Source organism: Anolis sagrei, chromosome 6 (genome assembly GCF_037176765.1).
Source record: "Anolis sagrei isolate rAnoSag1 chromosome 6, rAnoSag1.mat, whole genome shotgun sequence".
NCBI classification, from domain to species: domain Eukaryota; kingdom Metazoa; phylum Chordata; class Lepidosauria; order Squamata; family Dactyloidae; genus Anolis; species Anolis sagrei.
Window position 1 is genome coordinate 16,721,234 of NC_090026.1, and position 71,790 is coordinate 16,793,023.

Consider the following 71,790-nt stretch of genomic DNA (forward strand, 5'->3'; position numbering starts at 1 on the left):
CTGCCCATTGTCATCTTTATCGTTATTGTGTCTATTGGAATTTTTATTTTATTATTATTTTAATATCATTTTGAAGACGACATGACATTAAAATAATAATAAAATAAAATAAAAATTCCAATAGACACAATTTTGATAATGTTATTGTTGTTGTCTGTTGTATATGCTTTGATTTTATTGCTCTATTATGTTGTCCGGGCTTGGCCCCATGTAAGCCGCTCCGAGTCCCCATCGGGGAGATGGTGGCAGGGTAGAAATAAAGACTATTATTATTATTATTATTATTATGTAGGTCTCATAGATATCAATGAGAGAATGCATATATAGATGCTTAGAATATACAGTAGAGTCTTGCTTATCCGACATAAACAGGCCAGGAGAACGTCCGATAAACTAAAATGTTGGATAATACAGATAATACTGTACCCGTCTGATGAGGCGCTAGACACCTAGAATACTAACAACGGGGACTCAAAGAGTTAAGGCAAGGCAAAGCCTCAGGGCTAGAGAGGCTCAGCAGGAAGTGCCCAGATGTGGAAGAGGAGCATGGAAATCCCAGAAGGAAAGAGGGAGGACACTTCAGCATCCGGTCCTGCCTCTTTTCCCCCTTTCTTTCCTCCTCCTCCTCTTTGTTTTACTTTTTCACTGATTGGGAATGGAGAAAGATTTGGAGAGCGCTCCTTTAATTGAATGGGCAATGCTGGAGGAGAAGGAAAGCTTTGGATAAGAGCACTGGATAAGACAGAATGTCGGATAAGCAAAGTTTGGATAAGCGAGGCTCTACTGTACTGTAATTTTACAACCTACACAATTCATTTGTATACCATGTAGCCAACTGCGAGTGCCAATTTGGTATTCATTCTGTGACACCATTCAGGATCAAAGAGATTTCCTCTCGAAGGAATATGAATGAAGTCTAACAGGATGAGCCAGCATTACCTGCACCTGATATGCATGGTATCTATTTGAGGAAAAAGGAAGGACTTCAACAACCAAGCCAAGACAAACTTCTATTTTGTATCTGTGTTGTTCTTGGATTGCTGTGAGTTTTCCAGGCTGTATGGCCATGTTCCAGAAGCATTCCCTCCTGATGTTTTGCACACATCTATGACATGAACCTCTGAAGATGCCTGCCATAGATGTGGGTGAAATGTCAGGAGAGAATGCTTCTGGAACATGGCCCCACAGCGCAGAAAACTCACAGCAACCCAGTGATTCTGGCCATGAAAGCCTTCAACAAAACATTGTGTTGTTCTTATTTACCAGTATGTATATTCAGTTTCTCCTACATACAAAATAGGTTTCTGAAATGGCTTTTTTGTTTTGTCCTTATATTGTTTAAAAACTCTCTTAGAAAAAAACACCTCTATCTATTTGAAAACATGACTTTAAGAAATAATACTAAATAGTAAGTGCTGAAGTTATATTGAACCAAAAACACTGAACCTATTAACAATTGTATATTCTAATTGTGGCTTTCCAGAAATGACTGTTGACCTGGAAACAAATAAAAAGAGAATGACAGTGTCAAGATTTAAGTTGCAGTGGGTGGCGATGACTTCTTATAACAGCGCTTTTCAACCTGAGAGTCGGGACCTCTGGTGTCAGAGGGGTCACCAAAGACCATCAAAAACACAGTATTTTCTATTGGTCATGAGGGTTCTGTGTGGGAAGTTTGGCCCAGTTCTATTGTTTGTGGTGTTCAGAATGCTCTTTGATTGTAGGCGAACTATAAATCCCAGCAATTACAACTCCCAAATGCCAAGGTCTATTTTCCCCAAACTCCACCAGTGTTGGGCATATTGAGAATTTGTTCCAAGTTTGGTCCAGCTCCATCATTGTTTGAGTCCACAGTGCTCTCTGGATGTAGGTAAACTACAACTCCAAAACTCAAAGGCAATGCCCACCAAACCCTTCCAGTATTTTCTGTTGGTCATGGGAGTTCTATGTGCCAAGTTTGTTTCAATTCCAACATTGGTGGAATTCAGAATACTCTTTGACTAACTATAAATCCCAGCAACTATAACTCCTAAATGACAAAATCAACCCCGTCCCCTGTCCCGCAATCCTCACCAGTATTCAAATTTGGGTATATTGGGTATTTATGTCAAATTTGGTCCAGTGAATGAAAATACATCCTGTATATCAAATATGTACATTACAATTCACAACAGTAGCAAAATTACAGTTATGAAGTAGCAACGACAATAATTTTATGGTTGAGGGTCACCACAACATGAGGAACTGTGTTAAAGCGTCGCAGTATTAGGAAGGTTGAGAACTGGAGAACAAGCCCTATGAGGAGCGGCTTAAGGAGCTGGGCATGTTTAGCCTGAAGAAGAGAAGGCTGAGAGGAGATATGATAGCCATGTGAGAGGAAGTCACAGGGAGGAGGGAGCAAGATTGTTTTCTGAGTCCCTGGAGACTAGGATGCGAAACAATGGCTTCAAATTACAAGAAAGTAGATTCCATCTGAACAATGCCACCTGACTGTGAGAGCCGTTCAGCAGTGGAACTCTCTGCCCCGGAGTGTGGTGGAGGCTCCTTTTTTGGAAGCGTTTAAACAGAGGCTGGATGACCATCTGTCAGGGGTGATTTGAATGCTATATTCCTACTTCTTGGCAAGGGGTTGGACTGGATGGCCCATGAGGTCTCTTCCAACTCTTTGATTCTATGATTCTATCCTGTCTTAGAACATTAAATAAATTGGCTATTTGAAATGTATATACTTTTTGGAAATGATGACTCAAATTTCCTGTTACAAAACAGAACAATTTGCCTATGGTGATTCTTTCACCACAACTTCATTTTCTCTTGACACACTTGGTTTCCCTCTTTGCACGCATATACGTACATATCGATCTGAAAGAAGCTTTCCACCTGACCCTTACACAAAACACCACCTAATATTTTAGACTTAGCATAGCGTTGGGTGAATCTGTCCTATAAGTTGCTGGGAAACCCAAACTCCAGATTTACCTCAGAGTTTGTCTCCACCCTGCAGATACCATGCAAACCGGAAAAAGGATGTGGTCAGGCATTTCTGAATGCAGTAATGGCAAAGCAAGAGTTTTTCTTTTTTGCTCCTCCACGCCTCCACCACCCACACAGACAATGGACCAAGACATGGAGAGGAAGATAAGCACAAGATGGACTGTAGTCTAATGGAACTGGGAGGGGAACATATTGGTAGCAATTGTTGAAGAAGGAGGCATGAACTATATGAGTTGCTTAGGAGGATCCTTGCTCTGGTTTGCTCAGAGTGGAGGAATTCTCAGATACCTCCTTGGTGGGCTCGGATAATTTGCCATTGGCTTCCCCAAGTCCTTCTGGACCAGGGTCACTTTGGAGCAGCTGCTGGCATTCCTCCTTCTCTTTTTTCCCACTGATGTCTTCCATGGCCACCGAGGGCAGCCTCGATTGACGTTTGCCAAAGAATGTGACCAAGGTGCTGCGCCGTGTTTCCCTATCCCCGGGGGCAGCCACTGCCTCTGCTTCAATGTCCCTATCCAAGGCCGAATCATCTGGCAATGCCACCTGACCTGCCCACCCGGCCTGGTTAAAGTTGGTAGACCCAGAGCGCCGCCGGTGCCTACGGTACATGAAAGCCAGGAATGCCACAAGGCACAAGATGCAGGCAGCTACTGCCAAGATGATGATGAGGTAGCGGTTGTCTTTAGAGCTTGCCCCAGTGGAATCAGGCTTTGGGTCTTCCGCTGCCACAACCACGGGGTTATGAACGGTAGTCCCAATTGTGATGTTGTCTGGTACATCTTTTACCGGTTCCATTGTCATCTCTGTTTCTTCTTCTATCTCGTTCAAGGTGGGACGGAGAGTAGCACTTTTTTCAGGAGACGTCTCCTTGCTTGTTGTTACTGGGTATTTCTGTCTCACAATGGCTTTGGCAGTTGTATTGGAGCTTGTATGGACAATGGAAGTGGATGTGTCAGAAATACGCACAATGGGAGTCACAATTTCTTCAGAGTCTGAAGCAGCAGTTTGCTTGGGAGGCAATTTGGGTGCTATCGTTGTTTGCTTGGGAGGCAATTTTAATGCTACCGTGGTCACAGCATCGGTTTGCTTGGGAGGCAATTTGGGTGCTACTGTTGTTTGCTTAGGAGGCAATTTTAATACTACCGTTGTATCCTTGCTGCTGGATGTGCTGGGAGGTGATTCAGTTGATAGCTTTGGCTCTTGGAGAGCTGCCACAGAGACATCAGGATGCTTCCCTGGACTAGTTTTCTCCTTGTGTTCAGTTGTAGCAAGTGTTGGCATGGTGGAAACAAGAAGCTCAGTGACACTAGATTTCTCTGTTGCCGTGGTGGAAACAAGAAGCTCAGTGACATTAGATTGCTCTGTTGCCACATCTGTGTCTGCAAGGGAGCCCACAGTAAAAAGGATCAAGAAGCCAAAGAGGAGGGATCTTGATGTTGTCATGGCTGTAGAACATCAACGTCCAGTATTTTCTTTGTGGAACACAAACCAATGGTAAACTGAAAACAAAAAGAGAAGAAACTGTAAGACAAGGGATTCCCCCAGGCAGTAAGAAGCCAGACCTTGAAAATGCTAGGCCATTCAATGTTAATCAGGGTGGCCAATTGCAACATTCGCACCTACCTCAAACAGACAAGAGTTTTTTCTCCCACTCTAGACATTCCACAGATACATAAACCCCACTTGCCTAGTTTGCAACAGACCCCTCAACTTCTGAGGATGCCTGCTATATATGTGGGTGAAATGTCAGGAGAGAATGCTTCTGGAACATGGCCACACAACCCGGAAAACTCACAAAAACCCAGTGATTCCAGCCATGAAAGCTTTCGAGAATACATTGATGGGAAAAAACCAGTTCAGCAAGGGAGAAGAATTCTGCACAGATTTTGCTGGATTGAGAACTTCATGCACACAGAGATCATATGTATATACCATCTCTACATCATAATGTCTACTCAGATGCAACTGGTGAAGAGTCTGTATGTTGTTGGAAATATTCACTGTGAGCCTACCTTGTGAAATAGTTTGGTTGGATGCAAGCACACCCATCTATATGTTGGCATAGATGGGAATGCATATCTCCTTCTGTCTCAGCAATGAGGAGTGATTTATCATCCATGGTTATAGTTGGACAGGGCCAATATATCTAAGGGTTTTGTTTGTGTAACCTGTTCTTATTATGTGCCTTTAATCTGACTTAGAATCACAGGGTTGGAAGAGAGCTTGTGGGCCATCCTGTCCAACCCCCTGCAAAGAAGCAAGAAAATCGCATTCAAAGCATCCCCGACAGATGGCCATCCAGCCTCTGTTTAAAAGCCTCCAAAGAAGGAGCCTCCACCACACTCTGGGACAGAGAGTTCCACTGCTGAATGGCTCTCAGGAAGTTCTTCCTCATCTTCACGTGGAATCTCCTTTCCTGTAGTTTGAAGCCATTGTTCCATGTCCTAGTCTCCAGGGCAGCAGAAAACAAGCTTGCTCCCTCCTCCCTAAGACTTCCTGTCTCATGCCATACATGGCCCTCCTCCCTATAACTCCCTCTCTCATATTTATATGTGGCCCTCATCGTGTCTCTTCTCAGCCTTTTCTTCTGCAGGCTAAACATGCCCAGCTCTTTAAGCCACTCCTCATAGGGCTTGTTCTCCAAACCCTTGATCATTTTAGTTGCCCTCTTCTGGACACATTCCAGCTTATTAACCTCTCCCTTCAATTGTGGTGCCCAGAATTGTGATTCCACAGTGTGATTCCAGGTGTGGTCTGACCAAGGTAGAATAGAGGGGTAACATGAATTTCCTGGATCTAGAGACTATATTCCTATTTTTGCAGGCCAAAATCCCATTGGCTTTTGTAGCTGTTGCAACACATTGTTGGCTCATGTTCACCTTCCTGTTCATGAGGACTCCAAGATCTTTTCCACGCGTAGTGCTGTTGAGTCAGGTGTTCTCCATTCTGTATCTTTGCATTTCATTTTTTCTGCCTAAGTGGAGTATCTTGCATTTGTCCCTGTTGCACTTCATTTTGTTAGTTTTGGCCCATCTCTCTAATCTGTTAAGATCGTTTTGAATTCTGCTCCTGTCTTCTGGGGTGCAACTGAAGACAACTCACGGCTTTCTTTTAAGGCTGAGAGAGTGTAACTTCTACAATGTCACTCACTGGGTTTCTACACCTGAGTATGGATTTCAACTCTCAGCCTCTAGATCCCTAAGCCATGCTGGCTGTTCACACAACTGACAAGTGGATACATCTTCCTTTCTCTCAGAGTAAGGATTTTAATCTATTACATCTCAGCTCATACCATTGATGATGAATTTTGCAAACAGTAATATATTTATATTAAAAACTAGTCAACAGTTCAAATTATTGTGAGTCTGCTCTGGCCAAATTCAGAGGTTTAGATCATATAAATGGCCAAATTTACACAGGAATTCAAACACAGAGTGGTATTGGAGGGGTATGAGGATTTGTGTCTTGCTTCTCTTATGGTATATGTATGCTGTCTAAATGCTGAGCCCATTTCCAGAATTATTACCATGAAACCACATTTTACTACATCAAAATTTCAATGGCTTTTGTGGGTGAAGTAGCTGCACCATTTTTGTTCCCTAAAGCAGGGGAACAAAACTTTATATGATTCATTGTGTCAGTCCGCATTTTACCAACTTGAGATTGTTGAGTGAATCATCCCTGGGATTGGGTGTTTTCCGTTACACTGCATAAGTGCTGGAAATTGTAGATAACACAGCAATGCTGCAAAATTCAGCTTTTTCAGCGTGGGAAGGGGAAACGCTGGATTTTCATTATATCATAGTAACCTGAGCTCCTCCAATGGTACTTTTACTAGTACCTGATGAACTAACCTGGACACAGCATATTATTTGAGAACACAGAAATGCTGGACCACTCGAACAACTATCATGTCAGACTACACAGAGAAGCCATTGAAATCCACAAGCACGTGGACAATTTCAACAGAAAGGAAGAAACCACGAAAATGAACAAAATCTGGCTACCAGTATTTTTTTTAAAAAAAACTCTAAAATTATAACAGCAAATAAAGAACAACACTCAAACACAGGGGAACTCCAGACAAGAAACAATCAGGAACAACTAATCACCCCTCAACAAAGGATTCCCTCAGACAATAGCAAGTTACACCTAACTGTCAGGCCATCAAATGCTAATCAAGGTGGCCAATTGAATCATTCACACCTAGCTCCAGCAGACAAGAGTTCTTTCTCCCACCCTGGACATTCCACAGATATATAAACCCAATTTTCCTAGTTCCCAACAGACCTCACAACCTTTGAGGATTCTTGCCATAGATGCAGGTGAAACATCAGGAAAAAATGCTTCTGGAACATGGCCATATAGCCCGAAAACCTACAACAACCTAATATTAATAATAGTTGTTGTTCTCACTTCCCCGATTTCCCAAAATTTCTAATCCTGCTGGTAGCAGCACCAAACAAGGTTAGGCAATTTCACAAGCCTATGACAGATAGAAGAATGTGCTGCATTTAGAGTTGCCAGAGTAAAAACTGCTAAGGGCTCTTGCCATTTTAATAGTTGTGTAAATAGTTGTGAGGGAATTTTAGCAGGTGTTGCTTCTTACCTGAGTGTATAAGAGGGAACACCTCTTGAGATTCCCCCTTCTACACAACCAATAAGGAGCCCTCGGTGGCATAGCGGGTTAAACTGCAGAGCTGCAGAACTTGCTGACCAAAACGTCAGTGGTTCGAATCCAGGGAGTGGGTGAGCTCCTACTTTTAGCCCCAGCTTCTGCCAACCTAGCAGTTTGAAAACATGCAAATGTGAGTAGATCAATAGGTACCGCTCCAGCAGGAAGGAAATGGCGCTCCATGCAGTCATGCTGGCCACGTGACCTTGGAGGAGTCTACGGACAATGCCAGCTCTTTGGCTTAAAAATGGAGATGAGCACCACCCCCCAGAGTCAGACACGACTAGACTTAATGTCAGGGGAAACCTTTAGTTTTACCTTTACACAACTAGTAAACCCTGATACATTTTCTGAGCATGCTTCAAGAAAAGGGAGCCAAGGGACAAGGACTCAATGCTTTGAGATTTTAAAACTTCCACCAAAGGTAAAACCCTTTTTTCCTCCTTGGGGTGACGTTTGGTAGACTTTACATATACAGCATCAAAGGATTTTTCCCAATGCAACAGTACAACAGCCTTCTGAGTTGTGTAAGAATGGGCAGGTAGCCTCACCCAGGACGGAAACAGCCTGGATGTCACAGAAAGCTGCTCTTTCTATTGCTAATAAAAATTTAAATTTCATTTCCTGGACTTGGCAACTTTTTGTCTTCTAGAGCAGTGTTTCTTAAACGTTTTCCACTTGTGGGACACATGGCGAAGGAAAGGAGTGGTCAATGCCTAGACGGACATCCCTCCAGATCAGGCATGGGGAAACTTCAGCCTTCCAGGTGTTTTGGACTTCAACTCCCACCATTCCTAAAACCTCAGGCCCTTTCCTTTTCCCCCTCAGCCGCTTAAGCTGTTAGGAATTGTGAGAGGAATTGTGAGAGTTGAAGTCCAAAACAACTGGAGGGCCCCAGTTGGCACATGCCTGCTCCAGATCATCTTAACTGACTACAACAAAACAACATCTTAACATATTGGCCTGTGACTCTAACATTTATGACTCTAACTCCTTTTTAACAACTTTGCCTGATGAAGAAGCCAGTGGAGCTTCAAAGCTCGCATCATGCCATTTTATGCATTTTTGCTGGTCCAATACAGATATTGCTGTTTAGTGGATTTCAGGTGCTACCGTAGGCATTATATTGTAAGCCCAACACAGGGACACCTGATCCAACCACCTTTAGAGGAACTCTTGTCCATTTGGAAACTAGCAACCCAAGTTGGATTGATCTCAGCAGATGTTGAATAGAGTATCCTGTATTTGAAATGCTACAGTTTTTACAATAAGAGGTACTAAACATGAATTATATTCCTATGGTTATAATTTATATCATTTTCTAAATTGTAGTATAATGGCATAGCTCCCCCCCCCCCCTCTCCATATATCAATAACCAGATATTTTAGAAATTGTGTTGTTGCGAATCACTGCATTGCCGTGAGTTTTCCGGGCTGTATGGCCATGTTCCAGAATCATTCCCTCCTGATGTTTCACCTACATCTACGGCAGGCATCCTCAGAGGTTGTGAGGTCTGTTGGAAACCAGGGCCAGCTAATCACCTCTCAACAAAGGAGGATGCCTGCCATAGATGTGGATGAAATGTCAGGAGGGAATGCTTTTGGAACATGGTCATACAGCCTGGAAAATGCCCAGAAAACTCACAGCAACCCATTTTAGAAATTGATTTAAATCATAACTCTAAATCATTATTTTTAAAGTAACTTTCTAAGCTTTTATAGAATTAACATCCATTCGGGTGACATTTTTAAGTACTTGGGGGGGGGGATAATTTGAAATTGGGTCTATTTGTTATTTGAGGTATTGGTTATGGAGAACCTTTTAGCTACAAAAACCAACCTAGGAAGAGCTGCCAAAAGAAGTGGTGTTTTTTTATCATCATCCAACAACATACAGATAGGTGAAGAAGACAAAGCGGGGCCGGAGGGAACACCACGTGTGTGCTTCCAGGGTCCAGATTTCCCTCTTTGAATTTAATTTGAAAATACCACAGATGAGAATATATTGTCTGTATTGCCAAACTAGGGTTGCCAGATTAAAAACCAAAGGGGCCTCCTGTTCTGTCAGTGCTCCCGGTGGTGCAATGGGTTAAACCCTTGTGCCAGCAGGACTGTTGACTGACAGGGGAGAGCAGGTTGAGTTCCCTCTGTCAGCTCCAGCTCCCCATGTGGGGACATGAAAGAAGCCTCCCACAAGGATGGCAAAACATCAAAAACATCTGGGCGTCCCCTGGGCAACATCCTTGCAGATGGCCAATTTTCTCACACCAGAAGAGACTTGCAGTTTCTCAAGCCCCTCCTGACACACAAAAAAGTGGTTGTACAGAAGAGGGAATTCCAGCTGATGTTACCTGCTATTGCTTAGTTTGTGTGATGACAGGTGCTGAAATTCCTTCTACACAACCTTTAAAATGGCATAGCTGTCCTTTCCAGTTTCACTCTGGCAAACAGTGGATTCTAAATGAACCTTTCTCTCTCACACACATATATGTATTAGTCACCACTTTATAATGCCTCCACCATTCCAGAGACATGGTTACAATTACAACAGCACAACAACAGAGAGGAAACAAACAAGGACATCTAATCACCTCTCAACAAAAGTTTTCTCGAGGCACTGTCAGGCCATTATATGCTAATCAAAGTGGTCAGTTGAAACATTCACACCTAGCTCCAGCAGATAAGAGTCCTTTGTTCCACTCTGGTCATTCCACAGATATATAAACCCTTTTTCCTAGTTCCAACAGACCTCACTACCTCTGAGGATGCTTGCCATAGATGCAGGCGAAAAGTCAGGAGAGAATGCCTCTAGACTATGGCCATATAGCCTGAAAAAACTACAACAACCCATTCCAGAGACAATTTATGAGTTCATCTCAAAGTGGATTATTTCATCCTACGATGTTACGACCTTGCTCCATCGTAAGGTTGGCTCTAACTTCAGCTTTCTGAAATAATCTCTTGGATAGGATCAATGGCTCTAAAAAGCATGGGCAAAAGTAGGCCCCCAAATAGTGGTGTAACATCTCAGCATCATTACTGTGAGAGCTCTGAGGGACATGTGTTCGTTCTCTTAGAGGTGTTATAAAGCAATTGCAGAAAATACAAAACAAGAGGCACCGCTGTTGCTTCCACAACAGCTCATCAAAGGCTAGGTGAGTAAAAAAATTCAGGGTTGGGTGTGGAGGCCCTTTCACTCGATTTTGCGGCATGGAAAAAGTGACTCAAGAAAAATGACGCTGGGCTTCCTTGTGGCAGTGCCACATGCTTTTCTTTAGCAGAGAAGACGTTAAGGGAATTGACCAACAACCAATGTGAGTGGTGTCTTCTATGCCATTGGGTTGTAAACCAACTCTTAAATTTTATTCTCAGCTGGAAAGGAGGTATCCAAGGTGCTAAATTCCACCCAGGCAAGTTGGATAGTTCCACTAACATTTGGACTAAAACCAACAGAGACTCACCACCTTATTACCAGTGTCAATATGTATTGTCATCAATCATCAATCATTCTGGATTATGTGGATTGGGGAAACATAGGATGAGAACCCAATAGAAGATTATTTTATGACCCTATATGAAGGTAAGGGCAGAAGCAGAACAAAAGGGGCAGAGAATTACTGGTGCCATTAAAGCCAGGTAGTGTAGCCACAAGCTTCCCTTCCCCATAACAACAATATGGTTGCAGAAACTTGGGTGAAGTTCACCTGCTTCCAACACAGATGCATACAGAGCTAGGGGAATTTCTACTTAGCCATTTGCTAAATGTTAAAGATGATGGAGAGGCCAAAATCAAACAAACACCACTCTTTTTGAATTGTAATTCCCACCATTTTCCACCCAGCGTGGACAGTCCAATACCGTCCCCATTTCCCAATCTCTGGAGGCAGATATGGATCTAACAGTAGACTTGTGTGGGTTAAACCCTTGTGCCGGCAGGACTGAAAACCGACAGGTTGCAGGTTTGAATCAGGGGAAAACTCAGATGAGCTCCCTCTTTCTGCTCCGGCTCCCCATGAGGTGACAGGAGAGAAGCCTCCCACAATGATGGTAAAACATCGAAATGTCCAGGTGTCCCCTGGGCAACGTCCTTGCAGATGGCCAATTCTCTCAGACCAGAAGTGACTTGCAGTGTCTCAAGTCACTCCTGACACGAAAAAAAAATCAACTCATGAGAATTTTTTATTGCCTTTTGTTGTTAAGAGCTTCCAGACAGGTGCTCTTTTCTAGTTAAGGAAATGGTTGAGCAGTCTTTTTCTGTAGAAGGACTCTAAGCTCCATCATTTCTGATACTGTCAGAGCAAATTCCTAAACTCAGAGTGATGGCTTAATTCTAAGGATGTTATCTCTGGATCCAAGCTCTGGATCTTGGGATTCTAGGAAATAGAAACTAGATCCTTTAGGTCCAAAGTCTGCTCTACATGCTGGATAGTTGATAATGCAAGATGAGCCCAAGACATTTTGCTATCTGAAGAACAGCCCAAATCCAGTCCCCAACTAGACTAAATACTTAAAAACATCTGGATCCTACCATGATCCATTTCCTTCACCCTGTTGAATGGCAAAGCTGGTGGAGCATAAATAAATATGGATGCGTGCCACCACCACACTTTCTCTTTCTGTTGTCCCAAACAAGTTATGTATGATATAGCGCAGGCTTTCCTCTGGTGGTTTGGGACTACAAAACCCATAAAGCACAGAAACAATAGATACTGGCTTAGAGCAGATGGGGAAAATGTATGATTTAAACCTCAGTTCATAGAATCATAGAGTTGGAAGAGACCTTGTGGGCCATCCAGTCCAACCTGTTGCCAAGAATAAAAAAAATCGCATTCAAAGCACCCCTGACAGATGGCTATCCAGCCTCTGCTTAAAAACCTCCAAAGAAAGAGCCTCCACCATACTCCAGGACAGAAAGTTCCACTGCTGAACAGCTCTCACAGTTAGGAAGTTCTTCCTAATGTTCAGGTGGAATCTCCTTTCCTGTAGTTTGAAGCCTGGTTCCACGTCCTAGTCTCCAGGGCAGCAGAAGACAAGCTTGCTCCTTCCTCCCTATGACTTCCCCTCACATATTTATACATGGCTATCATCTCTCCTCTCAGCCTTCTCTTCTGCAGGCTAAACATGCCCAGCTCTTTAAGCCGCTCCTCATAGGACCTGTTCTCCAGACCCTTGATCATTTTAGTTGTCCTCCTCTGGACACATCCCAGCTTATCAACATTTCCCTTCAATTGTGGTGCCCAGAATTAGACACAGTATTCCAGGTGTGGAATCATTATCACATTGTTTCTTCTGCAGGCTAAACATGCCCAGCTCTTTAAGCTCTTTCATATACTAAATCAACCTAGAGTAGTCAATAGGCATGCGTTCAATTCTCTCCCATGCTAACCTACCTCACAAGATGGTTGTGAGGTTAAAATGAACCCCCCCCCCCTACTTTTTGTTCCTGGGAGAAGAGATAGGATAGGCATGCGGTGAAATACAGTTCCAAAAAACATATCAATTTCTCTCCACTCTGCAATCACCCCATTCTGTTTCCAAACAATTGCCCTGCTATATAACTATATTCCGTTGGGGTATTCCCACCCACTGATGCCCCATTCCATTGTACCTTTGGCCTGGATGTCTTCAAGCAAGCGTGCTGTGTCCAAGTTCTAGGTGCGATGGCTTGGTTTATTCCTGACCAGTTTTTTGTCTGGCTAGGCAGGAAGGAGTGAACGAAACTGAGAAGGTGGTGGCGGTGGAGAAATACTGAAAAAAAGAAGAAGATGCAACCGTTAAGCTCAGAGAGGAAGTGGCTTTGTGGGGTGGCTACATTGTTGTATTCCACCCATTTTTCAAAATCAGGTTGGGGGAAGCAGACCTGGGGTGGTGGTGGGGGGGGGGGAAGCTGAGATGCCTACTTGGAACTGAAATGGTGCTATACACACAGAGGCACACATGTACACGTGTCTGCACCAGGATTTCTCTCCAGCACAGATGAAGAAATAGGGAGTGTGTCTGACCTGATGCAGAGTGCAGTTTCCCCCCACTAGTACGAGGGGCATTCATTAAAGATTTCCCCTGGCCCACTTCCTGTGGACTGCGAGCAATGAAACTTGGCACAGTTTTTAGTCCTTCTCTACGTCGGTGCCACCAAGGGACACACACGTCTCCCATCTTTTTAAGCAACTGTAAACACCTCACTTGTAGAAGTCATCAGGTTGCTCCAAGGACCAGGCTGTGGCACAGCTGGTTAGTAGCCAGCTGCATTAAATCACTACTGACCAAGAGGTCATGAGTTCAAAACCAGCCCGGGTCAGAGTAAGCTCCCGACCATTAATAGTCTAGTGTAGGAAATTTAGGTACTGCTTTATGTGGGGAGGCTAATTCAACAAATTTACAACATCATACAAACCTTCCAGCAGTGTGCGTAAGAATGAGGAAGGACTCCATCAAGGACTCAGTGTCACAAGTGGACGGTGAAGCGACAGCTCCCCCCCTGTAGCTGCAATTGAGCATGCCCTCATGATGCCGGAAAGCTGGAATGTTAAATTGCCTCTGTGTCTGTCTATATATGTTGTACATCTATGGCATTGAATGTTTGCCATGTATATGTGCATTGCAATCTGCCCTGACTCTGCGGAGTAAGAAGGGCGGAATATAAATACTGTAAATAAATAAATAATAAATAAGCCACGTTGTGACTTCTGAAATCAGAATCTCATCATCTGAAAAATGCTTGCCCTTCAAAAATAACTTCATTGTTTACTTATTTAAAACTTTTATATCCTGATCTTCTCAACCTCCTTAGAGGGACTCAGAGATGGATGTCCAATGGTGCGAGATCAGGTGAATAAGGGGGATGCCACAGGAGCATGCTTTTTCCATTTGGGCAACGGATGAGTTGTGAACTGTTGCATTGTCTTGCAGATGGTGGACGCCTTTGGTGAGCATGCCACGTCTCTTGGTTTTGATGGCCTCCCACAATTTCCGCGTCAGTGAAACATCATATGCCCCAGTGATCATGGTACCCTTTGCTAGGAAATGCATCAATAGTACTCAGTGCTGATCTCAAAATACTGTGAGCATGAGAGCATGACCTTGCCTGCCAAGAGTTGGGCACGTGCCTTCTTTGAAGGCGGCGAGTCATGATGCTTTCATTGTGTCGACTGGACTTTAATCTCAAGATCATAGTGATGGACCCAGCTTTCATCCTGCGTGATCAGTCTGTTGAAAAAATCCTCCTGATTTCCAGGGCACATCGTCATTAGAGCCTGAGAGCATTCAACTTGTTCCTATTTCTGGAAAGGTGTGAGCAGCCGGGGGACCCAGCAAGCAGATATCTTATGCATGTGAAGATGGTCTTGGATGATTTTTTCCCAAAATGTCACTAATCTTGACATTTTGAGCTAGGTGGTGAATGGTTACATGGTGATTTTCCAAAATCGCGACTTCCACATGCTGGATGGTTTGTTCATCAATGGCAGAGTGGGATCACCCTGGAATTGGAGCTGTTTCCACCAAAGTACAATCACATTTGAATTTATGATGCCAGGTCTTGACTACATCATATGCTGGGGAATTATCACCATAAACCTCTTTCATCCCATTGAACGTCTCCTTTGGTGTGCAGCCTTTCAAGGAAAGGAACTTGATGACTGCTCTGATTCCTCTGAGCCCATTATCAAACCTCACACCACTTCGGCACCCAGGGGCGGCTCAACCCATTACGCAAAGTAAGCATTTGCAATATAGTTGATTTTGCCCCGGGGCACTCTTGAGGCGCTCTTGGGGGGAAATACATCTTGACATATGTGAGTTGTAGTTACTGGGATGTATAGTTCACCTAAAATCAAAGAGCATTCTGAACTTCACCAATGATGGAATTGAACCAAATATGGCACACAGAATTCCCACGACGAACAGAAAATATATGTCAGTGATTGCTTCGTGGGGGGGGGGGGGGGGGGGGCAATATACTGTCAGCACCTGTAAAGTCAAGACCATTATCAGTTCTGGGTTGTATATTGGCAAGTAACCTATAGAGATTTATATCATTACACACGTGCAGTTTTAGCATCCTGTGACAAATAGAAGTGGGTCAGGGGAAATCTTTAATGAACAACCCCAACCCCACGTACAACCACCTTTTCCCAAATCTCTTGCATCCATAAAAGAGGACATGCAACTTCATAGCTGCAGAGGGGTAATACTTTTGCTGTTTATTCCTTTCTTAAAGGACTCCCACACCATTAAATAGCGAAAATTCAACAGGTGAGCCTTTCAGCCTCCCCTTCATGCCAAAATATATAGAAGGTAAAAGAACAGGAGGGAAGAACCTCAGGATGGAAGTAAATATTATGACAAAGCATGCAAATGCCAGCAAAAGTTTTTTTAAATCAAAAAGCAACTATTGAGTGGGGAGGGGAAACAAGCATACATGGAATTAAATAAGCAAGAAAAATCAGGAGTTCCACCTTACCGAGCAAAGACTTCTTGCTGTAGATACGGCGAGAACTTGCCTTCACGTCTGTGACTAGGATGCACCCATTAAATTAAATAAAACCTTCTCAAAATGTCCAAGCTCTTATCTCTCCCCAGCAGCTGTTCTCTTATTGCTTCTCCAAAGGTTCCTATTGCCCATTTACCATTCAGCTCAAACCCAAGTTCTTCTCGATTAATCTGGTGTTTATCACTGAGTAGACAATCTACATTCTTAGTTGTGGTTTCCATACATTAACCAGTTGAGATCCATCCATACATTTGGAAACTCAGTCTTTGGATATAGAGCTTTTAAAGATCCACTGATGGATGTCTAATGTTCAAAATGGATTTTGCTTGATTTCTCAGCTGTTGCTTTGTTTCCTTTCCTATGAGTCTTTACAAAGTTTGGTGGTTGTGATACATCGTATCTTGCTTTACGTTGTTGAGAATGTTGTATTCCTTAAGCAAATTCTATAAGTAAAGGCAAAGGTTTCCTCTGGCATTAAGTCTAGTTGTGTCCGACTCTGGAAGGTGGTGCTCATCTCCATTTCTAAGCCGAAGAACTGGTGCTGTCCGTAGACACCTCCAATGTCATATGGCCACCATGACTGCATGAAGCATCATTACCTTCCCGCAGAAGCGGTATTTATTGATCTATTCACATTTGCATGTCTTTGAACTGCTAGGTTGTCAGAAACTGGGGCTAACAGAGGGCGCTCACCCTGCTCCCTGGATTCAAACTGCCAACCTTTTGCTCAGCAGCTCAGTGGTTTAACCCACTGTGACACCAGGTGGCAAATTCTATAGATTTGGACTAATCCAACATTAAACTGTAGTCAGGAGGCATTAATGAGGACAAACACATCACCTGTGAGAGTTGGCAAGAGTTTGTTTTTGCAAGAGTTTCCTGGGAAAAGCAAAAATACTCTCTCTTTTTTCACTCTCCTGCTGAGTTCATTGAGTGCAAACTACTTTTGCCTTTTGAACTCAGGTTAACACAGCTGAAGTAAACTGAAGGATAAAGGGAAGGAAAAGACAGGAACTGGGGCATTTAAAATGCTGGAAATGACATAAGAGTCCATTGAAACTGTTCCTGCCAAATTGGGAGTGTTGGAGGGTCCGTTTTTACTTGGGTATGTGCCCTCAGTGGTGCAGTGGGTTAAACCGCTGAGCTGCTGAACTTGCTGACTGAAAGGTCAGCGTTTCAAATCTGGGGAGTGGGGTGAGCTCCCACTGTTAGCCCCAGCTTCTGCCAACCTAGCAGTTCAGAAACATTCAAATGTGAGTAGATCAATAGGTAACGTTCCTGCGGGAAGGTAACAGCACTCTATGCAGTCATGCTAACCACAAGACCTTAGAGGTGTCTATGGATAATGCCGACTCTTTGGCCTAGACCTGGAGATAAGATCGTGCCTGAGTCGGACACGACTAGACTTAATGTCATGGGAAACATTTGCCTTTACTATATATGCTTTCTCAACACATCCTGAAAAAATTCTTATTATTACTGCAATACTACATTTCCTCAAAACAAAGACACACCTTTTCCCTATATAAACGTCCGTAAAAATGGCGTGCGCCTTAAAATCTTTAGTGCATTTTATATAGGTAAAGGTAAAAGTTTTCCTTTGACATTAAGTCCAGTCGTGTCCGACTGGGGGTTGGTGCTCATCTCCATTTCTAAGCTGAAGAGCCAGCGTTGTCCGTAGATGCCTCCAAGATCATGTGGCCAGCATGACTGCATGGAGCGCTGTTACCTTCCTGCAGAAGCAGTACTTATTGATCTACTCACATTTGCATGTTTTCGAATTGCTAAGTTGGCAAAAGCTGGGGCTGACAGCGGAAGCTCACGCCGCTCCCTGGATTCGAACCTGCAACCTTTCAGTCAACAAGTTTATGTATCTATATATAAATATTTTATATATCTATATATAAATCAGGACTTTTTTGTATTGGTGGTACTGAATTTAGTGTATATCCTAAGATGGTGTCTTAGAATCCAAGAAATATGGTATTTTGCAACCCTAGTATTGACGTGCATCCCTAGAACAGGCTTGGGGTTGCCAGAGCCATAACTGTAGTGAGGTCTTGCACTTCTTATAGTTGTGTAGAAAAGGGGATTTCAGCAGGTGTCGCTTGTTGACGTCTTGCATGACAAACATCCTGGCTGAAATTCTCTCTTGTACACAATCATTAAAGGTACCAGAATTCTCTTCGGTTCTCTATCTCTCAATTCTAGCAGAGTTAATTGAATTTAGGAATGCCAACTTCTATAAAATCTTTCAGCTCTTTAATAATGCCGTTCTTCCCCCTCTGTGGGTTACTAAAATAACTCTTATTGCCACCTTCCCACAACTTCAGTTCTCAGCTACCCAGGGAAACTGATATGCCACAGAGGAGAGGCATGTGGTGTGGCACTTGAAAGGAGGAACACACGTGTCACCTCCTTAATCTTGGCATGCCAGGAGGTTGAAACCGTTACAGCCAGGGGAGAGGAACAGGAAGAAATGAAACTTACCAGGCACAAGCAAGCTGCCAGGCAATTGGGGATAGTCTGATAACAGTCTATACCCACCCGCTGGCGCAGGAAGGGTTGGGCCACAGAAGCAGCCAATTGATTTGGGGACATATAAGCAAACCTTGATTTTGCCATTTTATGTAACACCATATACATATGCCCCTTCCCCCAGCACCAACTACTGCTCTGGGACCAGGGTGAAGAGAGGGGGCCAGGAAGACAGTTCCACTTTGTCTCGGGCACTGTGCTAATATTATAATCTATATAAATAAAAATGTATTGTTTGTTTGTGGGATTAACATAACTCAAAAACCACTGGACAAATTGACACCAAATTCAGACATAACACACCTATCAGGCCAACAAGTGATCATCACTCATGAAAACACTGAAAAACACAACGGAAGGGACTTAAAAAGCAAGAAAAGCAAAAAGATGCTACAGCGCATTTGCAAAAAACAACTCCCCCTGGCAAACAAAACACACAACAGCAGATCCACACTCTCTTCCGGACTACAGCTCCCAGTATCCCCTAGACTTGGTGCTTTAGAAGAGGAGGAGGATGCAAATGCACTGCTTCCAAGCTCCAAGCTTTCTTCTCCTTGGATTCCTTTGCGAGCATCCTAATCCTTGCATATTTCCAATTTCCTATTCCTGGACTGCAACTCTCAGCAATCCCCCAGGTAGATAATATAGATAGATAGATGTTAGATAGGTAGATAGGTACATAGATAGATTTGTCTACAGACAACACTGGCTCTTCATCTTAGAAATGGAGATGAGCACCACAGCCCAGGAGGACTGCTGGGAGTTGCAGTCCAAGAATAGGTATAGAAGGAAGAAAGAGGAGAAAGAGGAAGGGAAAGAAAAGGGGGGAAGGAAGGGAAGAGGAAGACAAGGAGAGAATGAAAGAAAAAAGTGAAGGAGAAAGAAAGGAGGAGAGGAAGAGGGAGGGAAGGTTGGCCACAGTAATGCGTGGCAGGTACAGCTAGTATAATAATATAATATAATATAATATAATATAATATAATATAATATAATATAATATAATATGCATACATATAACCTTGATAATATTATAATGTAATACTATAATGCTGCTAGTAATAATACGATATTATAATTATTATAATTAAATATTTTATATTACATGTAATATTACTAATAATATTACAGTATAATGGTATAGTACAATATAGGTAAAGTTAAAGGTTTTCCTCTGACATTAAGTCCAGTTGTGTCCGACTCTGGGGTGTGGTGCTCATATCCATTTCTAAGCAGAAGAGCCGGCATTGTCCATAGACACCTCCAAGGTCATGTGGCTAGCATGACCGCATGGAGCGCCGTTACCTTCTCGCCAGAGTGGTACCTATTGATCTACTCACATTTGCATGTTTTCGAACTGCTAGGTTGGCAGAAGCTGGGGCTGACAGCAGGAGCACACGCCGCTCTCCGGATTCGAACCTGTGACTTTTAGGTCAATAAGATCAGCAGCTCGGTGCTTTAACCCCTGTGATACTGGGGGCTCCATAATACAATATAGTAATACAGTGGCGCAGTGGGTTAAACAACTGAGCTGCTAAACTTGTTGACCGAAAGGTTGCAGGTTGGAATCCGGGGAGCGGTGTAAGCTTTTGTTGTCAGCCCCAGCTTCTGCCAACCTAGCAGTAGATCAATAGATGAGTAGATCAATAGATACCACTCCGACGGGAAGGTAATGGCACTCCATGCATTCATGCTGGTCACATGACCTTGGAGGTGTCTACAGACAACACTGGCTCTTCATCTTAGAAATGGAGATGAGCACCACAGCCCAGAGTCAGACACGACTGGACATAATGTCAGGGGAAACCTTTACCTAAAGGTTTCCCCTGACATTAAGTCTAGTCACGTCCGACTCCAGGATGTGGTGCTCATTTCCATTTCTAAGCCAAAGAGTGGGGATTGTGTATAGACACCTCCAAGGTCATGTGGCCGGCATGACTGCATGGAGTGCCACTACCTTTCTGCAGAAGTGGTACCTAATCATCTCCTCACATTTGCATATTTTCGAACTGCTAGGTTGGCAGAAGCTGTGGCTAACAGCAGGAGCTCACCTCGCTCCCTGAATTCAAACCATCAACCTTTCAGTCAGCAAGTTGAGCAACTCAGTGGTTTAACCCGCTCCACCACCAGGGGGCTCGTTTACATGATACAATTACCACAATATGGTTCCACTTGAATTTCAAAGCCTGCATCCTATAGAATGCTGGGATTTCTAGTCTGATGAGACACTAGATCTCTCTGGCTGAGAATTGTAATTGCCAGTCCCAGAAATCCACAGGATGGAACCATGGCAATCATGATGCTTTAATTGTATAGTGTGAGAGGGGCCCTGATGTCAACATCTAACCCAGGCATGGGCAAACTTCGACCCTACAGGTGTTTTGGACTTCAACACTCACAATTCCTTTCTCCCCCTCAGCCTGAAGTCCAAAACACCTGGAGAGCCGAAGTTTGCCTATGCCTGATCTAAACTGACATTATCATGATAAGACCCCCAGAGACAATAACAATAATTAGGCTGGCCAGGCATGTACATAATTACATGTGCCCACGTTATGTTTTTTATGAATGACTTTTTTTTACAACCATTTTATACAACAGTTTTCAGAACCATTTTGACAAAAACATAAACTACAAAACTACATATTCTGAAAGTTGTGTATTTTTTATTTATTTAGTGGCTTATAACTTTATAATTTTCTTTTTTAATAGTCTTTATTGAGAGTTTTCATTAAAATACATTAAAAATAAAATCAACATTCAACTGAGGAAGAGAAAGAAATACACAGAAAGAGAAGAAGAAGAAAAAGAAAAAATAGAAAAGAAAGACCAACAAACAACAAAGGGAATTTTATTCACTTCCCAAATATCTTTAGTGAGGTTTCTTCCTTTTAATTCTTTATAATTTTCTAGTGAAATGTTTTTTTTTACAAAAAATCCTTCTGTTTGGATAAAATAATGAAGTGCCGTGAGGTTCTTCATTACAGTCTTTGTGCAAAATACTCTGTTTCTGATGCAGAATATCAATGTATTTTGTGCATAGGTAAGAATGTTTGCAGGAACCATATTTTTTATGTTTTACACCAGGCCCGTAGCCAGGATTTCGTTTCGGGGGGGGGGCTGAATTTTTTTTCAGGGGGGGTTTCAGGGGGGGCTGAGTTTTTTTGGGGGGGGGGGCTGAGTCTGAGTGAAAGAGGGTCTAGCCTAGCAAACCTTTTGTATCATTACCCCAATACCCCCATGCATATGGGATATATTGAGTATGGTGATCAGATCATGATATGAATAAACATAACAGTTTAAATAATGCACCAATAAGGCCTTTTCGCGAACCACCATGAAAATTTCGGGGGGGGGGGGCTGAAGCCCCCCGAGCCCCCCCCCCCCCGGCTACATGCCTGTTTTACACACACACACACACACATATAAATCATACATATTTTTGAGGATTCAGTCAAAATAGTTCTCAAAGGCACAAAACAAAAATATGTTGCAGTGAAGCAAACAGTGAGGGAATTATTCTGTGAGAAAGATAAATACAGAGATTTGCATCCCTCTTCTGTCCTAGTAACAAAATATTCCACCTGTTATAATAGAAACATTCTTAGAAAGAATAAAAATTCAATAATAAATACATTAGAAGCCCCTACAAATAAAAGATACATTTTTAATTACAGAACTTACTTAAGTTAGGTCAACCACCCCTTTGACCCAACAATGCAAAATACTCCACTTAGGCAAAGATGCAGAATGAAAAATGAAATGCAAAGATAAAGAATGGGGGACGCCTGGCTTGATATCAGTACGTGTGAAAAAGATCTTGGAGTCCTTGTGGGGAACAAGTTAAACATGAGCCAACAATGTGATGCGGCATAAATAGGAGTCTAGTGTCTAGATCCAGGGAAGTGATACTACCCCTCTATTCTGCCTTGGTCAGACCACACCTGGACTCACACTTTGTCCAGTTCTGGGCACCACAATTTAAGGGAGATGTTGACAAGCTGGAATGTGTCCAGAGGAGGGTGACACAAAGGATCAAGGGTTTGGAGAATAAGCCCTATGAGGAGTGGCTTAAAGAGCTGGGCATGTTTAGCCTCCAGAAGAGAAGGCTGAAAGGAGACATGTTTAAATATGTGAGGGAATGTCATAGGGAGGGAGCAACCTTGTTTTCTGCTTCCGTGGGGACTAGGATGTGGAATAGTGACTTCAAACTACAGGAAAAGAGATTCCACCTGAACATGAAGAAGAACTTCCTGACTGTGAGAGCTGTTCAGCAGTGGAACTCTCCGCCCTAGAGTGTGGTGGAGGCTCCTTCTTTGGAGGCTTTTAAGCAGAGGCTGGATGGCCATCTGTTGGGGGTGCATTGAATATGATTTTCCTGCTTCTTGGCAGGGGGTTGGACTGGATGGCCCACGAGGTCTCTTCCAACTCTATGATTCTATGAAATTGGAAAAATGCTGGCTGCTGGATAAATGTAGTTTCTGCTTGCTTGAGAATTACTATTAAAAATAGACCTAACCAATACAATATCCCATTCTATACTATACCATAAACTCTGTATTGACTTGATATTAATACTGAAATACGGCAATTAAAAGAAAATAAAGACAAACTTAACTTAAACATACATTTCTGCTAAAAAAAATTGTTTTAGTTTTTATTTAAAGTATTTTTCCTCAATTTTTTGCCAGTTGCTTGAGAGTTCCAGTCGCTTGAGTTCTGGCTACAGTATTAGCATTGTACAGGCCACCAAAATCTTTTAGCCTTCACAAATTCAGGAAGCAAAGATGAGAGGGAAAAGTAGAGTAAGGTCTTGAGCACTTTAAACTCTTTGAGGCACAGACCTGTCTTAAGTACCCCGCTGACTGTGCCGAAAAAACCCAGCCAGGTCCTGCAAAGTAACCCGTGGCTGGACCCCCCATGTTGGTTCATCATGGTCCCAAAGAGGGGAAGAACTGCTTGGGCTGGATGCCTCCTTCTGGAGGTCAACAAGAGAGTCACAACCCCTTGGTTCTGGGGAAACATCCAGAAACCAGTCATTGGAACGCTGGATCCAAAGTGGAACCGTTTCCGACTGCCTCGAGAGGACATCTGGCTCTGCACGATTCCGGCTCGGCTCTATCCACAAGGTCCCACCTTGCCTCCAGACAGATGGTACTGGCTTTCTTTTGTGGGGCAGGTACCCACGGAGAACCCGTTCACAGAGGATGGCGGAGATCACCATGAAGACACCCGCAACGAGGGCCAGGCAGGTCATGGCCAGCAAACAGTTGCTGCACTCACTGAGCAGAGAGGCATCAGAGGGAGGAGGCATCGCAACATCTGTACGGGGCTCCAATGCAGAGGAAGATTGGGCCAGATCAAAGCTGGATCTGGAGCTCCAATGGTTTAGTCAGCTGAATGCTGTGAAGGGGAAACATCAAACATAGGCAAATCAGTAGTTTGTAATTATGGACTAAGCTTTCCTCATGGTACCTGTTGAGCATCCTTCATCTGGGTATCCAAAATACCACATTCATGGTTTTGACTTTTGTGGGTTTGCTAATTCATGGATTTGAATAATCTAGGTCCTCCAGTGTGACTTTATGGTGAACTTGCTCCTGTCATGCAGGAGGAGTAGAGATTTGTAGAGAAAAAAACTTCTCTAAGAATCTCTAAGGTCTTCCAACAAGACCCATTGGTCAACTTGTCCCAGTCATATTGAAGAACATTTCTGGAGAGAACACTTATTTAGGAATCTCTAAGGTCCTCCAACATGATCTTATGTTCAACTTGTTCCAGTCATACTGAAGAACAGAGATTTCTGGAAAGAACACTTCTTTAGGAATCTTTAAGGTCCTCCAACATGACCCAATGGTCAACTTGTTCCAGTCATACTGAAGAACATAGAGATTTCTGGAGAGAACACTTTTTTAGAAATCTCTAAAGTCCTCCAACATGACCCAAGGGTCAACTTGTTCCAGTCATACTGAAGAACATTTCTGGAGAAAACGTCTCTAAGAATCTCTAGGTATTCCAAAACAATTTTATGATCAGCGTCCAGGGAAAGTTGACAATTGAGTTATACTAGAAAACCTAGAAATTCCTAGAGAAGTGTTCTCTTGGGTAAAATTAGCCATTTCTTTATTTGCATTTTTTTTCACTTTTATAGAGGACCTGTGCCCCTAACCTCAACAAATATGGAGGACTGGCTATACTCCAAAATCTAAAATTGCTGAAACAGTGATACCGTTGCTTTCTGATGGTTCAATGTACACACACTTTCATTTCAGGCACAACAGTCTTTAAAATAATCTTCAGGTTATGTGTATAAAGTGTATATGAAACTGAAATAAGTTTCATGTTTAGACTTGAGTCCCACCTCCAAGATTAGTAATTATGTACATGTATGCAAATACAATGATTTGGACCCAGTCTCCTCCTATGAACCTATATGAGCTGTGAGATCATCAGGAGAGGCCCTACTCTCGATCCCACCATCTTCCCAAGTGTGATTGGTGGGAACAAGAGAGAAGGCCTTTTCGGTGGTTGCCCTGCATCTCTGGAACTCCCTTCCTAAAGAAGTTAAAATTTCTCATTCTCTGCTAATGTTTAGGAATTAAGTAAAAACTTTCTTTTGGAAACAGGCCTCCCCTGAAGCAGAACAGAGTACTGAAAATGCCAGATCTATAGTGTGCAATGTTTGAACTGTAATGGACCTCCGGCAATGGACCTGACCACGGCCTAAATTAATTTACACCAGACGGGCTTTCAATCTATTGAATGTTTAATTGTGTTCTTTGTTAGTCACTAATTATGTCGATGTCAGTTTTTATAATTGTTATTAGATACGACTATGTTTATGATGGTGCTGCCTACTTGTATTGTATGCAATGTCGTTTGCTCCTTTGAGTCCCGAGGCAGGAGAAATAAATAAATAAATAATACAGATATTCCAAAATCTGTAAAGGTCCAAAACCCCAAACACTTCTTATCCCAAGCATTTTGGATAAAGGATACTCAACCTTTATTGTAAGTCGATAGAAGTGAAGTGAAATTCGGTAAAATGAGTCCAAGGAAAGAGAAAGCCATCATCATAATTTTTATATATTGTGTCATCACTGTATGTGGGGCTTTGCAAATAAAACAACAAAGCAGTCCCCCTTTACAATCAAAGATCAAAATAATTCTGCAACTTTGCAATTATCTATATAAATAAAAATGTAATATTCGTTTGTGGAATGAACATAACTCAAAAACACTGGACGAATTGACACCAAATTTGGACACAATACATCTATCAGGCCAATGAGTGACCATCACTCATAAAAATACTGAAAAACACAGCATAAGAGACTTAACCCCCCCCCCCACAAAAACATTACAACGCATGCACAAAACCACACACACACACAAATATGCAAACACACATATACACACATACAAAACACATATACACAGACTGGACCACAGCAACGCGTGGCAGGGGACGACTAAGATATTTTTATCTATCTTAGCTGAAGATGGTGACCAAAATCAGCATGATTTTGGTCAATCCTGCTCCTTTCTTTTTTTAAATCGCCTTGAAATCATTTCCTTCTTGCTTCTCTTTGCAATCACATTGGCTTAAAGAAATGCAAGTTTCAATATGAAATCTGAAGGATGATGAATTGAACTGAATTCTACTCCTATCAGCACATTATACCTGTTTTGCTCAACCTGTTGGTCTCCATATGTGTTCGGACTGGAATGATGGGAACTGGCCAGGAATGACGGGAACTGTAGAAGCAAAATACAATGAGGAGGAGACTGGTTAGCAACTGACTACTTCAAATTCCCTGCAGAAGTATTGGAACTACATCCCCCATCAACAGAGAGCAAGCACTGGCTATGTGATGATGGGAGTTGTAGTCCAAACCCTTGGAGGGGGAGACACGGCTGGGCAAAACTGAAGCAGAATATGATGTTGGGGTGTCACTTTAAGAAATGTAGTTATGAGGCACCTGAGGAATGTATTGAAAGCCATGAAAATGCATTCTTATGTTTGGCCTCCCTTTCCTAATGCTATGACAGGCTAATGCATCTGTTTCTGTGAAAAATGCTATCTCTTTTTGTTAAAAACAACCCACAACAACCCTATGGCAGACAGTAACAGGATGCAGTCTCAAAGCACGCCCCTTCCTTTGTGGTGTTGTGTTGTCAACAGCTAAGTTACTCCCATCAAAAAGGTTGATTGCAATAAAGCAGTTTCCTAGGGTTGCCAGATTGAAAACTAGAGCCTGCTCCTGTAATTTTACTAATTGTGTAGAGGAAAGATTTCAGCACTCAATTGTTCATCATGCAACCAAGCAACACTAGAAGTTCCCTCTTGTTGTTGTGTGACTTCAAGTCATCTGTACACATAATAAAAGTGAAAATACATATGTGCATGTATGGCTGGGGTGTCCACTTACACAAACAAGCTCCTGTCTGCACAAACAGCCATAGCTCCTACTAGTCAAGAGACAACAATGGCACTCCCTCTAATGACACTGCAGGTTATAGCGAGCGCCATGAACATGTACAACAGCCCTGCCAATGTCCTCCACAAACACCATTCTATCCACCACCCAAGTGAAGGCTTTCATATGAGGACAAATTCATCCCAGTATTCCTTACTCTCTCATTTAGTGTGGCATTTGCATGACCCCGTCCACTGTCTCTCCCTTAAGCCTTTCCTATTCTTTTCTATGCAAACACATATTGATCAGCAACTGAACATACTAGAGAAGTTTGAGGAGAATTCACCATGATTTACAGGAGTTGTAGGTACTGGGATGTACATTTCACCTCCAATCTAAGAGCATTATGAACACCAACAATGGACCTGGAACTAACTTGGCACACAGAACTCCCACGACCAACAAAAAATACTGGAGATCTTTGGAGGGATTTATAGGAGTTGTCGTTCACCTAAATCCAGAGCACAATATGAACGCAAACAATGATGGACGTGGACCAAACCTGGCATTCATACTCAATACACCCAAATTTGAATACTGATGGGTTTTGAGAGGTGTTGGCCTGGACATTTTGGAGTTGTAGGTACTGGGGTTTATAGCTCACATGCAATCTGAACTCCACCAAAGATGGAATTGGGCCAAATTTGGCACACAGAATCCCCATGACCAGCAAAAAATACTGGAGGTCTTTGGGGAAAATTCACCTTGATTTGGGGGAGCTGTAGTTCACCTACATCCTGAAAGCACTGTGAATCTAAACACCAATGGATCTGGACCAAACTTGGCACACATACCTGATATGCTGAAATTTGATTACTGAAGGGGTTTGGGGGAAACTGACCTTCCTTTCTGGGACTTGTAGTTCACCCACAATCAGAGAAATGGTGACCTCCACACAATCTGAGGATGCCTGCCACAGAATCAGGCGAACATGGCCATACAGCCCGGAAAACTCACAACCCACATACTGAAGTTCCTTCTTGTGTAGAGGTTTGAGCATTGAAATATGACTCTCTGAAGACCTGGGTTCGAATTCCCACCCAGTGGTGGAAACACACTGGGTGACACTGGGCGAGTGGCAGTAGAGTCCCAGTAGAGTCCCCAGTGGTAGGTAAAGGTAAAGGTAGTCCCCTGACATTAAGTCCAGTCATGTCTGACTCTGGGGTGTGGTGCTCATCTCCATTTCTAAGCTGAAGAGCCAGCGTTGTCCGTAGACACCTCCAAGGTCATGTGGCTGGCATGACTGCATGGAGCGCCGTTACCTTCCCGCCGGAGTGGTACCTATTGATCTACTCATATTTGCATATTTTCGAACTGCTAGGTTGGCAGAAGCTAGGGCTGACAGCAGAAGCTCATGCCGCTCCCCGGAATCGAACCTGCGACCTTTCGATCAACAAGCTCAGCAGCTCAGTGCTTTAACCCCCTGCGCCACCGGGGGCTCCCCAGTGGTACAGTGGGTTAAATCCTTGTGCTGGCAGGACTGCTGTCAGCGGGGTGAGCTCCCATCTGTCAGCTCCAGCTTCCCATGTGGGGATATGAGAGAAGCCTCCTAGTGGATGGTAAAACATCCGGGCGTCCCCTGGGCAACATCCTTCCAGATGACCAATTCTCTCTCACCAGAAGCGACTTGCAGTTTCTCAAGTTGCACCTGACACGAAAAAAGCCCCAAAAATATTGCAATAGGACTATCTTAGGGAAACAACTTGAAGGCACCCAACAACACCACACCCAACAATTAAAGGTATGTTTCTTATTTTTAATCTGGAACCCTAGCTGTAATGGAGAGGAAAGGGAGATTAAATGCTCACCTCCAGTATGTTTAAGGCAATTCTATTCCCTGGTTTTTGAACCCCGAAAGGCGTTGCATACAGTTCTGCTTTTGGGAGCCTCCTGGATAAAGTCGAAATTGGTTCATCTTTTGACAACAGTGGGGTGGGGGGTGGGGGAAGGATGTGGTGGGTGAGACGCAGAGCAGTCACATCATTTCCGGAGTACACCCTGCAAGAAGCTCACAGGATGGCGCTTCCTAAAACCAACCCTGTTTCATACGTTTCATATTCACTGAGAAGCACAGCTGCCACTTTGCTCCCTCCCCCACCAAAAGAGACGCTAGCATTTAATACTGTCACCAGATGGACACACATTAAAGTTAGCCATTTTGGAAAGAACAATATGGAATTAAAAAAGAAAACCACAAGAAAAGAAATTACACAGCATAAATTTAATTCAGCTACCAGGGAGCATGATTAAATTAGGGGAGAGGGGATTATTACAGCCAAGACAGTTCAAGTTTTCAGGTTGTTTTTTTTTCTTTTCCAGGGACGAGGGTAGAATATATTTATATATATTTACGCACAGACAAACACGTGCTCAGAACTTGAACAAGTATATAAAAACTGCTGTAACCATAAATAAAGGAAATGGACCAAACCAAACAAAAACAATTAGAATGAAACACCCACCAGCTATTTTTTAAAAAGAAAAACAAACACGAGGAAAACAAAAATGTCAACAAATTAATGCACCAAGAGTGTTTTTTCAAAAAAAAATAACTACAAGGAAGATAGAGGTAGATTTTTGAAAGGGTATGACAAAAGTGAAGGAATACATTGAATAACATGAGCTGTTGGGGAGGAAAAGGCAAAGGGAATAATCTAGCTGCAGGGAGTGGAACTATTTTAATGGTAGGAGGAAGGACTTACTGAACTTTAGAGGGAACTCCAAGTGGCTTTATATTCATCTTGATAGCAAATTGAAATATAAAAGGAACAGAATATTGAAGAGGATAATTACTATTTGAGGGTCTACAACTCCCCAAATACATCTGGAAAAAGTAACTTTTCAGTCTTGCCCACTCCAGCTGCAGTTCTGGGGGAGCACCCAAACAGTACTCAAGGGAGGCATTGTATATTTTTCTCTATGTGTAGAGAAAAATGTTGGTTCCTCTAGGTATTTTGGACTCCAGCTCCCAGAAGTCCCAGCCTGTACAGCAAATGGTCAGAGATCCTAAACATAGAGAGCAATGAAGTCAAGACCCACTACTCTATATATCAGTGGTTCCCAAACTTTGGGCCTCTAGGTGTTTTGGACTTCATCTCCCACAGTTCCTAACAGCTGGTAAGCTGGCTGGGATTTCTGGGTGTTGAAGTCCAAAACACCTGGAGGCCCAAAGGTTGGGAACCACTGGGTTGTTGTGAGTTTCCAGGCTGTATGGCAATGTTCCAGAAGCATTCTCCCCTGATGTTTTCTCTGCATCTACGGAAGGCATTCTCAGAGGTTGTGAGGTCTGTTGGAAACTAGGAAAATTGGGTTTATATCTGTGGAATATCCAGGGTGGGAGAAATAACTCTTGTCTTTCGAGGTAGGTGTGAATGTTTCAATTGGCCACCTTGATTAGTATTTAATGACTCAGCAGTTTCAAGGTCTGGCTCCTCACTGCCTGGGAATCCTTTGTTGGGTGATTAGCTAGCCCTGATTTTCCTAGTTGCCAACAGACCTCACAACCTCTGAGGATGCCTGCCAAAGATGCAGGCGAAACATCAGGAGAGAATGCTTCTGGAACATGGCCATTCAGCCCGGAAAACTCACAACAACCCAGTGATTCCGGCCATGAAAGCCTTTAAAAATACATTGGGAACCACTGCTATATATAGTCCAAGCACCCACTTCCCAATGTGCTTTTCTTCATAGTTCTTTTTGGGGCTTCAGTATATGCAATTCGATGTATCTCTGAAGGCTATTGGCTCCAGGTTCTAGTCTAGACTAAAACCATACTATTGAAATTATTGTACCCTTTCAATAAAATGGATCCAGCACATTGGATAGTTCAAGTTCACTAAGAGTGGATTCATAATCTATTGACATTGGAATCATCTTCCAGATTGCAAGGAATGGCAAAAAATCAGCTTAGAAAGTTACTTTTGGGGCATCTAAGGCAGTGGTTTTCAACCTGTGGGTCCCCAGTTGTTTTGGCCTTCAACTCGCAGAAATCCTAACAGCTGATAAACTGGCTGGGATTTCTGGGAGTTGTAGGCCAAAACATCAGGGGACCCACAGGTTGAGAACCAGTGATCTAAGGCAAGAACAGGCCACATTTTCCACCCATGCTGGATGAGTCTAATGGGAAATGTAGGCCAAAACATCTTGAATGCCAAAAGTTTCCAAGAAATGACCTGGCAAATTATCAGGATTTACTCAGGGAAGCTTTGAGGGCTACCATCCACATACAATTCTACGACATTTGAATGTTTGGTCCCCCCAAAATACTCATTAGTGGGTGCAGAGGGCAATTTAATTATGTTTCTGACCTTTTTAGGCCCTTTTTTCAAAGTCCCAAAAAGTGAGAACATTGACCTCACATACAACCTAGTGGTATTTTTATTTTTTTTAAAAAAGAATTGGGATTCTAGAGTATGTCCCAATGTAAAAAAAATTAAAATACAATACCCCTTATTTGGAGGGCATTGTTTTGCAGAGAGGAATAGGCAAACACAGCCAGATAAGGGACAGGGCTATTACTCACTGATTCAATTGCAGATTCAAGAGCAGGGGGAAGGAGGAGAGGTTGAAAGAAGTGTCACAAATATATCCACTCCTACGTCACTTCCCCTTTGGATGTGGCAAGATGCAGCCCACACACAGGATCACAAAGAAAGGCTAACTGGGGAAGATGAGGGGGGAATGCAAGTGTGTCAGGTCCAGTGCAGATTTGGGCAGGCAAGGAGGTCCTACGAGGAAGAGACCTACAACCTACAGGGTTTTCCAGTGCAGAACAGGAACGGTGGAGGGAGCAAAAGACACCAATCAATGCCAAAAGAATCTCTTCCTAACCATTCCACCACAAATAATATTAATCATAATCATTAAAAAAGACATTGTCATTCCCCAACCCCATCCCAAAAGTCTGTCCATGAGTCAAAATATTCAAGAGTGCAGGATTAAGAACAGTGGCTCTTCTCTTTTTTCTCTCTCTTTCTTTTTGTCTCCCAACAGGAAGCTCGTCTGCCTTCTTCATTCTTTTCTTTTTCCAGTCTCTCTTCTTTTCCCTTTTTCTCTGTTTAAAAATTGTCACCTTCATCTCTCTTCCTTTTTGGAGACTTTGGAAGAGTGCCACGCTGTGGAGCTGCCAAAAGGAAAACAAAGGACCAGTTTTAACTTTTGATCAGAAAGGGAAACTCTAATAAAGACAGCTGGGGCCATTCCAGCTGGGTCAGTCAAAGGTGCCTACCGAATGAAGGTTTTGAAGGCAGCCGACTGTGGGTTGATACAGAGTGGGACCCGCTTCCCTCGTTGTTGGTCCAAGATAAACCTGTGCACCAGTTCTGAAAAAGAAGACACCATCTGAATGTCTTTGTCTCTATATCACTGACACTATCCTAATGGACCATGTTGACAATGACCATTTAAATTTATTTAAGTTAATTTACCATACATACTCGAGCATAAGTTGACCTGAATATATGGCGCCTAATTTTACCACAAAAAACTGGGAAAACTTATTTACTCGAGTATAAGCTGAGGATGGGAAATGAAGCAGCTACTGGTAAATTTGAAAATAAAAATAGATACCAATTGAGGCATCAGTAGGTTAAATGTTTTTGAGAGTCATGGGTTAGAAATAATAATAATAATAATAATAATAATTATTATTATTATTATTATTATTATTATTATTATTATTTTCCACTCTCCATGGAATGATCCTGAACTTATCCACAAGTCGTATCAAAATCCTTAATTTTGACCCCCAAAACTTATATATGAAGTTAAAATATACATTGGTAATTTATTTATTTACCGCATTTATATACCGCCTTTCTCAGCCAGAGGTGACTCAAGGCGGTTCACAATCGGGAGTGATTAGATGCCATAACAATTATCAAAAATACAGTTAAAACAATTATAAAAACAATTCAACATTTAAAATGTGATATAAAAGAAACAATAATGTCTGTAAAAACAAAATCCTTGGCGTCTCTTTACTAAAATCGTCCAATTGCATCGTTGGTCGTTCCATATATTCATTTTCGTCCAACCATGCTCCAGTAATAAAAGCTTGCTCGAAAAGCCAGGTGTTAACCATTTTAGTTTAGAAAGGGACATTTAGAAATCTCAGGGAAGAAAGTTTTGCTGTTTCAACAAACTACAAAGCTTAGGAGCCTGTAGGATGTGTGCACAACTAGAGCAGAATCATTGTGCTATAACTGTGTTGTGTGGAAGGGCCCTTAAACAAGAACAGCCTTACTCAGAGAGTTTTAAACAGCTTGGAAAAAGAACTGCTTTAGTTACACTTTCCTGTATTAGTATAAGGTTTGAACAGATACCTTTTGGATTCCTTCTAACCTTCCAGAAGCAACAAAGAATCCAACTGCACCTTCAAGACTAACACTAGACACATATTACAATCACTCTGGAAACAGTAACAGTGTACTGAATGTATTTACTCTCTGTATATAAATCTCTGTTCTCCTCTGATATAAAGTGTCTTGAATTAGACTATGTAACACATTTTTTGTTCCTGGGTTATAAATGTCATTTCCTAATTAGTTCTATCATAAAACATGAAAAAAGTTTATTAAACTGCAAAAACTTTGCTTTTGTGGAAGGGATATCCTGCAGCACATTTTGCTATAGTTTTTCAATGATTATCTCACAGAGTCTCGATCAATTCAACAGAGTTCGCAGCAGTCACATAAACGAAGTTTCTGAAGTATAACAACTACTTTCAAAGTAAGTCCTGCACAATTAAATAGCACTGAAAGAGACATGTAGAATAATCACAGGATGTCTTACACCTACACCTGCTGATAGACTATAAACTAGCTGGCATTGTCCCCTCCCCTTGATGTACAATGGGAAGTTGCTGCCAGAAATAAGGTTGAACACTGTGAAAACCACCCACTGTATGGCTATCATCCTCCTCCCAGTAGACTCAAATCAAGGAGAAGCTTCATGAGAACAACCACTCCTCTAAATGTTCCTCTAGCAACAGCAAGAATATCCCCATGGGCAGAAAAATCAGGCAATTCCAACTGGATGCCCCCCCCCCCCCATGAGGGTCTGCTTCGAGGGGCAAACCAAGAATGAGCAACTTGGAAGTCTCTGAACAGACTCAGAAGTGGAGTTGGTAGATTAAAAGACAACCTGGCAAACTGACACGACCTAGAACAGTGGTTCTCAACCTGGGTCCCCAGATGTTTTTGGCCTTCAACTCCCAGAAATCCTAACAGCTGGTAAACTGGCTGGGATTTCTGGGAATTGTAAGCCAAAAACATCTGGGGACCCAGGTTGAGAACCACTGACCTAGAAGAATCCTCCACCTTATGTGACTGTGGAGCAGAACAAACAACTCAGTATCTGAATGCTTGCCCACAACACCCTGCCTCATGCACAGAGGAAGAATTGGTTAAAGCTACAGACAATGCAGTCGTTATTGCCCATCTTTGGTCTAAAACTATTTAGCTGCTTGTGTTCCTTCTATTTTATCAGTTTTATACTCATTTATTTATGCAATGCTTTTGACACAAAATAAATAAATAAAACAGGAAATAACACTTTCAAACCAGGAACAGATTTTTTTTTCAAAGCTTCTCTTACTTCAGAACAGAACTGGCTAGCACTGCTAACTGGAGACAACACAAATGACTTTTAACCCACCCTGTTTATGAGTGCACTTCAAAGTGTTGGGGTTTACCATAGGGCCCTGGTATCAAAAGGGTAATCTTTCCTATGAAAGCCCCAAAACCAAGAGGATCTTCTCTTTGTCCCACCACCTTCTCAGGTTGTTTCATCAGGACTGTCTCGGTGGCTGCACCATGGCTTTGAAACTCCTTTTCCAGGGAGACTAGTTTGAGTACTTAAAGCCAAGAGGATTTCGTATAAAGCCAGCTACCTTTGACCTGCCAGACAGAGGTGAGGCTCTTCTCGTAAGAGCCATCAAACTTGGGGTCGGCCCGGGGCTCAAAGTCACTGGTGTAGACTCGACCCGAGGAGACGGAAAAGCAGCAGGTGCACATACAGGTGTGGTAACGCAGCCGCCCCTCATCCAGGTAGGGGTGAGAGAGCGCGTCCTTGGCAGAGATCCTCTTGGCCTGCAGCAGAAAGACGGAGATTCAGTAACACTAAGATTCTCGCCATATGCTTACAAGACTCTTGGGCAATGGATTTTTGTGTATAGCAGGCATGGGCCTACTTTGGCTCTCTGGGTGTTTTGGACTTCAACTCCCACAATTCCTAACAGCCTCACGTCCCTTCCTTTTCCCCCTCAGCTGCTTAAGCAGTTGAGGGGGAAAAGGAAAGGGCCTGAGGCTGTTAGGAATTGTGGGAGTTGAAGTCCAAAACACACTGAGGGCTGAAGTTGACCTGTGTCTGTGTTAAACCAAAGAGGCATTTGTTTTCCTCAGCCACTCATCCTCAAGCTTGTGCTCTCTGCAGAAGTTCCATTGTGACTTTTATCATTGCTAGCCAGCATGCAAAGACACATGGGCTGGGAATAATGGGTCAGCAGAACTCAAAGACTTTAGGTTGTGGAAGACTAAGAGTGCCTGCAGTTTTACTGCCATGGCTCAGTGTTATGGAATCATGGGAGTTGTAGTTTTACAAGGTCTGACCCAAAATGCTAGAGCTTGAACAAATGATAAGTCTCAGGATTTCATAACAGTGAGCTATGGCAGTTAAAGTGCCATCAAACTGCATTAATTCTGCAGTGTAGATCCATCCTAAATTGAATTTAGTTCATGTGATGTCATACTACGCCACATGAGTCCAATGTTTTCTCATCTCAGAGGCTAACCGAGGTTAGGCCTGTTTCATATAAAGAAAATTTACAATACCCACTGAAAAAGCAATGCATTGATACCAGCTTGCGCTGATTTGTATCTTCACAGCTTACATCTGTTTGCATTGACTTACAAAGCAAAGCTGTGCCCTTTTTGGTTTTTTTTTTTTTTTTGTATGTGTGTGTGTCAGGACTTGAGAAACTGCAAGTCACTTCTGGTGCGAGAGAATTGGCCTTTTGCAAGGATGTTGCCCAGGGGACGCCCGGATGTTTTGATGTTTTACCATCCTTGTAGAAGGCTACTCTCATGAACCCGCATGGGGAGCTGGAGCTGACAAAGGGAGCTCAACCTGCTCTCCCTGGATTTGAACCACTGACCTGTCAGTCTTCAGTCCTACCAGCATAAGCGTTTAACCCATTGTGCCACTGGGGGCTCCTAGCTGTGCCCTTGTGATTGGAAAATCAAAGAATATCGTTGGCTCTGTGCTTGGAATTCCCCTGCTCCTCAGTGAGAACAGAGCAGCAGCTTGTCAGCTTGTAATGCATTTTGAACATTTTCACATATTACTTTGATTACTCATTGTGACTACAAGGTACTCAGGCTGACTTGAGTGAGGGAAAGTCCTGCCACATGGCAGATGAGCAAAACCCTTTTATCAATATAACCAACATGTGGCACCAGGACTTGGTAGATTTTGACAAACAGTTGAAGGTCACAGAGTTAACTGTCAATATTTATGCTAGTAATGTTATCCTATTTATTAGGGCTAGAGATGGGCCACACCTGGACTCCTCCAGCTTATTCTTCCTTCTATACGTTCAGCCAACCATATTAATCAAATCAATAGTTAAACTAGTAAATATCGAGGGCCAACTATGCTAACAGCTAGACCCATATAGGAGCCCCCAGTGATGCAGTAGGTTAAATACTTGTGCTGGCAGGACTGCTGGCTTGTGTGAAAGGAGATTCCATCTGAACATTAGGAAGAACTTCCTGACTGTGAGAGTCGTTCAGCAGTGGAACTCTCTGCCCCAGAGTGTGGTGGAGACTCCTTCTTTGGAAGCTTTTAAACAGTGGCTGGATGGCCATCTGTCAGGAGTGCTTTGAATGCAATATTCCAGCTTCTTGGCAGGGGGTTGGACTGGATGGCCCATGAGGTCTCTTCCAACTTTATGATTCTATGATTTTAATGCTTATATTGATACATTTTTAATTCCATGTTTTAATGTTAAATGATGTCATACTTATGATAATTGTATGTTATTATTGTTATGTTAGGTTTCTGTATGTGAGAAATTAAATTTTGCCACAATTATTTTGGAAACTGCTTTGAGTCTCCCGCTGGGGTGAGAAAAGGGGTATGCAAGTGAAGTAAATAAACTAATAAGGTAGGTGGTTCGAATCCAGGAAGGAGGATGAGCTCCCCTCTGTCAGCTCCAGCTTCTCATGTGGGGACATGAGAGAAGCCTTCTACAAGGATGGTAAAAATCAAACATCTGGGCGACCCCAGGGCAACATCCTTGCAGAAGGACAATTCTCTTACACCAGAAGCGACTTGCAGTTTCTCAAGATGCTCCTGACACACACAAAAAAGCTACACCCAGAAGTTATTACTGAATTTTGTATGAGTCAAAATGCCCACAAACGTTCACAAGTTCAATTGGTGTAGCCTTTAAATCCCACCTAGAAAGGTATTAACACAACATTCCCCACTCACCGGGTCAAAGACCAGCATCCGGCAGAGCAAATGGACGGCCTCATGGGTGGCTTCTCCTGAGAGCATGTAAAGGACAGACAGCGACGGCTGGAGGAAGACAATTAGAAAACAGTGAAGTGGCTGCTTCCGTTCCCACCCACTTTTCCCCATTATGTATCTCCTAGCCCTCTGAATCCCAACTGCACTCACTGGCTTGTGATTCCCACGCAGGATGTGGGCCCGGGCCCCTTCGCAGGCTGAATGCAAGGCGGCAGCAGGAGGTGTCCCCAGGAGGTCCGTGATCAGGTCCAGCTGCCGTCCAGAGCAAAGAGCACCCAAGTTGAGGAGTGGATGGAGGGAGAAGGAAAATAAGCAAAAGCATGTTACTGCCTACTCCCGTCTTTCCCTGATGCTCAACTGTTCTGGCACAATTGTTCTGATTGGAGATGACGGGAAGAACTTATCGGCACAACTAAAGGATCCCAAGTTGGGAAGAGATTGGTCAATTTTAACCTCTTCCCAGAGCTCATGGCTTCTCCATCCACCTTTTAATGTGAGGACTTTGTGTAGATGAGAATAAGACTTTATTTTAATTTATTTCACCTCTTACATAGGCTCCCAGCATGGGTATTTCTTAGACTTAGAGGAGAGAATATATACAGTCAGTTATGCATGAAGGCTCCAGGATACCCAAATTTTATATATCTCATCCTAAGGAATATGGGGGACAATTCCACCACATTTTGTGGCCTTCCTATTAGTATTACTATTATTACTATTGTTGTTGTTGTTGTTATTCTGACACAAAAACACAGTATGACACAGCAAACAAGATATATATGCTGCATTTCGTATCACAAAATCACTATTATTGGGTTGTTGTAGGTTTTTTCGGGCTATATGGCCATGGTCTAGAGGCATTCTCTCCTGACGTTTCGCCTGCATCTATGGCAAGCATCCTCAGAGGTAGTTATTATTATTATTCTTTACCGGCCTCTCCTCATGGCTTGAGGCAGGTTACAGCATAATCAAAACACAAAAAATGCAAAACAAAAATCTATAAATACACATGTTAAAATGTACTTCTATAAAAGATACATATTAAAATATATATTTAAAATGTATTTCTATAAAATACTTATTAAAATACACAGAACAGAGATTAAACACAGGACACAAGTTTAAAATTCAGGCTTAAAACTGGCTGGGTAGGCCTGCTGGAAGAGATAGTTCTTTAGATGGTTTTTAAATTCCAGAAGGTTAAATACTACCACAAATTATGCAGTCAAGTTTCCCGCATTTGGGGAAATGGCAGGGGTCAGCACACCAAGGGGTCAGCACACTAAAAAAAAATAAAAATAATAATAATCAACTTATATCCCCATACCAAAAAAGGGAAATGCGAAAGACTGCTCAAACTTCCGTACAGTGGCCCTTATTTCTCATGCCAGTAAGGTAATGCTCAAGATCCTGCAAGGAAGACTCCAGCAATACATGGAGCGAGAGTTGCCAGATGTTCAAGCTGGGTTTAGAAAAGGCAGAGGAACGAGAGACCAGATTGCCAATATCCGCTGGATAATGGAGAAAGGCAGGGAGTTTCAGAAAAACATCTACTTCTGCTTCATTGACTATTCTAAAGCCTTTGACTGTGTGGATCATAATAAATTGTGGCAAGTTCTTGGTGGGATGGGCATCCCAAGCCACCTTGTCTCTCTCCTGAGGAATCTGTACAAGGACCAAGTAGCAACAGTCAGGACTGACCACGGAACAACAGACTGGTTCAAGATTGGGAAAGGCGTCCGGCAAGGCTGCATCCTCTCACCCAACCTTTTTAACTTGTATGCAGAACACATCATGCGATGTGCTGGGCTGGATGAATGCAAAGCTGGGGTGAAAATTGCTGGAAGAAACATTAACAACCTCAGATATGCAGATGACACCACTCTGATGGCCGAAAGCGAGGAGGAGCTGAAGAGCCTTCTAATCAAGGTGAAAGAAGAAAGCGCAAAAGCCGGGTTGCAGCTAAACGTCAAAAAAACCAAGATTATGGCAACAAGAATGATTGACAACTGGAAAATAGAGGGAGAAACCGTGGAGGCCGTGACAGACTTTGTATTTCTGGGTGCAAAGATTACTGCAGATGCAGACTGTAGCCAGGAAATCAGAAGACGCTTACTTCTTGGGAGGAGAGCAATGTCTAGTCTCGATAAAATAGTGAAGAGTAGAGACATCAGACTGGCAACAAAGATCCGCCTAGTCAAAGCCATGGTATTCCCTGTAGTAACCTACGGATGTGAGAGCTGGACCTTAGGGAAGGCTGAGCGAAGGAAGATTGATGCTTTTGAGCTGTGGTGTTGGAGGAAAGTGCTGAGAGTGCCTTGGACTGCGAGAAGATCCAACCAGTCCATCCTCCAGGAAATAAAGCCCGACTGCTCACTGGAGGGAAAGATACTAGAGACAAAGTTGAAGTACTTTGGCCACATCATGAGGAGACAGGAAAGCCTAGAGAAGACAATTATGCTGGGGAAAGTGGAAGGCAAAAGGAAAAGGGGCCGACCAAGGGCAAGATGGATGGATGGCATCCTTGAAGTGACTGGACTGACCTTGAGGGAGCTGGGGGTGGTAACGGCCGACAGGGAGCTCTGGCGTGGGCTGGTCCACGAGGTCACGAAGAGTCGGAGACGACTGAACGAATGAACAACAAGCACACCCAGAGTGCAATGCATGGACCTCACCATTGGAAAAATTCCTTCATGATCATGGTATCTCCCCTGCCACGTAAGACATGATAGAAAAGGCCAAAAACATAGGAATATTTTGTATTTTTTGTTCAAATCAGGCACTCAAGGTCCTTTGTGGCCTATTCAGCCCTGAAGCTCCAACAGCTCTAATTTCTGAAATGCTATTTCTATATGAGAATGCCTTCTTTCATGGAGGGCCTTTGAAAATCTGCATCTTGATGCCATACATTCCTTCCTTCGACACACCACATTTTCTCAACTTCTCCCAAAGGGATATGGGAAGATTTAGTTTTAATGGAACTTGATGATAGCAATGATAGTCTCTCATTTCGGATGAAATAATATTATTAAAATTTCAGTTTTATTTGCCACAAAAAATGAATTGGATGTTGGAGTGGTTTCTTTTTGGCACAATCTACTGGCCATAAGGGAGAATTACAACATAATGCCATTTCTGAATAGCTGCAGTTGCAAGCATTTGTTCATTGACACCATCAGTTCTCCTGTATGAATGCTTCTCCTAGTGAGAAAATATTTTTCTTGCTTTTTGGTCCAAAATGCCTCACAAAGCCTATAATATGATGCTGCTTTCTTACTACCTGGTGCTCATTTTTTAATCTGTAAATTGCAGACTAACCATTGGTGCCAGCTAGTGGGCATTTTGTAACATTACAAGAAGTGATAACAAGGAAATATCTTATCTTTTGGCCTCACCCTCCTTCCAGACGGGTTTTTCCACTATAATTACCTGCTGAATAGGGCTCTGAGCCTGGAAGAGGATACGCCTGCCAAGGAGTTCAGCGAAGATGCAGCCCACAGACCAAATATCAATGGGACGGCCATAGTGTCTGGTCCCCATCAGGATTTCAGGGGCCCGGTAATATTGAGTTACCACCTCTTGAGTCATGTGCTGGGACTCATCGGGCTCCTCTACCCGGGCCAAACCAAAGTCACAAATCTGAAAAGGGGGGAAAAACAAGAAATGGGTCAAACACTAGAGATGCCTAAAGCAAAAATGATATTAAAAATAGACCTGGAAATCTGCTGGAACAAACAATTCCCTTTGACACCATATGCTAATCCAAAATCATTTGTATAAAGGGAGATAATAATAAAATAATAATAATAAATATTTATTGATATGCTGTTTTTCTCCCAGAAGGGCCCCCTGTTGGTGCAGCGGATTAAACCACTGAACTGCTGAATCTGCTGACCAAAAGGTTGGCAATTTGAATCCAGAGAATGGGGTGAGCTCCTGCTGTTAGCCCCAGCTTCTGCAAATCTAGCAGTTCAAAAACATGTAAGAGTGAGTTGATAATAGGTACCGCTTCTGCAGGAAAGGAACGATGCTCCATGCAGTCATGCCAGCCACATGACCTTGGAGATGTCTATGGACAACGCCAGCTCTTTAGCTTAGAAATGGAGATGAGCACCACCCTCCAGAGATGGACACGACTAGACTAAATCTCAAGGGGAAACTTTTACCTTTATCTTTCTCCCACAATGGGGATCTAAAGAAGCTTCCAACATTTTAAAGTACAATACCAAGTCAAACACTGTCAACATATAAATAAATATATACATAAACATTGCAAATAATCACGTAGTACATAAATCAGCATGGTGGTTTACAAACTCCTGTGACCTGGAAGGATTTTCCTCCTGGTCCAAGTGGAATGGAGATATGTTTTATCGATCATGACATTTATAATGGAATTCTGGGTATGCCACACTTTCCCTCTTCATTATTTCTCGGTATGTTCCACATCTAAGCTAAAGAAGAGCCCTCTAATCTGGTTTAGATGCTCTGTTTAATTTTGCACCAAAATAAAATCTTCCTGAACAAACGTCATACTCTGTTCTGGGTGTGGATATGTACACTGTTACTTAATCTGAACAGCTTTAACCTTGCAGTATTATTTGCTTTTAATAAAGGGCACATCTCTTTATAACTTTTATTGCTCCTGTTCTGTAGGAGAAAGTTACACTGTAGATTTATGATATTTTCATTTGGGGAGTGGGATAAGTTGTGATAATGACTGAGACAAGGGATTAGTGACTCATCAGGGGGACACCCAATAAATCCATTACAGAGACAGATTGTGAACTCAATTTTTATAATTCCCTTTGAATGGTTGCCACCCACATCCTGCAGGAGGAAAAAACAAAAGCAATGGGGAAGAACAAGCCAAGCAATGTAATCAGCCTATCCCAGAAGTGAGATATTGTGTGCCTTCTTCAATTCACTGATTTCTTAAAATATGGAGGCACCAGAATGCTATAAAAATTCCAAATATAACTAGGCATAGGTCTGTATAAAGAAGAGTAGGCCATATGTCGCCTCCCCCCTCCCACAATAACAAAAGAAATGTTCCAAAAATGCCCCAAAATAACCTCTATAGGTGTAGATGGCATTTGGGGGCAAATTTTGTTTTTGCAGGTACAGATGTGTTAACAGGAATTTCTCCCATGGTCTCCTTGGAGTCTGGTGATATCTGGCTTGAAAACAGTCTGTGTGAAAGGTATCTAGATGTCTTAGTAGGCTACAAGGAGCTCCCGGTGATGTAATGGGTTAAACCCTTGTGCCGGCAGGACTGCTGACAGAAAAGTCAGTGGTTCAAATCCAGGAAGTGGGGCAAGCTCCTGTCTGTCAACTCCAGCTTCTCACGTGGGGACATTAGAGAAGCCTCCCACAGGATGCTGGGGAAAATGGAAGGAAAAAGGAAGAGGGGCCGACCAAGGGCAAGATGGATGGATGGCATCCTTGAAGTGACTGGATTGACCTTGAAAGAGCTGGGGGTGGTGACGGCTGACAAGGAGCTCTGGCGTGGGCTGGTCCATGAGGTCACGAAGAGTCTGAAACGAGTGAATGAATGAACAACAACGACCTACATCCGGGCGTCCCCTGGGCAACATCCTTGCAGATGGCCAATTATCCCATACCAGAAGCGACTTGAAGTTTCTCAAGTCGATCCTGACACGAAAAAAAAGTAGGCCATAAGTTGAACATGAGTCAACAGGATAATGCAGCAGCGAAAAAAGACCATGCAATTCTAGGCTGCATCAATAGGTGTACAATGTCGAGATCGAGGGAAGTCATAATCCAATTTTATTTTGCTTTGGTCAGACTTCACCCGGAAAATGTCCAGTTCTGGGCAATTCAAGATTACTGACAAGATGGAATGTGTCCAGAGAAGGGCAACCAAAACTAGCTAAAGTTTGGAAGCCAAATCCTATGAGGAACAGCTTAGGGAGATGGATGAGTTTAGCTAAGAGAAAAGAAGGCTGAGATTGGAACGTGGTAGCCATGTTTACATATATGAAAAGATGTCGCATTGGGGGATGGAGGGATTTGTTTTCTGCTGCTCTGGAGACTGGGAGACAATGGAGCACTTGATTCCAATGGCAGGAAAAGAGATTCCACCTAAACATTAGTAAGAACAAGGATCAGAGCTGCCTGCAAGTGTGAAGGAGTTTCCTTCTCTGGAAGTTTTTAATCTGAGGCTGGATAGCCATCTATCAAGGGTGCTTTGATTTATTGTTGAAGGCTTTCATGGCCGGAATCACTGGGTTGCTGTGAGTTTTCCAGGCTATATGAGAATGTTCCAGAAGCATTCTCTCCTGAAGTTTCGCCCACATCTATGGTAGGAATCCACAGAGGTTGTGAGGTCTGTTGGAAAATAAGCTAGTGAGATTTATGTATCTGTGGAATGTCCAGGGTGGGAGAAAGAACTCTTGTCTGCTTGAGACAAGTGTGAATGTTGCAACTGGCCACCTTGATTAGCATTGAATGGCCTTGCAGCCTCAAAGCCTGGCTGCTTCTTGCCTGGGGAAATCCTTTGTTGGGAGGTGTTAGTATTTTAAAAACTCTAGAATTAAGACTACATAAAGAACAATACTCAAAAACACGGGAATTCCAGACAGGAAACAATAATGGGCAGCTAACACCTCTCACCAAAGGATTCCCTTCAGGCAGGAAGCAGGCAGGCTTTGAAGCTGCAAGGCCATTCAATGCTAATCAAGGTGGCCAATTGCAACATTCACACTTGCCTCCAACAGACAAGCGTTCTTTCTCCCACCATGGACATTCCACAGATCACATGCCTAGTTTCCAGAAGATCTCACAATGTCTAAGGATTCCTGCCATAGATGTGGGTGAAACATCAGGAGAGAATGCTTCTGGAACATGGCCATACAGCCCAGAAAATTCACAGCAACCCAGTGCTTTGACTGTTTATTCCTGCATGGGAGAGGATTGGACTGGATGGCCCCTAGGGGCTTCTTCCCACTCTATGATACTATGAATGCAATCCCTGTTAGCTATGAGCATAAATTACCTTGAGGACACAGTTGCTGTTGACCAGTAAATTCCCAGGTTTGATGTCCCGGTGGAGAACACCAGCAGAGTGCAAATATTTCAGCCCTGAAAAGAGATAGATGAGGCGAGGGAAGAAAAATTAAGTACTTACACAAACCACAATTGATGCAAATGGATGGAACAAAGAACTGGCACCACACTTCATTAGGTTGTCACTGATTACAGCTTTTTTTTTTACAAAATGTTTTAATTTATACATTTATACAAGAAGAGAGAAGGACTCTGTTGAGGTATACAGAAAACTGGGTGAGTTTTTGTGAGGAGCAACACCAAGGTTAAGGTAAATGTATGTGTAAAAAAGAATGTGTTGCATGGGTTAACAGATGCAAGTGATTTCTCTTGCTGCAATCAACTGGGTAAGACCACAGAGGTTTGAGTATACCATTTGGAGCTCTTTACAAACTGCTGTTCGGGTATCGATTTCTGTTATTTTTCTCCTGCAGATTTTCGATACAATGCTCCTTGAAAAGGACCATTTGTTTTGTAAGTAAGTTGCTGAATTAAGCTATATTTTATTTTGAATGCTGAAGGACTATATTTTTGCTATATCTGTTTATTTTATTCTCTGCTGAAACTCCGTTTAAAGAGTAAAAGGATTTTCTTTTTGCACAAACCTATTGCAGTGTCATTTTATCTTCAAGGGTGCTACAGTTGGATTTTGCCCTCAAGCCTTGATACTCTGCTGCTGAATACACATGCCCAGTTTGGAATACATCTCACCATGTTAATAGTAGATGTAGCTCTTAATGAGACATGGCATATTGTGCCTATGCCCAATAGCAGTGGAGAAATTATACTGTTTATTCAGTATTGCACCACCTCTCATCCGTTGGGAAGTAGTAGCCAGTAATGAAAGGACCAAAGCAGTGACATCTCTGGCCCATCCTTTGTTTGGATATCAGCCAGCACGCCAATGCCTTAAATCAAGAAATAGCTTTCTAAGATCTACAGAGACACTTGCTGGAACACCTCAACAAGCAAGAGTCCAAAAGTGGCAGGCTAAAACCCAGTACCTCAATCAGTGGCTGATACCAAATGAGACTCCCTCCTGGGCACACAGAAAACTGGGCAACTTGGAAGGCGCTGGACAGACTGCCCTCTTTCACCACGAGATGCAGAGCTAATCTTAAGAAATGGGGCAACAAAGTGAAGTCCATGACATGCAAGTCTGGAGGAGAGCAAACCACAAACCACTTGCTACAATGTAGTCTGAGCCCTGCACATGTACAATGGAGGACCTTCTTACAGCGACACTCCAAGTAGCCAGCTTCCGGTCAAAGGAAATTTAGTACAATGCCAATTTTTTAACTTTGTTTGTGGTTCTTCTATACATTGTAACTGTATTCTCAATTTGTGTCTGACATGATAAATAAATAGCTGAAATGCAAGTTTGGTGCTATAGAGGGATGGATTGTTTTCTGGCATTAAATGTAATGCATTCTCCTCCATCTCCCTCTTTTCTAAGATATGCACATATGATCTAAAACAGTGTTTCTCAACCTGGGGGTCGGGACCCCTGGAGGGGTCGCGAGGGGGTGTCAGAGGGGTCACCAGAGAACACAAGAAAACACAGTATTTTCTGTTGGTCATGGAGGTTCTGTGTGGGAAGTTTGGCCCAATTCAATCATTGGCAGGGTTCAGAATGCTCTTTGATTGTAGGTGAACTATAAATCCCAGCAACTACACCTCCCAAATGTCAAGGTCTATTTTCCCCAAACCACAGTAGTGTTTACATTTGGGCATATTGAGAATTTGTGCCAAGTTTGGTCCAGATCCATCATTGTTTTGAGTCCACAGTGTTCTCTGGATGTAGGTGAACTACAACTCCCAAAACTCAAGGTCAATACCCACCAAACCCTTCCAGTTTGATTCAATTCCATCGTTGGTGGAGTTCAGAATGCTCTTTGATTGTAGGTTAACTATAAACCCCAGCAACTCCAACTCCCAGAGGACAAAATCAATACCCTCTCCCAATCCCACCAGTATTTAAATTTGGGTGTATTGGGTCTTTGTGCCAAATTTGGTCCAGTGTATGAAACTACATCCTGTATATCAGATATTTACATTACTATTCATAACAGCAGCAAAATTACAGTTATGAAGTAGCAATGAAACTAATTTTATGTTTGGGGGTCACCATAACATGAGGAAGCGTATTAAGGGGTCGTGGCATTAGGAAGGTTGAGAACCACTGATCTAAAACATAGCAAAGTTCTTATTGTGTCAAAATGACAGAATGGATACCCCTAATTTGAAATAATTGGGGCCAGAAGTGTTTCGGATTTTTTTTTATATTTTGAGTTATATTGGAATATTTACCTAAAAAATAATTAGATATCTTGGACATGAGACCCAAGCAAAACTCAGAATTAAACTGTTTCGTTTACACTTCATATACATGATCTGAATTTTATACCACGATATTTTAAAAATAATTGTATCCAACAGCCATCAGAAAGCAAAGGAATCACTATCTCCGTCACCCAAATTTGGGAATATTTGGATTTCTAGATAAAGCATACTCAAGCTGTATTGCATTATTCATTTGCCAATACAACTGGTAAGAAATAGTCAATTAAAACTCAACTGAGTCCACCAACTAACATTTCTTTCAGGTTATAAATGTGGAAAGAACGACTGAGAGTGTCAAAAACACTTCAAAGGGGGAATGAAATGAAATTGTGGAAAGATGACTAAAATAAATGAGTCACAGCAGAAAAAAAAAGATTTCAGAAAGATAGGAATGATTCCGACCAGTAGAGAGAGAAGAAAATGAGAACAGAAAGTAAAATAACAGAAAGGAGAAAATTTAAAGGGCAGATGGAAGAAATATTTCAGAAACATAACTTCAGAGAGAGAAGAGACTGGAGAGATCATAGATAGACAGGCTAAAGTCGTATTCGATGCAGGAAACCGAGAAATGAAATATTAATTAAAAGATGGTCATCAGGCACTAATTGAAGATCTTGAGCAACAGACAGACCACAATTCCTCTTGGATCTTGCCATCTAGATGGTTTTCTTACGTTCAACTGAGTCTCCCCTTCTCCATCTTAAACCTATTAGATCTAGTCATGCCTTCTAGATAAGAAGAGAACAAGAGTATGTCTTCTTTTGTAGCAGTCTTCAATTATTTGCAGAGTGCTATCATACTCCTGCAACCCCCCGGTGTTGCAACAAGTTAAATTGCTGAGCTACTGAACATGCTGACCGAAAGGTCGGCAGTTTGAATCTGGGGAGTGGAGTGAGCTCCTGCTGTTAGCCCCAGCTTCTGCCAATCTAGCAGTTCGTAAACATGCAAATATGAGTAGATCAATAGGTACCGCTCCAGCGGGAAGGTAACAGCACTCCATAGTCAAACTGGCCACATGACCTAAAAGGCGTCTATGGACAACGCCGGCTCTTCGGCTAAGAACTGGAGCTAAGCACACACCCCCCCCCCCCCAGTCGGACACAAGTAGACTTAATGTCAATGGGAAACCTTTACCTTTTATTATCACATTCCTGAGAGCTAGCATGAAATTTGGCTTAGAAAACTGGACTAGGAGTTCAGGAGATCAAGGTACAAATCCTAACATGGCCATGGAAACCCACTGGATAGTCAGGAGCAAGCTTTACTCTCCCGGCCTCAGAGAAAGGCAAGCCTTACTGGACAAATAATGTCATCTAGATTGGAAACTCCTTGAATGCAATGACAACATATTATATCTCACAGTGCCATAGTCGCCACCGCATAATCGTCACCTCGCACCCTTTTCTGAGTCCCAATTTTTTTCTTTTCCTCTCGTAATTGTCGCATATAGTTATAAACAAAAACAAACCAGAGCTCTCCTCAAAGACAGTTTAAACCAGGCATGGGCAATCTTTGGGCTTCCGGGTGTTTTGGACTTCAACTCCCATCATTCCTAACAGCCTCAGGCCCCTTCCTTTCCCCCTCAGACACTTAAGGAAGCGGCCTGAGGTTGTTTGGAATAGTGGTAGTTGAAGTTAAAAACACCTAAAGGGCCGAAGTTTGCCCATGCCCGGTTTAAACAAACACCCAGCTCTCCCTGATTCCTCCTCTTCATCTTGCAGACCTCTAATCCTCCAAAACTATTTCTAATTTATTTATGTCCTTCCTAAATTGTGGGATCTAAGATTAAATATGAAGCTCCAGATGAGGTCCAAGTAGCATACTATATTATTTTTATGACTTTAAAAATAGAAGTTCTCTTAATGCTGCCTCATATTGCATTAGTTGTTTTTGCAGCTGTGCTTTGTTGTTGACTCATGAGCTGCCTGTGCTCAACAAAAATCCTGATGTCCCTTCTGTTGGGTGAGTGGGCTTATTGACAAAAGATCCTCCTCATAAATATAACTTATTAGCAGCAGCATTACCCAGCACCAGTAGCCCAAGGTGATGATAAAAAAAAGCAAACAGACCAATATTATCTCTTCCATAGGAGGCTTTTCTGTGTAGTAAAGTATATGGTTGCATTATTTGCAACAACTAGGTTTTCATAACACAAATAAAAAATACACAGTAGCTTTATACACAGCAGCCTTCACACTGGAGCCTTCTCACACAAGGCTTCTCTCACACAGAGGTTTACTTCACACTCCTCAGGATGATGCTAGCTTTGGCCCACTAATTCTAACAAGGCTTCGGCCTACTGACTCTCCTCAGGACGACACTAGCTTTGGCCCACTAACTAGCAAGTTTAGGCCTATTCACTCTCCTCAAGATGACACTAGCTTTGGCCCACTAACTCTAACAGGATTCGGCCTACTTACTCTCCTCTGGGCAACACAAGCTTTGGCCCATTAACTCTAACAGGCTTCGGCCTACCAAATTTCCTCAGGATGACACTAGCTTTGACCCACTGACTAACAGGCTTTGGCCTACTCACTCTCCTCAGGATGACACAAGCTTTGGCACACTAACTCTAACAGGCTTCGGCCTACTCACTCTCCTCAGGATGACACTAGCTTTGATCCACTGACTCTAACAGGCTTTGGCCTACTCTCTCTCCTCAAGACGACACTAGCTTTGGCCCACTGACTCTAACAGGCTTTGGCCTATTCACTCTCCTCAGGATGACACTAGCTTTGGCCCACTGACTCTAACAGGCTTCGGCCTACTCACTCTCCTCAGGACGACACTAGCTTTGGCACACTAACTCTAACAGGCTTCAGCCTACTCACTCTCCTCAGGACGACACTAGCTTTGGCCCACTGACTCTAACAGGCTTTGTCCTACTCACACTCCTCAGGACGACACTAGCTTTGACCCACTGACTCTAACAGGCTTTGGCCTACTCACACTCCTCATGATGACATTGCTTTAGTCCACTAACTGTAACAGGATTCGGCCTACTCACTCTCCTCATGACGACACAAGCTTTGGCCCATTAACTCTAACAGCCTTCGGCCTACTCACTTTCCTCAGGATGACACTAGCTGTGACCCACTGACTCTAACAGGCTTTGGCCTACTCACTCTCCTCAGGACGACACTAGCTTTGGCCCACTGACTAACAGGATTTGGCCTACTCATTCTCCTCAGGACGACACAAGCTTTGGTCCACTAACATAAGCTTCAGCCTACTCACTCTCCTCAGGATGACACTAGCTTTGACCCACTGACTCTAACAGTCTTTGGCCTACTCACTCTCCTCAGGACGACACTAGCTTTGATCCACTGACTCTAACAGGCTTTGGCCTACTCACTCTCCTCAGGACGACACTAGCTTTGGCCCACTGACTCTAACTGGCTTCAGCCTACTCACTCTTTCAGTGCCTGACTCACACTTTTGTAATCAAAAATATCCAAGTTATTTATAATATTTCTGACATGTTCCACATGGAGTGTTACCAAGCAAGTTCTCTACCATCTTATATCTGCACACCTCTCTGGCCTAAATGCCAAATTTTGCCCAAGAAGGACCAACTTTTCTCTAAGGAAATGGTTGAGGAGCTTTAGCACCAGACTTACCCCTGAGGATCTGATATAGAAAGACCTTGATGTGATCAGCGCTGAGAGGTTGTGGAGACACGATGACTTTGTGAAGGTCACTTTGCATCAACTCAGTGATGACGTAACTGGTGGGCATCAGTCAAGGATGGTGGTGCAAGATGGTCGGGAAGCTGGGTATCTGACTCCCCAACCTTTGCCATTGCAGGTAAAAAAGAAAAGTTGATTCCCTATTGTTCAGTAGTTGAACCAAGCATATTGGGCAAAATCAGGGGGAAACACTGAACTTGGGAAAGTAAAGATAAGACTGAATAAAAGGAATGTGAAACATAATGTTGATCAATTAGTGATAAAGGACAGGAGAAGCATTTGCAAAATGAAATGTTAATATGGAGAGAAATACAGCTGTTAGACTGAAAACTAGACTGAGCTTCTTACTTTTAACGTTTCACATAGAAGAAGCAGGGATTTCTGATAATGTTCTTATTGCACAACAAGGTAACAAACAACAATCAGATTCCCTTTTCTATACAACAATGAAAGGTACAGGAGTTCACTTCAGCTATTAATCTCGCAAGACAGGCCCCATCTACACTGCCATATAATGCAGTTTCAGAATACAGTTTAATGGCTATGATATTGGATTGCGTAATTTTAATTATTTTAATTATTGAAATGCTTTTAGCGGCTGTTTTAATGTACCATATATACTTGAGTATAAACAGAATTTTGCAGCCCCTTTTTAAGGCTGAAAAAGCTCCCCTCGGTTTATACTCGAGTCAAGGTTATTTATTATTTTACATTATTATTCTTATTACATTTATTATTTTATTCTATTATTATTATATTTACATTATTTTACTCCATTATTGTTATTTTATTACATTTATTATTTTACTCTATTTATTACTGTTATTATATTTATTATTTTACACTATTATTATTATATTTATTATTTTACTCTATTATTATATTTATTATTTTACTCTTTATTATTGGAAGGATACATAAGCAGATTTATACTGATAAAGGTTAATGTAATTTTATTGGTATCTATTTTTATTTTGCACTAGCCGTCCAATGCAATGCATTGCTATGGCACACATAGGGGTTCTGTGTGGGAAGTTTGGCCCAATTCTATCATTGGTGGGGTTCAGAATGCTCTGTGATTGTAGGTGAACTATAAATCCCAGCAACTACAACTCCCAAATGTCAAGATTCTATTTTTCCCAAACTCCACCAGTGTTCACATTTGGGCATATTGAGTATTCGTGTAGAGTTTGGTCCAGATAAATGTAATAATAACAATAATAAATAGAGTAAAATAATACATGTAATAATAATAATAATAATAATAATAACAGAATAAAATAATAAATAACCTTGACCTGAGTATAAGCCGAGAGGAACATTTTCAGCCTATAAAAAGGGCTGAAAAACTAGGCTTATACTCGAGTATATACAGTAATTGGAGAGGACAAACCAGTATAGCAGATAAAATAGTATAATACCATAATCTTCCCCAACTGGACACCCTCCAGGCATGTTGGACAACTCATTTCATCCACAAAAAGCATGGCAAATTTAGTCCATCTGGATGGCACCAAGTTGGAGAAGACTCTAGTAAGGAGAGGCGTGAAAGCCGAGAGAATAAGATCTGATAAAACGAGGAGTGAAGAAAAATAAAATGTGAGAGATGATGTTGAGAAAGGAACTGTGATTCTGCCAAGAATACACTAAAAGCTGTGAAACAAATGTGGGAGAAGACAAGGAGGGGGAAAAGACTGAAGGAAAGGTTGACAGCAACTGCAAAGGAACTAAACACAGATGGTAAACAAGAAGCCAAATGAAACGAAATACAAAACAATGGCAGCCGAAGGAGTGAAAAACAAACAACCTAACAAACATAACCTCGGGAAATTGAACAAGGAAATAAAGAAAACAAATGCCTAATGGTGGGGGGAAAGGACACCTAGGAAAAAAAGCAGGAACATATGGAGAGTGAGACATGATTGATGAAGAAATAATAGACAAATAATTACGGCTCCATCAGGTTATGTGTGGGATGAAGGATACATTTCCTCAAAACAGTCTATTTGTGGAGGCTGGAGAATGTCCAACGCTGAGAGGACCTGAGGGAGAAAAAGGAAAGAGCATTCACAAGGAAAAGTGGTTTTTAATAGTCAGGTCATAGACACACAGGTGAAATAAGATACCTATGCAGCTCTGGATAGTCCAATCTACACATCCTTGCAGAACTAAAAAAAATGGAGTTCAATAGCGCTGCATCCATATTACAGAATTAATGTGGTCTGTAAAGGTAAAGATCTAGTTGTGTCCGACTCTGGAGGGGTGGTGCTCATCTCCATTTCTAAGCTGAAGAGCTGGCGTTGTCCATAAACGCCTCCAAGGTCATGTGGCCAGCATGATTACACAGAGTGCCGTTACCTTCCTGCAGAAGCGGTACCTATTGATCCACTCACATTTGCATACTTTTGAACTGCTAGGTTGGCAGATGCTGGAGGTAACTGCAGGAACTCACCCCACTCCCCAGATTTGAACCGTTGATCTTTCGGTCAACAAGTTCAGTGCTTTAACCTACTGTGCATTGGCTACAATGTCGTCTGACACCACTCTAAACCATCACGGTACAATGTTATGAAAGACTGGGAGTTACTAGGAAACTAGGAAAACGGGGTTTATATATCTGTGGCATGTCCAGGGTGGAAGAAAGAACACTTGTCTATTTGTGGTAGGTGTGAATGTAGCAATTGGCCACCTTGATAAGCATTTAATGGTCTAGCACAGTGGTTCTCAACCTGTGGGTCCCCAGGTGTTTTGGCCTACAACTCCCAGAAATCCCAGCCAGTTTACCAGCTGTTAGGATTTCTGGGAGTTGAAGGCCAAAAACATCTGGGGACCCAAGTTGAGAACCACTGGCTCTAGCATTTTCAATGTCTGGCTTCTTCCTGTTTGTTGGGAGGTAATTAGCTCACCCTTATTGTTTCTTGTATAGAATTCCTCTGTTTTTGAGTGTTGTTTATTATTTACTGTTATGATTCTAATTTCCAACAGACCTCGCAACCTCTGAGGATGCCTGCCATAGATGCAGGCGAAATATCAGGAGAGAACGCTTCTGGAACATGGCCATACAGCCCAGGAAACACACAACAACCCTGTGATTCCGGCCATGAAAGCCTTCGACAATACATAAAACATATTTCTCCTTCATGCTCTGACCAGGATGCGCAGATGCAAGAGGAAGTCAAAAGGTTAAGCTTCAAGCCACAGAAGGCCCTGCAACCTGCGCCCACTCACGTTGTCATGCTTGAAGTAACAGAGCATTCTCAGCTCTCTGAAGACCCGTTTGCAAGAGACCAAGTTCTGGAAAACGTTGGGCATCTTTTTGAGTGCAACTCGAGATCCGTCGCGGGGATCTGTCACTGACCTGCAGACAGAAAAACACAATGCTGTAGTCTCTTCCTTGGAAACAATACATGTGAAAGGGATCGAGGAGTCTTAGCAGACCACAAGTCCATGGTGTAATGCAGCAGTTTAAAAAGTCATAGAATCATAGAGTTGGAAGAGACCTCATGGGCCATCCAGTCCAACCCCCATCCGAGAAGCAGGAATATTGCATTCAAAGCATCCCCGACAGATGGCCTTCCAGCCTCTGTTTAGAAGTTTCCAATGAAGGAGCCTCCACCACACTCCGGGGCAGAGAGTTCCACTGCTGAACAGCTCTCACAATCAGGAAGTTCTTCCTCATGTTCAGATGGAATCTCCTTTCTTGTAGTTTGAAGCCATTGTTCCGTGTCCTAATCTCCAGGGCAGCAATAAACAAGCTTGCTCCCTCCTCTCTATGACTTCCTCTCACATATTTATACATGGCTATCATTTTTCCTCTCAGCCTTCTCTTCTTCAGGCTAAACATGCCCAGCTCCTTAAGCCGCTCCTCATAGGGCTTGTTCTCCAGACCCTTGATCATTTTAGTCGCCCTCCTCTGGACACATTCCAGCTTGTCAATATCTCTCTTGAATTTTGGTGCCCAGAATTGGACACAATATTTCAGGTGTGGTCTAACCAAGGCAGAATAAAGGGGTAATATTATTTCCCTAGATCTAGACACTATGCTCCTATTGATGCAGGCCAAAATCCCATTGGCTTTTTTGTGCCGCCGCATCACATTTTTGGCTCATGTTTAACTTGTTGTCCACGAGGACTCCAAGTTCTTTTTCACACGTACTGATCTTGAGCCACGCTTCCCCCATTCTGTATCTTAAGTCATATGAGTATAGTGGCTAGATCAGGCATGGACCTTGGGGTGTTTGGACTTCAACTCCGACCATTCCTAACAGCCTCAGGCCCTTTCCTTTCCCCCCTCAGCCGCTTAAAGGAAGGGGCCTGAGGCTGTTAGGAATGGTCGGAGTTGAAGTCCAAAACATCCGGAGGGCCAAAGTTTGTCTATGTCTCAGCTATCCGTTAAGAGTACTTTGATTGTGTTTTCGTGCATGGCCGAAAAAAGTTGGGACTGGATGGCCTTGGGGTCTCCTCCAATTCAATGATTCTAGAATTCCCGCCCATCTTCCCTTGTTTCCCCACTTACCATACCACGCCAAAAGCACCATAACCAATGGGCCGGTCAGGTTCCGGCTCGACCATCACCGCGCTACCAGGCGCCGCTTGCTGTTGTTGCGGAGAGGCTATCTGTACGCCATTATTGCAATAATACTTCTGCCCGCCGCCCAGCCCAGCCGCTAAGGGGGGTTGGATGAGCCCGGTCAGAGCCCCAAAAACATTGCTACAAAGCTGAGCTTGCAAGGGATGATTGGGGTCCTGAAAAGCCATTGGACGCAAGGAAATAAATATCAGATCTGGATGCTATTCGGCGAGGGAGGTTGCTTGTTTCCAGTATTGAAAGTGTGATGTGCTCTTGTGGGTCAAGAAAGAATTTCACGTTATCCTTCCAATGAATTATGCAAGACTTTTGAGGGTGACTAGCAAAGATGGATCACATACAAGAAACCTAGGTGCTCAAAAATGGTGGGCTTTCAAGAATCTATCTAAATACAGACTTGTTTTTAGGGTTTCTCTGGACTCGATTTTCAGGTCTCTCTAAAGTTCTACCATCTTACAACAAGCAACGGGATCTTGGGGTACTTTGACAATAATAAATCCCCTAAATGATTACCGAAAATGTCAGTCCGATTTATCTTTTGATGATGGATCAGTTTGAAAGTTTGTGAGTTGTTTTTTTTTTTTTCAATTTTGGGGGAATTCAGATGCGAGAAACCCTACTTTGATCTAAACCATTGCCCTACGATTTGAGGAATACGTTTCTCGCTAGGTTTTAAGAGTTTTCTATGGAGGACGACATAAAGTTCAGAATGCTGGGTTGCAAAAAGAAAAGGATCATGTCTCAAAATAAGAGTCCAAATGTCTCAAAATAAGAGTCCAAATGTCTCAAAATAAGAGTCCAAATGTCTCAAAATAAGAGTCCAAATGTCTCAAAATAAGAGACCAAGCAGATTCGCGGGCATCTGGACTATAGAAAAATCAGTTGGAGAGGATTGCTCGACTGGACAGTCCAAATAACAACAATTCAATGAGATTTCCGCAAAATAAACAATTAATTAGAAATGCGAACTAACTCGAAATGTATCTAGCAGAAAGATGAGGCATTTATTACTGAATAACAACTGTTCAATGAGATTTCTGCAGAATAAACAATTACGTTAGAAATGCGAACAATTAAAATATATCTCAGTATATAGCAGAGATATGGAGAATTTGTTTATTTCCCTTTTGGAAGCTTGGGAAAATGTCTGGAAATGCAATGGGCAGCTCGGGCTCTCTTTTCCAACACTTTAAGGGGCATAAATGAATGTGAATTAGCGATGGAATCAGGAATATAGGGGTCAATATCAGAAGTGAACTTCAAAATACAGAGGGAAAGGGCCTTTTTGGATTGATAAAGAGGGCAGAATCTTTGCAAGGTGGGTCTGCAAGTAGGAGAGAAAATGAATTAGTTCAGACCCTTGGAATCAGGAATATGGGGGTCAATATCAGAAGTTCACTTCAAAATACAGAGGGAAGGGGCCTATTGCCTTGGAATCTGGAATTTTGCAATGTGGATCTGCAAGGAGGAGAGAAGAGTGGAATCCAGAAAAGTAAGGAAAAGATGGTTGCTATGTTTATGGGCTTTTGGGAGGGAGGGGAGGGGAAAAAAAGTTTCACAATCTCAGCCTAGTCCTCTGGTTGGAAAGCTGCAGGCTCCAGGAAAACCCCTGCAAAACTAGAGATCCCAAAAAGGAAGTATTAACTGAAATGTACGTCTTAAGAAGGGAAGGAAGAAAGGGTCCAGGGAGTATTAATTGAAATGTGTGTCTTAAGAAGGTGGATAAGAAGGAAAGGAAGGAAGGATCCACTGCAAGGGTTGAATTGGAGGGAAAGATTGTTTCCAATGGGGAAAACCAAAACAAAGAATAGGGAGAGATGCTGAATGGGGGAAATGATGGTGGGGGTCTTTTTCAGTCCCTACCGACTGGGCAGCCCCTTCCCAGCAGCTGCAGGGTGGAAAAGCGGGGCTCCCATGGCCTCTCTCAGCAAGGCATGGGGCTGGGGAGAGGGCTCCTGCGGGCCCAGGGGGTCCCGGGGGAAGGAGGCGAGAAAGAGAGCAGCCCCCCTCCTCCTACTCCTTCCCCCGCCAGCCAAGGGGGCGAACCCGAGCCCGGCGGCGGCAGAGGAGGCCCACGGAGCGGCGGACGGGAGGAAAGAGGGCGCCGGCCGGGTCTTTGTTACAGGCGCCGCGGGTCCATCTTTGCAGGGGAGAGAGAGAGGCAGGAAGCGAGGGAGAGGAAAGCAGGAAGGGGAAAGCGGACGAGGAGGAGGAGAGAGAGAGAGAGAGAAAAAAGGAGAAAGAGGGAGATGGAGGACCCCATCTACTGGCCGAGGAGAGAGAGGCAGCTGAGAGGGCGAAGGGAGGAAGAGAAAGGGAAGGAAAGAAAGGAGGGAGGCAAGACAAAGAAGGAGGAGAAAGGGAAAAGAGGGAAGGGAAGAGAGAAATGGAAGGGAAAGGAAGAGGGAAGGAAAGAAGAAAAGAAGCAAGGAGGGAAGGAGAAAGAAAAAGAAGGGAGGGAAAGAAAGGGTAAGAAGGAGGGAGAGAAAGGAGGGAGGGAGGGTAAGGAAGAAAAGCAAGCAAGGAAGAAAAATAAGGATGGAAGGAAGGAAAAGGAAGGGAAAGGAAGAGGAGGATAAGAAAAGCAAATAGGGAGGGAGGGAGGAAAAGAAAGGGAAAGGAAGGGAGAGAGGAAAAGGAAGGAAAGAAGGAAGGGAAGGGAAGAAAGGAGGGAGGTAAGACAGAAGGGGAAGAAAGGGAAAGGAGGGAAGGGAGGAGAGAAATGAAAGGGAACGGGAAAAGAGGGAAAGAAGAAAAGAAGCAAGGAGGGAGGGAGAAAGAAAAAGAAGGGAAGGAAAGAAAGAGGGAGAGAAAGGAAGGGAGGCAAGGAAGGAGGGAGGGAAAGGAAGAAAAGCAAGCAAGGAAGAAAAAGAAGGATGGAAGGAAGGGAAAGGAAGAGGAGGATAAGAAAAGCAAAGAGGGAGGGAGGGAGGAAGAGAAAGAAGGGGGAAGAGAAGGGGAAAGGAAGAGAGAGGAAAAGAAAGGAAAGAAGGAAGGGGAAGGGAAGGGAAGAAAGGAGGGAGGCAAGACAAAGAAGGGGAAGAAAGGGAAAGGAGGGAAGGGAGGATAGAAATGAAAGGGAAAGGAAGGAAAGGAAAAAGAGAGAAAGAAGAAAAGAAGCAAGGAGGGAGGGAGAAAGAAAAAGAAGGGAAAGAAAGAAGGAGAGAAAGGAAGGGAGGCAAAGAAGGAGGGAGGGAAAGGAAGAAAAGCAAGCAAGGAAGAAAAAGAAGGATGGAAGGAAGGGAAAGGAAGAGGAGGATAAGAAAAGCAAAGAGGGAGGGAGGGAGGAAGAGAAAGAAGGGGGAAGAGAAGGGGAAAGGAAGAGAGAGAGGAAAAGAAAGGAAAGAAGGAAGGGGAAGGGAAGAAAGAGAAAGAAGGGAGGAAGAGATAGAGAAAGGAAGGGGGAGAAGGGAAGGAAGGGGTAGGGAAGGAAAGAAGGAAGGGGAAGGGGAAGGAAGAAAAAGAAGGAGGGAAATGAAGAAATGCAAGCAAGGAAGAAAAAGAAGGAGGAAGGAAGAAAAAGAAAGGGAAAGGAAGAGGGGGATAAGAAAAGCATAGAGGAAAGAAGGAAAAGGAAAGAGGAAGAGATAGGAAAAGGGAGGGAGGAAAAGGAAGGAATGGAAGGAAAGGGAAGGAAAGAAATAAAAGAAGGAAGCAAAAGGAAAGGAAGGGAATAAAAAGAAGGCAGGGAAAGAAGGAGGGAGGGAAAAGGAAGAAAAGCAAGGAAGGAAGAGAAAGAATGAGGAAAGGAAAATAAGGGGAAAGAAAGAGGGGATAAGAAAAGAAAAGAGGCAGGGAGGAAGAAAGAGAAAGAAGGAAGGAAAAGAGGGCAAGAAAGAAGTAGAGAAAAGAAGGAAGGGAAAGAAGGGGAGGGAAAGGAAGAAAAGCAAAGAAGGAGAGGAGGGAAATAAAGGGAAAGGAGGAAGAAAAGAAGCAAGGAGGGAGGGGAGGGAAAGAAGGAAAGGGGGAAAGGAGAAGGGTCTGCAGGGGAAAGAAGCAGAATGATGGAGAGAGGGGCATTGGGAATAAGAAGTGAAGAAAGAAGAGAGGAAAAAATAGGGGCTAAAGTCGAGGGACCTAAGGACCCCCAAGGACCAGAACTCCTCTGGTCCTGGAAGCTAAACAGAGTAATCCTTGGTTAGGACCTGGCCAAAGCAACCCTAACTGTTCCTTGTCTGAGGGTGCATCCAACAAAAGTGTTTAAAAATAATGTGTGCATGGGGCAAACCTGTGAAAACCAAAATTATTGTACAGGTAGATAGACTTGGGACAGGTAGACTTGGGACAGACTTGGGATAGACTTGGGACAGGTACAGGTAGATAGACTTGGTGTCGTTGTTTGAGCATTACACTACACAATTTTTATTCCTGGGTTGTAAGTGTCATTTCCTCATTGGTTCCATCGTAAAAACATGGAAAACTGGTTGTCCCACCCTGGTCATTCCACAGATATATAAACCCCTTTTTCCTAGTTCCAACAGACCTCATAACCTCTGAAGATGCTTGCCATAGATGCAGGCGAAACGTCAGGAGAGAATGCCTCTAGAACATGGCCATATAGCCCGAAAAACCTACAACAACCCATGGAAAAATTGTTAAACTGCACAAACTTTGTTTTTGCGGGACATCCTGCAGCACATTTTGCTATAGTTTTTCAATGAATATCTCATAGAGTCTCAACCAATTCAACCTAGTTTGTGGCAGCCCCAAAAACAAAGTTTCTGGAGTAGAACAACTACAAATTGAGCACTGCACAATTAAACAGGAAATAACACTTTCTAACCAAGAACAAATTTTTTCAAAATTTGTTACACAGTGTTATCCAGGAGCTTGGGAGACCAGAGTTTGAATCCCTGCTCAACTATGAAGACCTATTTGGAAAGTCACATACTCTCAGCCCAAGAGGAATGCAATGGAGAAGCTCCTTTGAACAAATCATGTCAAGGATAGTGTCAGTGGAAGACACGTAGCTCAGCTGCACACGCACCATAACTCGGATGTGTTTGCCATCCTGTGAAGTGTGGAATAGGTCTTGCTGTTACCTAACTATGCCCCTCCTAAAAATTACCTTAATAGCTTCGAAAACATGCAGGAAGAGTTGTAAAAGTGAAATGGTATTGGCTACCTTTCTTTTGTAAGGGACTTCTCTGGACTTACTATATACAGTACTATACTATATGGCTGGGTGCAGTCAGACTGGCACCAAACCTCTTGGGTGAGGTGTGTCTTAATAGTCCGAAGGGGATGGAGACATTACTGTTATCTCTGGTAATCTCTATAGACTTTCTAGGAGCCCCACCCCACAATTGCCGGCATGCAATCTTCACGTTTCCGTTCCATTGTGGCCTTTTACCTTAAAGGCCCATCTCGAACCCGGATGAAAGAGAAGGGAAATGGCATATCCTGCTTTACCATAAGGTTATCCAGAGTAAAAACTGGAAAGGTTTCTTGTACCATTAATGGCTGTGAAGGATAGCGAATTTCATCCAGTTTAGCTTGTTACCTGGTTGCATCACAAGCAGCTCCTAGTGAAATTCCCAAATTCCCATTGCTTTCCTCTTGAGTCAAAACCCTGAATGCAACTGTTCCAACAATAGGGACAAGGAGAGCTACTATAATAATATATGTAAAGAAATAGAAGAAAGCTACAAAAATGGAAGAACAAGAGACCTCTTCCATAAGATCTGAGAAATCAAAAGGAGATTTAAATCAAGAGTTGAGATGCTCTATGGCTAGCAGGAAAACACATTACTTGACCAAGTAGAAATAAAAAGATGCTGGAAACAACGAATGGAAGAACGATATAAAAGAGATGAAAGGGTGACTGATTCATTTGAAGGAGAACCATAGTTATAATTTAAAACTAGACTCAAACGAGTGTATACATTATGCACTGAAATAATGGGTTAAAAAGTAGGTTGCTTTATTAGTAGCAATCTTGGAATCTGAGCTAACATTTATGGAATCCATATATTTCTCTATATATAATATGCATTGTCTAAACTCTAAAGGAATGCTTTTCATCTACCACAAGGATTTCTCTCAGTTAATTGGGGTTCCCCAGTGAGCAAACCAACATGAGCTGTTTGAAAGTACTGCAACAAAATGACAGCTTTTAAACTTTTTAGAATAAAATAAATACATTTCCAATACTATTTATTATCAAGAACAGCTAATGAAGCACAATTAAGACCAAGGATCTGGACCTCAAACCGACCTCAAATAGCAAGCATCACAAGAAAGGGAAGCTTTTGATCCCAGCATATATAGCTTAGTACTAGGATAATCTAATACTTTGCAAACTTTGTGGGTTCTTTTGGGTTTTTTGTTTTTAAATACAATATAACTGTTTGGTTCACTCCTATACGATAAATAAATAAATAAGCGTAATCTATGCTCGGAACAGTTTGGGAGTTGTAGTTTAGTGAGGCACTACTGCTCTTTGGCAGAGAAGGTTAAAGACCTTTAAAACTTGGGCATCAGCTGCACCCATACCTTGAGACACCAGATCTGGCCATGGTAGTCCATGCCTTAGTTACTTCCTTTTTGAACTACTGCAATGCCCTCCACGTGGGGCTGCCTTTGAAGATAGTTCAAAAGCTTCGTTAAAGACAGAGATCGGCAGCTAGCTTGGTTGGTGGGAATGAGAAAGGGGTCTTTTCCGTGGTCGTCCCATCCCTCTGGAACTCTAGAATGACCTCATCAATCCTCTCTGTTAAAAAAAACAATTGAAAACTCACTTGAGGAAGTAAAGTAAACTAACATCAATTCTACTGTGACGATGCTGACAATAGATATATCTAAATTATGAAGATCTATACATGTTTATATTTTATATGCATTTTAATCTGTGCAATGTTGTATTATATGTTATGACATGTTATATGTTTATATGATTTTATTGATTTATCTTTAACTGTCTGTACATTGTTTATTATGTCTCTTACTGGCATTGAATGTTTGCCATTTTTTCTTTACTTTGGAAACCACTCTGCGTCCCCTAAGGGAGAGAAGGTGGGTTAAACATTATTATTATTATTATTATTATTATTATTATTATTATTATTATTTGAAACACAACAAGATAAAGTCCACAGCAGACACACTGCTGGCTGTTGTATTGGATCACACATTGGACACTTCCCAAGTGTCTAGGACTGTTTGATGTATCAGCGAATAATGCGTGCAGATCCCATTAAGGTGGCCTTTTGCAGCGGGCAGATGGTAATTTTGTCAGTGCCGGTGGTGTTTAAGTGCAGGCCAAGGTCTTTACGCACTGCACCCAGTGTGCTGATCACCACTGGGACCACCTTGACTGGCTTGTGCCAGAGTTTTTGCAGTTCGATTTTTAAATCCTCATATCGTTTCAGCTTTTCCAGTTGTTTCTCTTCAATCCTGCTGTCGCCTGGGATTGCAACATTGACAATCCATACTTAGTTTTTTAACACAATTGTGAGGTCAGGAGTATTGTGCTCCAAAACTCTGTCTGTCTGAACTCGAAAGTCTCAGAGTAGCTTGATGTGTTCATTCTCTGTAACTTTTTCCACCTTGTGATCCCACCAGTTCTTTGTTGCAGGCAGATGGTATTTGTGGCACAAGTTCCAATGAATCTGAGCAACGGTGTTATGCCTCTGCTTATAGTCTGTCTGTGCGATCTTCTTGCAGCAGCTGAGGATGTGATCTATTGTTTTCATCTGCTTCCTTGCAGAGTCTACACTTGGGATCTGTCGTCAACTTTTCTATTATTATTATTATTATTATTATTATTATTATTATTATTAAAACTATAACCCTCATAATACCATAGCATTGAGCCATGGCATTTAAAGTGGGACCAAACTGCATTCATTCTACAGTGTAGATCAGGCACGGGCAAACTTCAGCCCTGCTGGCTGTTAGGAATTGTGGAAGTTGGAATCCAAAACACCTGGAGAGCTGAGGTTTGCCAGTGCCTAGTATAAATACACCCAAAGTCCCTGCCTGAAACTCTAATCACTACCTGACACTATCTCTCCCTTTGTATAGTTTGTTGTGTTTAAAGCAGATCTGTATTGCGCAGTACTTCACACAGCTGGAAATGGTCATTCCAGAACCAATCCAGGTCTCATGGTAGCAGATGGTTGCCATGGCCTAGGACAAGGAGGGGTGATTTGTTTGGAGAACTCCCAGGAATATGCCAATTAAAGAGTTGTATAAGAGATGAATTATGTTTGCCCAGCAGGCAAGCTCTCAAGATAAAGAGTTGACACCCCAAACTTCAGGGACGTTATAAAAGATGAAATTTTCCTTCAGCTGATTCGGCAGAACCCAGGCACAGATCTGCATCGACCAAGGGCTGCAATGTAAGTTGAGAATACTTTTCACATTTATCTCCCCTCCCTTTGGGGTTTGGTAGGATTTTGGGATGGTTTCCTAAACCATAGAGAATCCTCTACATCCAGTATTTGTAGAGTTTGCGGGGAGGGTGTGTGTGTTTGTGATATCTGTTTCAGGTACCGTAAATATAAAGAGGTTCATGCCTCTTCAACAGAGCATGCAAAAGTTCTTTTTTGGAGCATGGCACAAAAATAATGCTTAGCTTGTCCAGGAGGACTCAAACAGTGCATAGGAAGCCATAAATCAGTGGTTCTCAACCTACCTAATGCCACGGCCCCTTAATACAGTTCCTCATGTTGTGGTGACCCCCAACCATAAAATTATTTTCATTGCTACTTCATAACTGTAATCGCGCTACTCTTATAAATTGTAATGTAAATATCTGATATGCAGGTTGTATTTCTACATACTGGACCAAATTAGGCACAAATACGCAATACACCCACATTGAATACTGATGGGGTTGGGGGGATTGATTTTGTCATTTGGGAATTATAGGTGCTGGGATTTATAGTGAACCTATATTCTGAGAATTCTGATCACCAACAATGGAGCTGAACCAAACTTGGCACACAGAACTCCCATGACCAACAGAAAATATTGGAAGGGTTTGGTGGGGATTTACCTTGAGTTTTGAAGTTGTACCTCACCTGCCTGCAGATAGCACTGTGGACTCAAACAATGATGAATCTGGACCAAACTTGGCACAAACACTCAATACGCCCACATTTGAACACTGGTGGAGTTTGGGGAAAATAGATTATGATATTTGGGAGTTGTAGTTGCCGGGATTTATAGTTACCCTACAATCAATGAGCATTCTGAACCCAGCCCACAATGAATATGCATCAAATTTGACACACTACCTACATTGCCAACACTGGTGGGGTTGGAGGGGGGGCTGTTTTTGAGTTCTGGGAGTTGTAGTTCAACACCAAAAAGGAAGAGAAGGACAGGCGGAGAGATCTTCAGCCTTCTCTGCCAAAAGGGCTCCTAAGACCACCAGAAATATGTGTTTTCTGATAGTCTTTAGTGACCCCTCTGAAACCCTCTCACAACCCCCCGCCCAGTGGTCCCAACCCCCAGGTTGAGAAACATTGCCCTAAATGAATACATAAATTCATTGATTGCCGTATATACCTGTGTATAAGGCAATCTCATGTATTAATTGAGAGTAGGTTTTGGAAAGTTTAGGTAAAATACTTATATTGACCCATGGATAAATCGACCCATAATTTGTGGGCTGATTTTTGGACTAAAATTTAGAGACTTATACATGGGTATATACAGTAAGCGAAACCGTGTATGTCAGTTCAAAGGATATGGGGATCATACTGTAAAAAGATTCTGTCGAAATTTTAGACTGCAGCAGATTTTTAATGGTGTCATGTACTTGTCTTTATGTGATTTCAATGGATTTTAATTCCTTTATCTTTACATATTGCCCAAATTGTTTTTAAAATTCATTTTATATTTGTACATTTCTGATAGTTTTTAATCTGAACTGTTGCAAGCTGCCCCAAGTCCTATCACTGAGAAAAAAGATGAGATAACTCAATAAAACAAAGTAAGACCACAAGGAAGACTTTTATTTGAAAATGAAGTCTTGATAGAATTACCTGGTTTTAAAAAAGGCATAACTTTATTTGTATAAGATAAGCAGCAAAGCCTGGTCTTTCTTTGCTTATATCAATGTAGCTCTTTGATTGTTCACTAGGAATCCAAAGATTGGGGCATCTGAATTGGACAGTGAGATTTGCATTCAGTTTTGGTCCACATTCCTGTACAGCAAGAAAGCCTTGTGTGAACCTTCAATTAGTTCCTATTTTTCTCCTTAACCCATCTCATAGGATTGTTGGGAAGATCAGGAAAACAGGAAACACATATTTTTATTGTATTTGTCTATTATTTAAATATTTGCATCCTGTTCCATATCCAAGGATCTTAGAGAGGTACACAATAATAACAATTTGAAACAACACAAATAATTTAAAGGCTTATGGTCTCTTAAACCATTTATTGTCCTAAAGCAGTTGTGAAACAGTTGTAAACTACTGGTGTTCAGAAATTTGGATGAGACCAGTCATGCCCCCTTAAGCTTTAGTAGGCATCTATGCTTTTACTTGGCAACAGAATAGCTCTGTCGGTACCAGTTTGGCCTCTAAAGAGTAGGATATTCCATAATTGGGCTGCAATTCAAATGTGCTTCCAAAGAGAAGAACCCATTGTATATATGACTTCCATAAGGGATGATATATTGCAATATATTACAGGCTGAGCATCCCTTATTCAGAATCCAAAATGCTCCAAAACTGTTCAGTTGGGTGGCTGAGTTTAATGAGTGGCTTGATTCAATGTACAGAAACTTGTTTCTTGCACAAAATTATTACAAGTAATGTATAAAATTACCTTGGGTCCCATCATCAAGGTATTGTTATGCAAATAATACGTATAAGAATCTTCATGATATCATTATACAAATAATATGCAAATATTTCAACTTCTGAAAGGCAAAACATTTCTGGTCCCAAGCATTTCAGATAAGGGGTACATTATAAAATGTAACAATCATATAATAATTTGTAATGATAAAAGCATGAATGGATTAACAATCAAAAAAATAATGGATTGTACGCACAACATTCTCTCTCTTTTAGGATGCTTTGTTTCACCCTCCTCGCCTTACTTTGCTGTGGCTTCACCAGTGCAGGTAAATCCTTCGTGGGGGCACTTTTTCCTAAAGGGTTCTTATTGTCCAAGAATAAATGTTGTGTCCTCTTCCTGTTGCAGGGGATGGCAGTTAATTTTACTCTAGGTTTTACTCTGAACTTTAAAGAAGTTCTTTATGTTATGATTGTATATTTATGCTATTGTTTTTAATTGCTTTGAATGTTCTATAATGTTTTTGGGCATTGAATTTTGCCTCTGTAAACCACTTTGAGTCACCCGTGGGCTGAGAAAAGCGGTATACAAATATAGTAAATAAATAATAAATATGGCGCTGAAGACTATCCCCAAAATAGGACCAGCATGGTTAGCCCCTCTAAGTTCAGACTAAAACCGGGAGCAGATTTGCATGCACAGCTCAATGACATGGAAGTCACCAACTGGTTCCGCTTCTCATTAACACTTTTCCTACTCTGGGATTTATTTTAGGAGTCATCCAGGCACGTTCTTCATCCTATTCCGGCGAGTATGGTGGGGGTGGCGGAAAACGCTTCTCACACTCTGGAAACCAGCTGGACGGACCCATAACAGCCATTAGGATTCGCGTTAGCCGCTATTACATTATAGGGTAAGGAAATTCAAAAGAATCTCTGTAAAACAGGGATGGGAATCATGCAGCCACCAGATGTCTAAGACTTCTAGCATTCCTCATCCTCAACTATGTTGGATGAGGCAAATGGGAGTTGTAGTTGGGGCATTGTTACATGATTCCCTTGCCTGCTGCAAAGCTTCCTTGGCAAAGGAGAGGAAGAAAGGTAAAATAGGTTTCCCAAATATTTTGTCCCATAATTTCCATCAGCCTCACCCAATGTGGTCAACGTTAGGATTTGTTGAGTTTGTATTCCAAAACATCCAGGGTTAGATATTTGTACTACCTCTCTAAGAAAATTAATGAATCAATTTACATACATACACAAAGGTTGACAATGGATGAGAATCTCCCCAATGAATGGAACTTCTAATACCAACGCTGGAACTAATGCAGACTCAAAGTGTGGCGTAGCGGTTTGAATATTGGAGTATGACCGGAGAACAGAGTTCAAATCCCAACTTGCCCATGAAAACCCATTGAACAAGTCATACATCCTTGATTACAAAAAATCAGCAACATGTTCACCTTAGGGTCACCACTTAGGACTTGAAGGCACACAACAACAACAACAACCAGGACTTAAAAGATTTAGAGCTTAGCCAGAGAGTTAATTTAAATTAGGTTCTGATCAAGACCTAAATACCTTGAAGACACCAGATTCCATTTGGTTATAGAAGCTGAGCAGGATCGAGCCCAGTTAGTGTTTGGTTGGAACTAAAATCTGTGTTGATTAAGGATATTTGTTTCAGTGGACTAATGAGTGCCTTCATGATAGTCCTCTCAGGACACAAAAAAAACCTAAGGCCCCATCTACACTGCCATATAAAATCCAGATTATCTGCTTTGAACTGGATTATATTAGTCTACACTGCCATATCCAGTTCAAAAAAGATCATTTGAATTTCATATGGCACTGTAGATGGGGCCTCAGAGTGGCCTGCATCCTACTTGGCGCATACATCTTCTGCTCTTTCCAGTATCCAGGTCCGGTATGGCAAAGAGTGGAGCGAGTACAGGGGAGGCTCAGCTGGAGACCTAGAGGAGATCTTCCTGCACCCAGGCGAATCCATCGTCCAGGCCACGGGGAAATATAAGAAGTACCTCCGCAAACTCGTGTTTGTTACTGACAAAGGGCGCTTCTTTCCCTTTGGGAAGGACACAGGCACCAGCTTTAATGCTGCTCCACTGTACCCTGGCACCGTCTTGCGTTACATCAGTGGCAGCTCTGGTTCAGTCATTGATGCCATCGGTTTCCACTGGGATAACTATCCCACTAGCTGCCCCAGTTGTGGAAAGTGAGCATAAAACAGCCAGAGACAAGCTGCTCAATGAAAACAGGAAGGGGCACCTCAGCATAAAGTCTTTGGCTTCACCCCATGTGGCCACCAGACCCATCCATTCAACCAACCCTTTAGTCCATTCCCTCCAAAGTCCCCTTCTTTTGGAGCTGAGTGAAGCCAACCCACATCTTGGCTCAGTCCTGGCCCATTTCTTCTAAGCCTTGTCTCTTCTCGAATGGCCACTGCCACCACTGCTAACAAATAAAAGCAAATTTTGAAACAAGTCACCCTATGTTTCGTTATTTGTTGTCAACCTACATGGTTACGATGGGAACAGAGGTCAAGACTGGTGCTGTCAAACTAGGACTTTGTTTGAATGTCATGAGAGCTTTCTACCTCTTTTGAAATAGTGGATTAAGATCAATTGGAGCTGCGCTCAGGGCCATCAGCACCATTTGCAGAGCAAAGTTCACCTTGGAGTATCATGAAAGGGCTACATTACTGCAGTTCTTCAACTTGTTAATGTCCATATTTTTTGTTTCTATATGATATCTATATGGAAGCTCTCCAACCATCCCTCTACACCATATATTCTGCAAGAAAATGGTTACAAAAGTACTTTTCCAACAGACTATCAACTGTTCCTTTCCTTTAAACAAGAGCAAACAATTTGACTGTTCCTTGAAACTGTCTCAGTATTAAAGGAATTCAATGTTGAGGCATTTAGAGTTTAGTCACAAGGACCTCTCAATAGATAAAGAGAGTTGCAAGTGAACAAGATAAGGCATTTTCTTAATGCTGTCTTTCTGTAGCAAAATTATTTCAGAAAGAATGTCAAGGGGAATTTGTCTGCTGTGAGGAACAGCTATACAACTGCTAAATGTGTTGCTGAAAGTGGGAGATCACTAACTGATGGCAATTTTTTGTAAAAATTCGTGGCCAAGATATTGAAGAAACTATGCCCTCATAGGGGACCTTATATGAGTTATGCCAATAAATTATCATTTTTTAAAATATCTGCCTCTCCTCATGGCTCGAAGCTGAAGAACTAGTGGCACATCTACACTGGGGAATTAATGATGCAGTTTGAAAATAATAATAATAATAATAATAATAAGCTGACACAATATGGGGATTTAAAGATCAAACTGCAAAGACTCTGGCACAAGCCAGTAAAGGTGGTCCCAGTGGTGATTGGCACACTGGGTGCAGTGCCTAAAGACCTTGGCCTGCACTTAAACACAATCAGCGCCGATAAGATTACCATCTGCCAGCTGTAGAAGGCCACCTTACTGGGATCTGCACACATCATTTGCTGATACATCACACAGTCCTAGACACTTGGGAAGTGGCTCACATGTGATCCAATACAACAGCCAGCAGAGTGATCTTGTCTGCTGTGGACTCATCTTGTTGTGTTTCAAATAATAATAATAATAATAATAATAATAATAATAATAATAATTTATTAATACTCCACCCTATCTCCCCAGGGGGACTCGGCGGATTCCAATATACAACAGCAAACATTCAATTGATAACACTAACTGCCATGGCTCAGCATTATGGAGTCTTGGAATCTGTAGTTTGGTGAGGTGCTCGTTGGAAGAGAAGACATTGTAAAACTAGAATGCTCATGATTCCATAGCATTGAGCTGTGACAGTTAAAGTAGTGCAAACAAATTAAGCACCAAAGCATCATGTTGTACAACTAATCGACATTAAAAGCAGTTCAATACATGGTAACGTTATGTAGTAATTACTGTATTTATGAATTTAGCACCAAAAAATTGCAATGTATTGGACCCAGCTGTGGATCCAGGTAGGAGCCAGACTGCATTGGATAATGCAGAATGCTGGATGAGCAAAGGCTGGATAAGCGAGACTCTACTGTACTTACAAGATGTATTTTATAATTATTTAATTATTTGCAGTATTTATATTCTGGCCTTCTCACCCCAAAGGGGACTCAGGGCAGATCACAGAACACATATACAGCAAACATTCAATGCTGGTTGTACAATGAAAAGACAGACAACAGATAGAGGTACACATTTAGACTTTCCCATCTTTTGGCATCTTAAGAGCCTGTGCTTGGTTCCAGCCACAGAGAGGTGCTGTTGCTCCATCTCCTTGCCAAAGAGCATTTTTCTTTGTTTGTAAACTTCCTCCTGCCGTGTCTAAAATACCTCCCTGCTTTAAATGTGGTTCCTATTTATCTATTCACATATATGTTTTCAAACTGCTAGGTTGACAGAAGCTGGGCTGAAAGCTTTGGCACTCACCCTGACCCGGGCTTTGAACTAACCTTCTGGTTGCCAAGATTAATTGCAGCTTGATTATTAACCTGCTGTGCTGAAGCCTGGCCCAATATAGCCTAATATATGGGCAACTGGTATCTAAGCAAAAAGATAACTAAATAGAATATTAACAATATAGCTTCTCTAACTAGACTGTAGTGAGATGCATAGAGGTCCTCACAGTCTCATGCTGAATTTTTGCTTGTCATGGATTTCAGAGCCCATGTGGGATAGGAAATAGACTCTGCAGTTGTTTACAGTTGTCCCTCCATATTTGCAGTTTTGACTTTTGAGGATTTGATTTAAATATTATCTCCCTTGGTCCTCCAGCTTAAATTCTTCTAGTCAACTTCCTCTGGTCATCCAGGAGGACACAGGACAGCATTTCTCAACCTGGGGATCGGAACTCCTGGGGCGGGGGGGGGGGGGGGGGGGGGGAGTCACAAGCAGGGTGTCACAGAAATTGCAAAAGACCATCAGAAAACACATATTTCTGATGGTCTTAGGAACAGTGCTCTCCGAAGGTGGGTAAGCTACATCTCCCCTAATTCCTCCAGCATTTTCTATTGGTCATGAGGGTTCTGTATGGGAAGTTTGTCCCAAATCTCTCATATTTTTGGGTTCAAGGGGCTCTTTGATTGTTGGTGAATATAAATTCTAGCAACTACAACTCCCAAATGCCAAGGTCTATTTTCCCTAAAATCCACCAGTATTCACATTTGGACATATTGAGTATTCATGGTCCAGATCCATCATTGTTTGAGTCCACAGTGCTCTCTGAATGCAAGTGAACTTCAACTCCAAAATTCAAGGTCAATGCCCACCAAAACCTTCCAGTATTTTCTGTTGGTCATGGGAGTTCTGTGTGCCAAATTTGGTTCAATTCCATCATTGATGGTGTTCAGAATGCTCTTTGATTGAAGGTGAACTATAAACCCCAGAAACTACAACTCCCAAATGACAAAATCAATCCCACCCAGCCCCAGCAGTATTCAAATGTGGGCGTATTGGGTATTTGTGCAAAATTTGGTCCAGTAAAGGAAAATACAATTTTATGGTTAGGGGCCACCACAACATGAGGAACTGTATTAAAGGGTCATGGCATTAGGAAGGTTTAGA

The 71,790-nt window shown here is 42.4% G+C and overlaps 3 protein-coding genes and 1 long non-coding RNA gene across 5 annotated transcripts; 1 reads left to right on the forward strand and 3 right to left on the reverse strand.

The window, feature by feature from the left end:
• Nucleotides 1-3,070: 3,070 nt before the first annotated feature.
• Nucleotides 3,071-16,209, reverse strand: SPN (sialophorin). The gene is made up of 3 exons (XM_060780242.2): nt 16,131-16,209; nt 13,278-13,417; nt 3,071-4,493 (listed from the first exon to the last, which is right to left on the reverse strand). The coding sequence occupies exon 3, from the start codon at nt 4,435-4,437 to the stop codon at nt 3,232-3,234; it is 1,206 nt and encodes a 401-aa protein (XP_060636225.2). The 5' UTR covers nt 4,438-4,493; nt 13,278-13,417; nt 16,131-16,209; the 3' UTR covers nt 3,071-3,231.
• Nucleotides 16,210-24,004: 7,795 nt separating this feature from the next.
• LOC132779363 (uncharacterized) lies at nt 24,005-29,099 on the reverse strand. Its single transcript, XR_009631791.2, has 3 exons — nt 28,984-29,099; nt 26,380-26,453; nt 24,005-24,098 (listed from the first exon to the last, which is right to left on the reverse strand). It is a non-coding gene; the product is annotated as an uncharacterized lncRNA (long non-coding RNA).
• A 282-nt stretch (nt 29,100-29,381) lies between these two features.
• Nucleotides 29,382-57,601, reverse strand: LOC132777807 (serine/threonine-protein kinase NLK2-like). 2 transcript variants are annotated; one of them, XR_009631713.2, is made up of 12 exons: nt 55,325-57,601; nt 54,037-54,166; nt 52,795-52,850; nt 50,740-50,846; nt 44,727-44,812; nt 41,138-41,347; nt 37,859-37,960; nt 37,670-37,756; nt 35,067-35,265; nt 32,403-32,496; nt 31,241-32,297; nt 29,382-31,124 (listed from the first exon to the last, which is right to left on the reverse strand). XR_009631713.2 is itself a non-coding variant. In XM_060780276.2 (11 exons), exons 1-11 carry the CDS (start codon nt 55,564-55,566, stop codon nt 32,249-32,251), a joined length of 1,362 nt encoding a protein of 453 aa, XP_060636259.2. In that variant the 5' UTR covers nt 55,567-57,601; the 3' UTR covers nt 29,382-32,248. The 2 variants fall into 2 exon arrangements, 1 of the variants encoding a protein (XP_060636259.2); XM_060780276.2 differs by having other exon boundaries at nt 29,382-32,297.
• Nucleotides 57,602-63,218: 5,617 nt separating this feature from the next.
• On the forward strand, nt 63,219-68,655 carry LOC132779364 (zymogen granule membrane protein 16-like). Its single transcript, XM_060783056.2, has 4 exons — nt 63,219-63,738; nt 66,430-66,482; nt 66,929-67,067; nt 68,069-68,655. Coding segments are annotated over exons 1-4 (516 nt in total). The 5' UTR covers nt 63,219-63,736; the 3' UTR covers nt 68,391-68,655.
• The last annotated feature ends 3,135 nt before the right edge of the window (nt 68,656-71,790 follow it).

What these genes read in the sequence shown, in the direction of transcription:
- SPN (XM_060780242.2), bottom strand. Translation starts at nt 4,437, where the DNA reads ATGACAACATCAAGATCCCTCCTCTTTGGCTTCTTGATCCTTTTTACT.
- LOC132777807 (XM_060780276.2), bottom strand. Translation starts at nt 55,566, where the DNA reads ATGGCTTTTCAGGACCCCAATCATCCCTTGCAAGCTCAGCTTTGTAGC. An exon ending in GTTACTTCAAGCATGACAAC is followed by an intron (nt 52,851 to 54,036) that starts GTGAGTGGGCGC and finishes TTTCTCCCTCAG; the next exon opens with GTCCTCTCAGCGTTGGACAT. An exon ending in ACAGCAACTGTGTCCTCAAG is followed by an intron (nt 41,348 to 44,726) that starts GTAATTTATGCT and finishes CCCCCTTTTCAG; the next exon opens with ATTTGTGACTTTGGTTTGGC.
- LOC132779364 (XM_060783056.2), top strand. An exon ending in CTGTGGCTTCACCAGTGCAG is followed by an intron (nt 66,483 to 66,928) that starts GTAAATCCTTCG and finishes GATTTATTTTAG; the next exon opens with GAGTCATCCAGGCACGTTCT. An exon ending in AGCCGCTATTACATTATAGG is followed by an intron (nt 67,068 to 68,068) that starts GTAAGGAAATTC and finishes TGCTCTTTCCAG; the next exon opens with TATCCAGGTCCGGTATGGCA.